Source organism: Leptosomus discolor, chromosome 3 (genome assembly GCF_034619465.1).
Source record: "Leptosomus discolor isolate bLepDis1 chromosome 3, bLepDis1.hap2, whole genome shotgun sequence".
Classification (NCBI taxonomy): domain Eukaryota; kingdom Metazoa; phylum Chordata; class Aves; order Leptosomiformes; family Leptosomidae; genus Leptosomus; species Leptosomus discolor.
Window position 1 is genome coordinate 78,217,582 of NC_141393.1, and position 72,089 is coordinate 78,289,670.

The 72,089-nt window shown below is 41.1% G+C and overlaps 1 protein-coding gene across 2 annotated transcripts; it reads left to right on the forward strand.

Annotated features, from left to right (window-relative positions):
* The first annotated feature begins 1,101 nt into the window (after positions 1 to 1,101).
* PLPPR5 (phospholipid phosphatase related 5) lies at positions 1,102 to 44,834 on the forward strand. 2 transcript variants are annotated; one of them, XM_086463073.1, is made up of 7 exons: positions 1,102 to 1,332; positions 22,143 to 22,275; positions 24,544 to 24,794; positions 34,181 to 34,357; positions 36,029 to 36,148; positions 38,904 to 38,943; positions 38,979 to 39,034. In XM_086463073.1, the coding sequence occupies exons 1-7, from the start codon at positions 1,102 to 1,104 to the stop codon at positions 39,032 to 39,034; spliced, it is 1,008 nt and encodes a 335-aa protein (XP_086319199.1). The 2 variants fall into 2 exon arrangements, with proteins under 2 accessions (XP_086319199.1, XP_086319200.1); XM_086463074.1 differs by lacking the exons at positions 38,904 to 38,943; positions 38,979 to 39,034 and adding an exon at positions 44,802 to 44,834.
* Positions 44,835 to 72,089: the final 27,255 nt, after the last annotated feature.

Consider the following 72,089-nt stretch of genomic DNA (forward strand, 5'->3'; position numbering starts at 1 on the left):
CAAGCCAAGTGGAATCTTTAAGGCTAAGGTGCCCTTTAAAGACTGTCTCCCGGCCACATAATGTTTTGGGGTGTGGGGGAGTACCTTTAAGGAAACTTTTAATTTTTTTAGCTCTTGGCTTTGGGAATCCAGAGGAGAGCCCACACACGGCTGAAGCTGTGCATTAGGCACACTCGTCTATTCTTACGTATATGTGCTAAATGTGTATTTTTAAGTGGAATTCTTTTGTGTTCATACACGTATGACTTCTCCCAGCACTGAAGCAAACTCTCCTCTTACTCTGGGATGTTATTTGGGCGAGGACAGCTTCGTGTCCAGCCACCCGTTTTCTTCACAGCCGTTAAACGAAAGCTTTAAACGTTAATTGCTTTATTACGTACCCATACGCACAAAAGGACGTATTCCCATTTCGGGGCCTTTACCGCCCCGGCAAACAGCGGCGAGCCGCCGAGCTGCGGCTGTGGCGGTGCCGGGGCCGCCGCCGAGTCCCGCGGTACCGAGCGCCCGGCGCTGCCCGGCGGCTCCGTGCGCGGGCGGGCCGGGCCGGGCCGGGCCGGTGCGGCGGGCAGCTGCGGGAGCCCCCTGCCCCCGCACGGCCGCGTGTGCCGCTGTAGGGAGGGGGACCCGCGGTACCCCCCGCCCCGCGGGAGGCGGGGGAAGGCGGGGAGGGTTCACCCGCAAGTCCCGGTCGCGGGAACCGTCCCGGGGCCGGGGAACTTTCCGATTGGCCTTCGCCGCCGGTGCGGAGCCTCCCCCCCCCCCCGCCCCCGCCCCCCTCCCTCCTCCCCGCCCGGGCCGGGGTCCGGCGCGGCTGCTGCTCCCCGGGCGGGGCGGGGCGAAGCCGCCCCCTCTCGCCGCCGCGCTCCGCCCGCCCGCCCCGCCGCACGAACCGGCGGCCGCGCTGGAGCCGCTGCCGGAGCTGGCGGGCCGGGCCCCCGCCTGCCCTGCCCTGCCCTGCCCCGGCCGCCCTCCCCGCCCCGCGGGCCTGACGGCGCTGCCGGCCGCCGCCGAGCCGCCTCCGCCCGCGGTGGATGCCGCCGGGCAGCGGGCGGAGCGCGCCGCCGGGGAGGGGGGCTGCCGCGGCCGCCGGAGCCCACGTACATGCGAGTGCCCTCTCCGCTCACCAGCATGCTTTACTTCCAGATGGTGATCATGGCAGGGACCGTGATGCTGGCTTATTATTTCGAGTACACGGACACCTTCACGGTCAACGTGCAAGGCTTCTTCTGCTACGAGGGCGCGTACCGAAAGCCCTACCCGGGCCCGGAGGACCGCAGCGCCGTGCCCCCGGTGCTCCTCTACTCGCTGACCGCAGGCGTGCCCGTCCTGGTGGTAAGCAGGGGCCGCCCGCGCCCCCACCCCGACCCCCCCACCCCCTTTTCCCCGGCAACTTGTTGGGCTGGATCGGGCCGGGCCGGGCCGGGCCCCGGCGGGGTGGCTCTGGGCTGGGCCCGCCGCCCGGGGACCCTCCGTGCTGCCGGCGCGGCGGGGAGGCAGCCCCAGCCCGGCCGCGGCCCCGGCCCCTGCCCACCCCGCGCCTCTGAAGTTTATTTTTAGCAGCGGTTTATGTAACTGCCGGTGCCTGTGTTGCCAGCCCCGCTCCACTCCTTTTGGTAAAAATGATCTTTCATGTTTCGAGTACCTGCGTGGGTTGCAGGTGGATGGGCTACCTGAGGGGAAACCCGCTTGGTAGCAGCCACCCGCCGCTCTTTCACCCGGTGCTAATTAGAAAACCCCTCTGACGGTTCGTTTTGTGGAAAGTCAACTGGTACGTGCGAGGCACAGGGAGCAGTTCTGCTCGATTTAGTTGTCTCCGTATGTCACAGTTACTGATGTGTGTGCGAACTAAACCTGTGTGTCTCTAATTAAATATGATCGTCTGTCAGCCAGGTTTAAACAGGTGTATTTGCAATGAGATGTGTTTTATGGATTTTCTTTGGGTTTTGGGGGGAAACAGCTAAGATTCAAGTTGCTGAATGTACTGTTTGTGTGGTCAGATAACAAGGGCATTAGCATCACTTCGTAATCCCTGACCACACTGTGGAGCAAAGACTGAGAGGGAATGACATGGGAGTATTTAACCATCGGGGGTAGAATATGCATAGAGTCACCGGGTGCATACACAGTTACACATACAAACTCCTTGTGAAGAGTTTATTTCAGCCAGCTGTAAGCATGAGAATGAAAAAAAATACAGTAAGAGGCCTCTTAAGATAGTAATTATTAGTTTGACAGATTAATTCCTTTTCAGGAAAGTATAAAGAGATATGTGAAGAGAAAGCTTCATCGAGGTGATACTATGGTAATCCCAGACACAATTCCTTTCTGCGTTGTAGCACCATGAGGTCTCGGATGGTATCCAACATAAAACCTCATGGTCAGGCTCAGCTTTAGCATTTGAGACTTTGCTCTTTTTTTTTTCCTAGGGATTGAACTACATCATTTGACATAACGTTATGTAGCCTTTTGGTTTAGTTTTCTTTTTATTTTCACACCAATTAGTTGACCCTTTTATTTACCTGTTTCTTTGCTCTTTTGAACCACCAAATGCCATTGAGATGTTAAAGGACTTTTAAATTTTCTGTTGTTTGCATGTGATGTTTGTTTTGCTTTTAATTCTATTTCTTTTGTTTGGCTTAAGAAGTTGTAAAGATTATATCAGATATTCATGATAATCATTTCTCTTTTCCTAATATGTGTCAGCAAAATGGATTGGTAGTTTCCATTCATGCTAGATGATTACGTCAGAGAAATCACCATGACATTTTGGGTTGGCAGTCTTGTAATTAGCCTTGCTAAAAAAGCTAATAATAGAATTTAAGGATATTTAACTGTGCTTCCTCTTCCAGTCGCCAGTCTCTCAGGCAAATGACATGCATTGGGAGGTCAGGGCATGCCAAACCACATTGCTGGTGCCTGTGTTGCACTTTCTTTTTTTTTTTTTTTTAAATTTATTCAATTTTATTAAATGGAGAATTCAGCCTCTGGGAATCTCATGACTTCAACAGCATTAAGTCTAATCATTAACTTATTAAGTAAAGGCAATATTTTTCAGGCTCCAGACAGAATTCTGTTCTGATTCTCCTTGGGCAATCCTCCTAGACTTAATGTTTACGTGGGACAGCTCTTGCTCAGTTGTGCAGGATGTGGACATTGCCTTTGCTTGTTCCTTTCACTGAAAGAAGTGATGAAGGTAGCATTTCATTACCAAAGCACCTTGTATGCAGTAAATGAACTTCCTTCCCAAGATTTCAGAGATTAATTAGATTCTCTTCTATTTAATTTTTTTCTCATCTATGAGAGTTTGAACATAGATGTTCTGTGCAATTTTTTTTTCTGTAAATGAACTTTAAAAATGAATCATGTAACAAAGCCTGTAATCATGTAATTTCTGCCTGTAAAGATACAAATGTAGACCAGTGAAGGAAATGGATTTCTATGAATGAAATTGTATTACTTTTTTTTTTTTTTTTTTTTTTTCCAAAATCACTATTGTCATGGAATGTAGTTTATTAATACTATGGTTTGTGACAGTTTAAAAAAAAACCTCCCCCTTTTTCTTTCTGTTACTTTGGTGTGTGGGGTTAATCTGGTTTCTGGAATTTTGAGATGGAGCAACAAGGAGTCTTTGCCTTGGTGTTCCAGGTAACTGGGGTGTTTTTGAGGGATGGGGCTTGTTGAATTGGAGCCATAGAGTGCTTCAAGGTAAGGCAGGTTCTCTTAATGGAACTCAATCAACAGCTCTATTGCACTGAGTTTTAATGAAATTGCTCTAAAATCAGAGAATAAATGAGTTTTTCCAGTAACTTTCCTCTTTCCACATGCCTGCTGTAAAAAACTGAATAAGTAAGGCACCAGTAGCTGGGTCTGTCTTGATGAGTATTCCATCAGCAATGGGTTTCTTGCTGCTGTAGGCTGTCACACGGCTGCTGATCCCAACCCCCCTGTGCCACATCAGAGCTGCAGTAGCAGTCCTGAGTGTCAAGCCATGCGGTAGAGCGGGGTGTCTGGTCACAGGGCAGCAACACGAGCGTTCCAGGACGCAAACAACGAGCTGGGTCATTTGACAGGGAGGTACCTGTGGGCACTGGGTTACCCTGGGAACTTTCAGGTTAGTCGTTAAAGTGCTAGTTCCTGCCAACGCGTTCCTTCAGCCCTAGTGCAGCATTGCTGCCACACTTCCATGCCTGAGTCCATCCGCTTCCCCATCCCCTCTGCCTCCCTGTCATCCAAGGACAGATGCAGCTGGCTGTCGGGTCACTGGTACTCAGGAGTCTGATCTGGGAAGTGGAGTCCTGGGGCAGAAGCAGAGACTGCTTGCTCTACTGTAATGCTTGACTTGCAGGCGCTCTGGCATGGGAAAGGGAAACTGTGACTAAAGGAAGGGGGTTTTGTACTCTGCACTTGGGACGTGCTGGGCCTGTATAGCTACAGTCTTTGGCCAAGTATTTACAAAGTTTTGACAAAATATTTGGTGAGCTCTGAAGTGTTCAGGCAGTTGGACTAGATGATCGTTGTAGGACCCTTGCATTCTACAATGTCTCCTAGGTCATGTAGGAGCTAATAAGTCCAATTGTTGTGCTATTCACTTCAACAGTAAGCGATTTATTGTCCGCTAGTAGATGTATCTGCTTGAAGTCCCTGCAACTTCAGAGTTGCCCAGAGAGGTTGTGGATGCCCCTTCCCTGGAATTGTTCAAGACCAGGTTGGATGGGGCTTTGAGTAACCTGGTTGAGCAGAAGGTCTCCCTGCCCATGGCAGGGAAGGTGGACCTAGATGATATTTAAGGTCCTTTCCAACCCGAACCATTCTATGATTCATAGGTATAATGGCGATTGTAGGAAACCCGTAGAGGAATCCAGCAGCTGTTCTGTAGGATGGGAAAAGCTTCTTTCCCTTTTTCCAGTTGGTCTCCCAGCTTTTATGCAGGTTCCATGAAATGAAGCAGGATACCTTATTACATTGCTTTTCTGTGTTCTATGGATTATCTCTAAAGGGTGTATGCACTGTTTGTTAAATCTGTAGTTGATGAGTTCTTCTACTTTAGAATTTTGAGGGCCCAAATGTTTGGGTTCATTTTGTTTTTTAAAAAAAGGCTGAAAACAACTGCGGCTTAACGTACAACAAAATATATGGTCCATTCCAATGTTATTATTTGTGGGAGGTCTCCTGAGTCATACCTTTAAGCACAGGTAGAGTATGCCTTGAGTGAGTAGATGTGCTTGCCTAAGGAGCATTAGGCAGACTACCAGTAAAATGTTCTACAAAATGTAGATGAAGTTGAAATTGCAATCAGAAGAATGTAAAAGCCCTAAGTATGAGTTTCTGTGATGGAAGAATGAGACTCCCGCAGAGGCAGTGCCCCTGTGGGCTCCCTTCCTCCCATTTGCCTTTGTGACTCAGGGTTGAAAGAGTACTGCTGACTCTGCACTCCTGTCCTTATACTGTCTGTAACACTGATACCCAGAAATCTTGGATATACTGAGGAATTCTCGATACACTGGGGGTTTTTGCCCTTTTTCTTTTTCTTTTTTTTTTTTCAATTTTTAAGTCAAATGTGAAGGTGACAAGAAATACGCTCTTGATATGAGTCTATTCAAATATGTAATAGGCATAGAAGTGCTAGTTGAGAGCTCAGTGCTATTTAAGCCATTTCCCAAAGTGCCAGTTCTTGCTCAGTGGGATGGTTGCTTTTTTAGACTTGTTATGACAGTTGTAGCTTGGGAAATATACGTCAGTCTAATCCTTTCGCTTCCAGTAGAAATGATTTGTAGAACCGTGAGGCTAGTTTCTCATGTTTTCAGAATCTGTAGTGTGATCAGTTCTGCATTATCTCTTTCTGGTAGATCGTGATAATTTTGACCCCTCTAAAATACTGTTAACTGTGCTCAAGGATTCTTTTAATGAGTCCACACACTAATTCGAATTACTTAAAATGTCAAAACTGTTTAAGCAATAATTGGTGTAAAATTCAATGTATTGGATGTAAGATGGACGCTGACTGTTGTATAAAAGCCAGGAGGAGAGAACGGCACACTTTCGTTAAGATGTGTAAACAGTTTTATTATGCAAATGTTGTTTGTTGTTGTTTCCAAGGAGCAAGCGGATGATTACAGTACTTATTCATAAAATACACAGTCTATTTGCCTAGAATTCCTAGCGTATTCATATTTTCTCTGTAAACTAATAAAAAACTAATTTGGTTTAGGGTAATCCTCTAGATATCATCGCTGAACAAATATCTGCCACTCAGACATGAAGTATGGTATTATTTTTTTTAGTAGACTGGATGAATCTTTACATTGGCACATCCCAGACAAGGAATGGATGTAAAAAATTGGGGATTCTGCCTTCAGCTTAGCTTTGGTCAGTAACTTTCTCCTTTCTGATCATTTGAGGAAGGAATTTTGAAACCTGGCAAAAAAGACTGTGAAGTGAGAGATGCAGAACCATTGTACATGTATTGAATTTACTGTACCCTGATCCTTTAAGAAAACCCAAGATTGTTCTGTGAATAATGAGAAAGAGAAGCTACTTTTTGAAGGATCAGCACAGATATCATAAGTCTTTCTTCTTCAGTGTCTTTGCTGATCTCCTATAGTTCCAGGTCTCAGCAGCTCAAGAGTAGTTGAAGGATATGCGGAGACCTGAAGGAGATGCACCGCTTGTTTCCAGCACATAGATCTAGCTGATGTGATTGGGCACGCTTCTATCTCACTCTTCCTTTTTGAACCTGCTAGTCCCTATTTTCCTTCCGGCACCTATGATTCTGTGTGCTGTGGCATCAGGGACCAATCAGATTTTATCAGGCTGAGTTTTAAAAATTCTCTTGTCAGAGTAGCTTTTAGTTGACCTGTAGCTCACTGAAACTATTCTACTCTGATGTAACTTAGTGCTGTACATAAAAAAGGGTGCTGGATTGTAATCCATTTCTGGGACATCGAAATATTCTGTTATCTGTTTGTTATAAGGGAAAAACACAACGTAGAATGATAGTTTTGAAAAAGAAATATTTCTGGAAATGTCATATGTGAATTTGCTGGGCCAGGGATCTGTAAATTTAATTTATACCTGAGAACTCTAGATACTTTTCATTCCTGACCTTAGTCAGAAAATAGCACTGCCTTCACAAATGTTTCTTCCATCTATTTTAGGCTGATTATTTTTCTACTTCATGGCTGGTACCAAGTCACTTTAGCTTCTATGGACACTTTGATTCCATTGGAAAAAACTAAAGCACAGGGGCAGAATCGAACAGACTTCTCTCTTGCTCTGCCACTCGAAGTAGAAGTGGCCTCTATGCATCCTGAAGGAGACTGAGCTGTTTTGTCACTTCTGCTAGAAAGAAATCAAGGAAACTTGATAAATAATGCAAGGATGCACAGTTGCCAGCAGCTCTGTGTTACAGGGCAAAAAATTCTATGAATATGTAGCGAGATGTTCAAGTGTTCATTTTTAGGTACAACTTCTAGAGCAAGGCAGAGGAATCACACAGCAGTGTTCAGTCTGTCCTGGTACTCTTTTTTTGGGGGGGAGCAATAAGCTTTTTTTGCTAGGTAGATAGCTGCAATATTTGAATATCTCCCAATGTTGTTTTTGAAATGACAGTGGTAATGCAACAGAAGATTAGGATTGTACATCCAGACTCATATGAATTAGGTAGACTAAACCTAGCCTCTGAAATCTAATGGACGTGGTTTTACTTGTGTGAGAAACTCTATTTAGCTTCTTGATATATGACCTATTTCAATAATCCTGGAATGTCTTTGATTAGCTAAAGCTTTTTTATGTGTCCTTTTCTTGTTTGACAGTTATTAAGACTTTACATGAAGAAAGAATTGCCAGAATACTTTGTTTACTCTATGATAATGTTGCTCTTGAAGGGCCCATTTGGTCTTGTCTTCATAGTTCTGCTTCAACCTGTGTGCAGAGCTGCAACTTCTTTTCCTTGATAGTTTTCTTCTTCCGTTCTCACATGGTGGGGGAAGACATGTAAAGCTTGCTGCTTTTTATTTTAATATGCAAATACTGGGGACTTCAGAAAGCTGCTTTTTTGGAAGGGGGAATGCCAGCAGGAGATGTTAAAGCTAAGGGACGATTCATGCTCTTCCTTTGTGAAGGGATAATCGCATTGCAGCTTTACTTAAGAATAAAAAAATAAATCACACTGTTAAGGTTTGCAGTGACTTTGTGTACCAGATGTCAGTATTGGCCTGTTGGGACACATAGCAAGACAAATACATGGTTTGATAGTCTTATGCTGTTTTTATCCCAGCATAAAACCATTAATCCAACAGAGCTGTAACCAGGAGAAACAACAAAAGGTTCGGAACCATTCTGGGTTTTCTTGGGAATTCTGTATCTGTCTTCCTCCTGTGCCGTGATGGCTCACATGAACAATGCCTGCAGAAGTTATGTTTGTACTTCCAGTTGGATGTATAATTTCTGCTGTGCTTGCTGTGCATGCTATTTACAAACACTAACAATATTGAGGCCATATGCTTCATCCCTTGATGGGCTCTCAAAGTAAAGTGGCAAGCAGATGTGAACAAGGCAGACAGGGTTCTGTTTGCAACAGCTGAGTGCCTGCTTGTCCTCTAAATGATGCACTTACGTTTAAGTGAGAAATTGTTAATCCAACTAATCCTGCGCGATTAGGGAATTTGTATGCATTGTTTGTGATCTAAAATAGTAGGCTTGAACTAGTAATCAGTTTCCCAGCCAAACAATTCTTGCTCGTTGTACATCATGCAGGATTGAGGAGATGGGTGTCCATATGATAGATAATAAATGACAGCCAAAGTAGAACTGTAAGTAGCTTTAGCTGTGTATTTCAGCCTTAAAAGCAGCGTGACGTTTAAAAAGCTTTACAATGCTTTTGCAGCACCTCTCGTACATTGAAGTGAGTGGTGGCCCAGCTTTTGTCATAAATGGTTCTTATTTAGCTGAGGTGTGGTGCCTCGTAGATCGCAAATACAAAGCCTGGCTGAGGTGGATATACCAATCTCCAGCACTTAGAAAACATGTACATGTGAGATGCTGTTTTAATGAGGAGTATCCATTGTAAACATGCTAGTCCTTAATATTCATGCATAGTGCAGTGAACATGGTATTGGAGAGGGAGTAGGAAAGAAAGACTTAGAGCATTTGCTATCTCTGATCAGCAACCTGGCTTTGCTGAGATCGATTCCATTCACCTGCAGGTCAGAAGATTTTTTTTTTTTAAAATGTGAAGTGCTAAGAAATCTGCAGAAGAAAAAATACTGTATATATTAAGATATTTTATCTATATTAATCAAATAAATTTTTCAGTACCACTTCAAAATTGACTCTCAGTCCTGGATGCCATTTCCTGGGGTACAAGGCACCATAAAGAAACCCTCTGGTTATACCGAGTGAAAACACAGTAGGCTGCGGGTTCTACTTCTGCTTACCGTTCTGGACAACATGCGCTGTTACCTGTAATTTTGCGTATATTGCATAAATGTATCATAATTATTCATTGTATAAATATTATGTATATCTATGAAAATGTCATTAACCTTAGACACTAATGTACAACCAATTATAGTGCAATATAGCTACGTTTTAAGGGCTTTTGTTACAAACAGGTTTTTTCCTTATCTGCATATATTCTTGCCTTTTACCCATGTAGTGTTAAGGAGTATGAATGATGGCATTTATTCCTAAACTAGAAGGTTTTTTGTTTTCTAAATAATAATAATCTTTAAAAAAAGCTATCAAGAACAGAAGTCAGCCCAACAGTATCCTGCTGTTCTGATTCTTTTTTTTTTTGTTTCTCTACTTAACATTTTGAAACGCGTTGGTTTAGGCTGGTAGGTTTCATGCTGTCTCTAAAAGGGATCTGAGTCATAGTCTTTGGGTTGTCATTCAAACTCCGAATAATATTATGAGGGCTTTCTTTGGTCAGTTTATAGTTTGGCTCTTTATTAATCAAGTATTAAATATTAGAAACAGTAAGTGGAACTCAGCTTCCCAGTATAGTTATTTTGGGTAGTAATAGGGATTTCTGTGACCTGTCCGTAGCAATTTAGGGCTCAGACATGACTGAATTAATTCTGCTTAAAGATTTGTTAATCACGGGTCAGCTGAGCCGCAGTAACCAACCACGTGCAACTTGCAGCCTGTGGGGAGCGTGAGGTGAAGTATTTGAGCTTGACCTGCTTTAATTAAGACTTAGGCCAATACATGTTACCTTTTTGGATTTTGCAGAGAGGGTGCACAGGCTGTCCATAACATGGCTCTGCTGACAAGTGAGGACCTCATACGGTCAAACTGCTCCTGGCTGATGTCTGAAGACTGATCTCCTCATTCGCAGAAGTGTATGGCTCTGTGCAGAGCACGTGAATGTGCAGAACAAGGCAGAACATTCATCTCTATGCAGAACAACATGTGGACATGCCCGAGTTTCAGTACATACTTAATAGCAGTTTGATTGTACTTACATAGATTGAGCTTGGTGTCCAGAGCCTCTCCACTGCTCAGTTTTTCTCTCTCCTGTTCCTATGGGGGTGTCTTTGGACCTGTTGGGGTGTATCTGGGCTCTGCCATGAGGCCAGGCTGGAGGCGGCTGCCATCATGCATTCAAACTGCACAGACATGACTCCGAGTGTCCAAGAGGCCTGAGGGAGGAATGAGGAGCTTGTGCTGCCTTGTCCTGTAGGCCACAAGCATGCTCGTGTCAATGGTGGTGAGGACTGTCCGGCTGTTACGATGGTTCTCTTCGCCTTCTTTGCCAAGTGCTCACGCTTGACTGAAGTCGGCGCTTCAGTCAGTCACGGGGGCTCTTTCCAGTGCATTTAGCAAAGGCAGATGAGATTTGTAGGCAGACTGACCTTGGGGCATGCAAGTCGTTCGCGGACATCTGCAGCTGGCAGCGTGAGTGTGCGGAGCTGGGTTGCGAGCTCTCTCCGGGTTTGCCTTGATCAAGGGATCTGGCCACCCAAGCAGGATGTACATTTAGCCTTTACTGCCTAGCTGTCAAGCTGTAATTGTGAACCTAGGCTTCTCTGTAAAGCACTAGGAGATTTGTGCGTGAAAAGACTTATACAAGAGCTAGGTATGTACTAGTTGTTAATTAATTATCTTGGTATTGGTGGGGTTTAATGACATGCTTCAGCGCTACTTGAAACAGCAAGGCTGTCCTGAGGTGAAATAGCGTATGTGAATGAGTGGGGCACTGATAGAATCTTTTTATGGAATGACGCTCATTTTAAGAGTCAGTATTGCAGTTTTACTCAGTATTTCTTTTATTTATGAATTGATTGTGATTGTTGTGTGATTAGAAGTAGAAGAAAATCATAAAGCAGAGACTACTTCTTAAAAAAAAAAACTTCAATATGTTTACATATGTGAGTGTGTATGCATAATGTGCTGCCAGAAAACAGTCGTGTTTACATGGTTGATTTGTACCCATAGTTCAGTTTGCATGTGCTTTTAACCTTGAATGCTGAAACCTGAAAGAATTAGTTCACCACAGCAGAATACCTAGAAAAGTTTATCATATCACCGAATGTGTGAAAACACCTTTCAACAGAGCATACTTTGAACTTCTCTTTCTCGTAACAGCTTAAGTTGCTCAAGTAATGAGATTACATCCAACACTGATTAAAACCACAATGTATGTTCATACATTTACATAATAATTATGTATTTTATCTAATACCTCTTGTCTTCACAGTGAAGACCAAATGCCAGCTTTTATAAAGTCTGCCTTGAAGACAGCCAATGTCAAAGCTTCACAAGATCTAAAATTTTTAAATAGACTCATTCATCCTTAAAACACTTCTTTCACCACTTGAGCTTTTTTTGAAGATATTTGATCAAGCCAGCAATGTGTCTGCTATTATTTTACAGTTCTGTGCAAAGAAGACGATCCTTGTTAAGGTAAACCATTATACCCTATTTTATGAGTGGAAGGAGATAGAGTCACATATTGAAGAAGAGTAGCTGAGCTTACTTTGGCCTATAGACTTCACAATTAGTTTTCAGAATGCCATTGCATGCCTAAAAGAGCTGTTTTTATGCTCTGCTGTCTTCACAGCAAAGTATACAATCTCCCCTCTGTCTTGGAGGCATTTCCTGTACTAGGAATTTTTTGCTAAAATTTCCCACTCTTGCTGCTCCTGTTTCAGCTCATTGGCTGCTGTGCTAATGAGGGCACTTGGGACTTCCTCTTAATTCAAGCACTGCATTGTGTAAACTCCTAAACAGGGTCAGACAACATAGTGTTGCCAGCTGCACATCTGCAGCCATCTGGGTTTGTGGCAGGAGCAGTAAAATAGACATTGTGCAGCAGAGTTGAAAGAGTGACAAGAGCGGTGCAAATCATATTTGCAGAAAACCATAAAGTAAATGCCCCGTATTTGATCTGCAGGATATACAGAATCATTATTGAAATGGTCTTTCTACATGTATATGTATCAAATAAACACAAATGGGATATGCTACTGCTATGAAGTGTCCTGTGAAAAAGCTTGCTGGCTAATTCACTACCGTGGCATTGTTAAGAGGAGAGGTAAGCAATTAATGAAACTCTCATGAACAGTTCGCTGCTCCCATTGCTATGCCTTCATTAAGATTCTGTTTCTAATAAACATCACCTCAGTATATTAATTTATTATAATAACATTCTTAAGGAGAAATAATTGCACACTCTGAAATTACAGCTTTCAAGGTTGAGGAAAGAGGTGCAGGTGAACGGTCTCACATTGGTTTGTATCAGGGCTTACTAGTTGTTTGTGGTGTCTGGATGAGGGACTTCTGAACTTTTTCCTTCTGATCCTTTCTCACTGACCAGCATATCTAGTGACCATTCCAAGAAAAACATCATGGATCTGCCTGAAGTCAGGGAAGCTTCAGAAGCTGACTTTGGTAGGGCCACAGTTTCGTTCGCGTTGACAGTGTCACTGAAGTGTCAGTACAAGTTGCAGGCTCTGCTTTTCTTCTAAAACTTTTATTTGGTCATTTGTTTCCTGGCTTTCACAGGCACTAGAAATGTGCATTAATACTGTCAGGCTTTGTTACTCGGTAGTTTTACTGCTGGTTTTATGCTGAATGTGCATATTACACACAAGTAACCCTGATGTGAGTCAGCTCAGAATAAAGTCATCGTTGTAGATCAGATGCTTCTCATGCAATGGCTCTTAAAGTGTTTTTAACTCCTTTTTAATGACACCTGGATCCTTTGCAGTAATGCTTACAATGTGAAGACTATAAAGTATTGTATAAGAAGAATAACTTTAAGGTAATATGCTCAGGAATGGACTTTTTTTTTCTATTTATCTGACCTGTTAAACCTCTTTCCCAAATATTTAGTACTACTCCCCTGTAAAATTGGCTTGGCTTACTAGTTTTGTTTTATTATCTTCCTGGATGGCATTCATAGCCGAGATCCATTTCCCCACTTTGACTGAAGTATTGCTCTTCATCTAGAGTGCCATAGGTTTTCACGACTAATCCAGCTCCTGTTGAATTTAGTGGGGTTGTTACCTTTGAGTTCAACTGGAAAGAGAAAATGACCTTAATGTATTTATTTGGTGGGTTGGCATTTATACTGAAGCCTAAGATAGTAGTAAAGGAAGAGATGCTTATACAGAGGCCGTTATAATAGGAGTGGAGCTAGTTATGTACTTGGAAATAAAGCTATTTTACTGTGAAGATAATTTTTAATAAAGTATAGAATTGTTTTAGAGCGGTCTGCTTAAATGTATCATTGTGCATCAAGTACTAATAAATAGTAGCAAACTTAAGTAAAAAACCAATTGCGTGTGTATGTTTTGCAGACATGTGTTTTGCCACAAAAATCCAGAAAACAATTTTTGTGGATTCTTAAAGCTATTAATCACATGTGCAGCCTGTGTTTCTCATAGTTACATTGAAACACAGGCTGCTTACACTGGTACAGTGTTTGGTCCTTCAATTTCAGTTGTTTGATGACAATGGCATTTCAGTGAATGTAGCTGTCCTTGAACTGATCTCAGGAATAATGTATCTGCAAAATGTGGCTGGCCTTGAGTAGAAGTGAGATAGAAGTAAGACAGTGTGAAAAGCAGGAAATTCAGATATTCTCCTTCCTCTGAGCCTCTGAGAACAGTTGGCTCCAGTCATATACTGACTGTAAAACCACTACTTTGTGACCAGAATCTTTAAGAGATGCCTTTTATGTGATCAGTTTTTATTCAAACAGGGATGAAAGACCGTTTATGTTGAATTTTGCAATTGAATATTCATCCTGGGTAGAAAAGTGCAGTTTTGTAGATCACCTAAGGTTTAAAGCATAAACATCACTGTTGGAAATGATCGTTGGTATGGGTATCATAATCATTGGTATTGTGCTCATCAAGGAATAATGTTTTCAACATGCACAGAAGGGTTAAGAAACCAATCTCCCTCAACAGACAGGACAGAGTACTCTTTTTCTTGTACAGGCAAGAAACAAAGGGGTTTACCAAGGCCAGGCCATAAGGAATGACAGTCTTTTTCACATGTATCACTTGAAGTCCAATAGAAAGTTCCTTGATACAGCTGAGTGCAGAGCTGACATGCTGTATGGAGTTCACCTTCTCATAGGGAAGATAAACGGCAGAGCTTTGAACATTTTGTTTTTCCTTCACAGATATTATAGTATTTTAAAGGTTGAAGCTAAGCACCTGAAAAAAAAGAAAAAATCTGATGTAAAGTTCTTTTTCAAAATCCCTGATGAAATAATTATATCTAACAACACCTTTTTCAAGTATCACTTGGAGATCAGGAGACTAAAATTAGTTGATCTCTGGTCATGTTACAACGCGTCTTCCTAATGAGGTGTGTTTGTAGAGTGAAGTGTGAAGCTTGGAAACTTTGGATAATGACATCCTCGTTTTTGTAAAAAGAAAATGAGAACTGCTTAAAACCTTTATGAATTCCCCATTATAAGAACCTTATCTGGAATATTTCAGCCTGAAGTAACTGTACCTTTTGAAATGTGAATTGATGCTTTAGAAGCCCGTTTTGAATTAAGTCTTTTCTCTTCCCTTCACCATTTTCAGATAAAAGTTACTGCTTTTTTTTTTTAGATGCTGAGAATTTTCTCTAGATTAATTTTTTTTTTCTAGCTTTTGGGTATTATTTTTTAAAATTAGAAAAGCTTGATGCATGGGCAAGAGTTCTTGCTGAAGTCTGTTATCTACTACCTCTTGGAATGTGTTCACTAAGAATACACGTCTCAGTATTGTGAAACTGTGCCAGCAGTGAGAGAGTTTTGGAGCCAGGTGCCAGACACTTATTTGGCCCCCAGACTGCCATGTTAGCATTACTGAGCTTGTTTTCCTTGTGTCCTGGCCATTTCTGACCCCCTGGAGAACTGCAGTGCAGAGCAGCTGGATACTCTTCATCTCACAGCGATATAAAAGGTTTAGTAGACGTGAGTAGGGGATGTAATGCCAGTGCTGTGGGTAAAGTGGGCTGAGTGCGGAGCGGATTTTCCTGTCAAGGTGGAGCCTGGCAGGGCCAGCACCACCCAGTGGGGCTGCTTGCTCGCCCCTCTGCTTCTGCCGTGGACCATCAGATGCAGGAGCAGCTGTCACTTGCCAATACTTGCCCTCTGGCCCTCGGTGGCAATGGCACAAGTCCCTTCTTTTGTTTACACTGAGAACAGCAGGGTCCTGGTAACTGCTTTTCAAAATGATCTTTTACGTAACCAAACTTTGCTTCGGCGTTACGCAACTCCAGCCCTGGTGTCAGTGTGCTGCTGTGCAGAGGCTTTGCCTGTTGGAGAACACAGGACTCTCTAGAGGAGATGCCATTTGCATAGACAATCAATTGCTCCATTAGGGGGAAAAAAAAAAAAAAGAAAACAAAGGGAAAAAAGAAAAAGGAAGCTTCTAGAGACACCGTACTTAATACTTCATTTTGTTTTTTTTTCCTGTCATATGGTAAAGTAATGAATGAATGTAATTCAGTGAATGATGAAGTTGTCCATGTCTCTGTGGGTATGTGCTCATGGGGTTCACTGGAAGCTCACTAGTTATAAAGGCGTGGTTATTACTTGGCTCTTGCTTTCAAACAGCAATAAAACCTTCAGGAAGCGAGCAACCTTTACGTTGCTACATACTGACTGTGTGTACAATGTATTACAAAAAGCAGTGACAAATATTTGTCCCTCTCAGAAGTAACATTAGTGTTCAGTAGCGTATAGCCATACTCTGCACTACAGAGAAATAAGTAAAGCAGATCATATTTGAGTATCATATATATAATACTGCACAGCTGTTTTTCTTTTGTAAAGGGCCATGACCAAATACGTACTGAGAACTTTATTAAAATTTTGATATTTTTCTCAAAAAATGGACAGTATAGATTTTTAAAACAAAATTACTGGAAAAAAAAAAGGCTGAGTATTTTTTTTTTCCACATCTTTCTCTAGAAAAGCAATCTTCTTTTCACAGCTTTTCTTCAGACCTTCAGAAGCTGCCATACAGTATGGTCCTATAACTCCATGCTGAATGCAAGGGGGCGTATTTTGTATTTAATCAATAGCCAACAGATTTATCCAGGATTTATTTTTTCATTTTCCTCAAAACTGCTGGTCATTTTTTACTATAGAAAATGTACTTCTGTGAAAATCAACCACGGCATTTGCTGTCAGTTGAAGCAAGCAAGAAGCAACGAGAACAAGAAAAACACAAAGAAAATGGCCTCAAGGGAAAGCTCTGCATAATGAACTTGAAATTGCTGCTGCTGGAAATACTGTTGCTGCTTTTCCTGCCAGGGCTGTCACCTCACACAGCAATTTTAGCTTAAAGCAGAGAGTGGAGCTTATCTACAGCATCACTAAAGAGCGAGGTTTATGCTGCTAGATTTTTCTAGTTCTCTAGAGACCACTATGCTCTGTGGTAAGTTGATGGCATTTTTAAAGGTAAAAATAGGCCAGAGATAGCCCATGGTCTTGCTAGAAGTTAAGGAAAGATGAAGAACAGGAACAACAAAGCCTATGGAAGCCATCTTTTAGAAAGAAATGTACCCCACACTTTTTAAGTGGAAACTCATAAGTGAAATGAATGGGGAGGCCATGCATGATAACAATTTGCCTAGAGATACAGAGATCCCTGAGATTTTTGGCTCCAGTTCCCAGCTTCCCTTCCTGCCTGATAAGGAGGTATGGGGAAGTTCATTCTAGGGAGAAAAGCAGAGCAGTGAACTGCTGGAGATGCTCATTCCCAAAGGGACAATCCTTTGCCGTGTTATTTCTTGAAGGTGGTCTGTCACAAGCCTTGGTTAGGGTTTAAGTCATGCCTAAATAAGAGAAATACAGTGAATGAAGAGAAGTCAGAAGAGAAATTACGGTGCACAGTATTGTCAACTGTTCTTAACTTGAGAAATTCAGGTCATGGATGAATATTAGTGGTTGTCTTAATGCAATAACTGCTTTCAGTGTTACTCATCTACGTGAGTGGTTGCTGTAGCTACAGCATAACCCTGAGAATTAGCAGAGAGGAAATCATGTGTTCTGCCATGTTCTCTGGTCCATATGAAATACTTAATGAACATTTGTATGCCCTAAAGTAGGTGTTTGCTGGAAAGATCTATGAATATGTACACAGAAATTTCTTCCCTAATCCCAAGTAGAGGTTATCAGCCTTCAATTTCAGGATTTATCTTGTTTAAATGTGTTAATAAACATTCCGATATCTTGTAATCCAAATTAATGTTTAATTCTTACTTGGATCCTAGGTTTTTATAGGAAGTTACATCATATATGAGAAGGTAGTCCATAAAATAAACCTTATTACTATTTAAGAAGTGCAGGTTTAAGGTAATTTATTTACATAGGTGGTGCCTGTTGTAAACCATTAGGGAAAATTTGTTTATGGACTCAGTTTACTGGAGAATCAACAAGGTCAGAGCTACTCTAGCTCTAATATTTGGAATGAGTCAGGTTTGACATTTCAAGTGAAGAAGAGCTCAGAATTTAGAACCAAGTTAAGAATATACTGGATGGATGATTTTTAGGAAGGAGAAATTAGATTTCTAAATTGGCATGCGGTGCTAAAACTAGGAACAGCTTGCTTGGATTCAGAAAAATGACTAATACAGAAAAAAAATGAACTTATTTGTAAGAAAGGAATCAGTATAGGGAATGTGTGCTAAATGTTGTAAGTATCCTGTACAGAAAGCAAGGAAAGGAAAAGGTATTGAGTGATTGGCAATAAGTATATTACTAGTACAAAACCACCATGAAAATCAATCAGTTAATAAATTAATCAGGAGCTAAGAGGTGAAACAAGAAGAAATATTAATTTTAGATCTTGCCCCTCCCAAACGCTTGTTCCTGGCTGTCAAATGGGTTGTCACATTGCAGACAGCATACAATTGCCATGGAGATGGTTATGAGAACTTTTCCTGTAATTTAGATTTTTTCCTGGGCTAATGTTTCTTTTCCATGCTTCCATAAAAAGAAAGGATTATCTAAATGCTAGTTATGAAGTATGTATTAAGTATCTTTATGTAGGGTGATTTTTGTATTGTTCCTGTTGCACTTTATATTGTGAACCAGGACCAAGGGCCTTCCCTGCAGTTACACAGTTACGGGGGGAAGCTGTAGTAGAACAAGTTCCTGATCACAGCCTGGCAGAGCTTAGGCCAATGCCCATAGGGTGATCATTTTGGTCTTGCTCCTTCTTGTAACAGTTATGTATGCTGCATTTTTATCCGAGGACTGTGAGAATTATTTATATGTATGTTCTTTGGAATACTGGAAAGCCTGCACTTTGTATTGTTAGTCTTGAGGTGAAAATTGTTCTTTTCCTTATACTCTACATGCTCTAAATGTATGTCAAAAGGTTTTCTCAGCCATAGGGAAGGATGGCTCCTGCTTTTAACAGCTGTTAAAATATCTGTGAGCTAAGAATTTTAATGTATATCATTCTTCAGGAAATCTGTACAGTGATCTAAAGTAGTATGACCCACCCTGTTAGACAGACTAAGGTAAAAGTCTAATAACCTCACTTTTTTCATTGTGGATTATATTTCTATACCTGGATTTATGTAGCTATGTCCAAAAGTTTATGTTGTGAGAGCTTTCAGATTCCCCCTTGCAATCCTTCACTGTCAGTTTTGGAATACTTCAAAACCTTTTTGTCCCAAGACTTAACCAAGAAGTACACAAGTAATTCTGTTATATTAAATGTCATTTGTCGCCTGCTTGCAAGTCGCATATGCAGTAGAAGGAGTAACGGTGGTCCCTGTGCCACAGGGAATACAGAAATTGTTTTTCTTCCTGGAATATACCAGGGATGCAAATTATGGTAAAGGACAAGAGGGGGATCACTTTCCCTTTCCTTTACCCTGTTGAGCTGATTATTGCCAGTGGTACTGGAGAGAAGAAGGGGAAGGAATTGCACTGGGAAACAGAATGTCTCCTGGGACTTACTGAGGTTGAAAAAGATTTTCCTTCCATTTCTGGAACATCAATAGGCTGATTATTGAGATGAGCAGTGCTTGTGCTGAAGGATGAAAAAAGGAGAACAGCTTTAGCTGAGCTGACAGTACAGAAAAATACAGAACCTGCATTTATTGCCAAAATCCAGAAGGATTCTATCAAAGTAAAGCCACAGAAGCATAGAGGTGAATGCCTGTTGTGCTCAATGGCATATCCCACTCTGATTCCTTCTGAGGGTAGAGCACTAGGCCTAGTATAGCAAAATTTATGTCTTTAGCCAAGTTCTGCATCATTCTGACCCTTGCACCTACGTACCCACTCTAAGAGTATTTTCGTTCAGCTAAGAACATGAACACTGCTCCCTGCTATGCTTGGAGCAGAGGGTTTTCTTCATCCAGGTCACCGTCAAACACAGGAAATGTAACAGGGAAAAATTGTTGCCAGCAGTAAGGACCTAGATGCAGCTGATGAAGACAGGTTGCTGGAAGTGAGGATCTCCTTTGCTCTAACTGAGCAGTTCTCCCATTTGCTAACCCCAGCTTCCTTTCCAACCAAAAAGAAGAACCTGTATTCCTCAATCAGCAGATTCAGAGGCTCTGCTCAGAGCTGGAGAGTTGAGCTTGCTGGCACACTTTCTTTTTGTGTTCATGCAAAAGGTTGAGCGCTGTATATCAGAGATGCTTCCTTTGTGCAGGATTCTGCTTTTTCATGGGGTTTGGAAATTTGCAATGATTTTACCACAATTTATTGAGTTTGGCAAAAAAAGTCGGTTAAATGCAGAATCTGACTGTTTTCAGGTTGCCTAGTCCTTGTTGTTTCATTATTCCAGAGGAAAGAAGGGAGTTATTGTGACTCACAGTAAAAATCTTAGTGTTTCTGTTTTCACCTTTCTGAATCATATTAAAACTCATTAAAACTGGTTTTTGTTTGTGGGGGGTTTGTTTGTTTGTTTTTATGAGACCTGTAGGAGTCATTGGGCTGAATGCTCCTCATCATTGTCATAATTTTGATGACCCTGAACTCAAGCCTCAGTTACATTTTATACGTGTACAAATCATTTGTCAATTATAGATTAAGGAAGTGTACTTCAGTGTGCTGAAAATTTGTTTGCATCACAGTAGAGAGAGGATACTTTTTAGTTCAGATACTGAAATTTCTGTTTCATCTAAAAATTCTGCTAGGCTCTGAAGCCAGTCTAAAGTAATAGATGATGACTGTTTCTGTGACAAACTGAATTTTGCTTTTTCCACGCTTGCCACTACAGTTACTTTTGTTATTCGTGCCACACAAATTATAAGCAGCACTTTCCTCCTCTGTGTGTCATAATTTAGCCCAAAGTAATCTGTGTAGATCTACAAATAACTAAGTAAGGTCATTAATTGCATTCTTCCTGTTGACAACAAACTGTGCTTATGAGCCATCACCCAGAGGTTTTTTTTGTAATCAGTGCTGTGTGTAGAACTGCTCAGACCTATTGTGATATGTGAAAAGGTTTATAATTTGCTGTTAGTTCAAAGTTTTAGAAAAACCCAGGCAATGAATCAGATTTGATGGTGATATTTCTTGTATTTGCGTAGTTTAAGACTGTTGTTTGCTCATCTTCATTCCTGTTTCAGTGTGATGTACCTCTCAATAAGCTTTACTGCTTTTCGTGTAGAAGAGTGGAAGAGCCTTGCCTTTAAGTCCCACAGTGAATCAAAGTTGGAATACAGTGGTCAGTTTTGACCCTTCTGCTCTACTCTCTTTGATCGTACCTGTGCTACCTGCTGTAAAGCTTCAGTATCATAGGTTTAGATAGATACACGCTTAAGGCTTGGCTTTGGCTGTTAAGTCTCAATACCATAATTGTCATGAGCACATTAAAGGTCATGTTTTGCTGTACAGGTAAATACACATCTTAGAGGGGATATTTGACAGTCAAAAGCTGTATTTTTCTTTTTTGATTTGTGATTTATTTTATTTTATTTTATTTTTTTCCCAACTGTAACGCGAATTATCTATAGACATGAGAACTTTATTCATTTTGGTGTAATGAATGTGAAACAGGCTATGCTTAATGTTAAAATATCAGAAATATCAGTGGTGACACTTTGTTCAAGCATGAGGAACAAAGCTAAAGCCAGACTTGATAAACTTAGCTGGCAAAATATGAATCAAACCCTGTTAAGTACCTCCTGGCAAACCAATCCTCTGATGTGAACAGGAGCTCTGGTGTGATTTTTTTTTTTTTTTTTTTCTTTTTTTTTTTTTTTTTTTTCCCTCCCCGACTATGATCCAAAACTTAGAACTCAACCTGTGGAGTGCTCAATGTCAGTGAAAGCCACACAGGAACTGAAGTGTTCAGCATCTTCCAGGATTAGGCCTTTACTTTGGTCCACATCTTGTGCATTATGCGATCTGTTGTTCTTGAACTAATAGATTTCTTTCTCTTTCCCTGCATCCTGAAAACTAGGTTATGTTATGTCAATTCCAAGTCCTGGTTATAGAAGTTTATTCTCTTTTAATGCAAATAAAAGCAAGCCATAAGGCATATTTCTCTTGTAAGAAGATTAATGTACAGAACTTGGTTTGCTCTTGTTGTCTTTCGTGCTGGTTTGGTCTTGTTTCTTTGAGATGAGATAGCCATCTCTGTAATATTAGTATATTTTACTTGCTGTAATCTGATTTACCGTTTCTCTCCCCTTTTTTCTCCTTCCCTAAGATTATCGTTGGAGAAACTGCAGTGTTTTGTCTACAGTTAGCTACGAAGGATTTTGAAAACCAAGAAAAAACAATATTAACTGGAGACTGTTGTTATATAAACCCACTGGTGCGCAGGACCATCAGATTCCTTGGTATGAGCAAAATTAATGCTTTCATTTTCTGAATGGTGAGAATGATCAATTATGTCTTAATTTTGACCTGGGGAAAATATTCAGATGACCATACAACATTTCATGTGTGGTCTTAACTCAGGTGCGGTGAGTTTTCTCCTTTTGGGCAGCAGATGAAGCTTCTTGGAAGTTTGGATAAAAAAATAGTTGCAGAAACAGCAGTAAAACCAGAAAAAATTGGGACTGCAAGGGGGAGGAAAATCAACCAGCGGGCCTGGAGTAGAGTGAAGTGAGGAAAGGAGATACCCTTGTGCCGTATCTATAGTTGATAGTTTTCTTTTGGTTACACACGCACATAGCAGACAAAGTTGAAGACATTGGGAAATAAATGTATGTTTGAAGCCAAGCCCGGTTCAGGTACTTTCTTAGCCTGGAGGTTGTACTGTAGTTTCTAGTAGAAAACTATACAAAACCTATGCTCTACTGAGGTCAGCTGTAACTCTGCCATTGACTTGAGTAGATATGAGACGTCATCTTTTCTGCTTAGTTCATTGTTTGGAGGGAGAAGTACCCCCACTCAAAATGTCTGTATCTTATTCCTAGATGCTGCTTTTTCGTATGTGCGAGGATGCCATAGCAGGGCTCAGTTCTGTTGTTTGCTTCTCACTCGTGGTTGTATCTAAGAGAAACAGCTGGAGGAATGAAGCCTTGGGGCAGCTAATCCTCCTGCATGCCCCAGTCGCAGGGGGAGGGAGAGGGTGTGCAGCTGTGTCTGTATTTGCAGTGTTTGTGTAACAGCCGTGCCTGCCTGCTGAGCGCGCGATCGCTCACTGTCACACTGGAGTGCTAAAAGTCATCAAGAGTGAGACTGTCTTGCAGAGGTCCAGAGGAGGTGGGGAGTGATGAAGATGAGCTTCTCCCGCTCCAGTTGCTCTGTGTGTAATCAGTGCTCGCGTTTCTTTCCCACTTGGTGGGCCCTCCTTGCTCACAGAAGCAAAAAGATAATACTGGGAGGGAGGGAAGGGATGAACGATGGCCTCTGCACTGTTCTACCAGATGAGGCATCACTACCCATTATGCTCGCACAAAGTGATGTGGCCACCTATGTTGGGGCAGTGCACACCCTCAGGGCTTGCTGAAAGGGCCCTTCTGTGCAGCTACTTGGCTAGGCACAATCTGCTGCTCACCAGTGTCTAGCGGCTCAGGGTGAATTAATGTTAGTGTGACATTGCTGACCAGCCAGGATCCCAGAAATCATCCTTGGTCCTCTAGCTTTGCTGAAGAAAAAACCTGACCTTTAGAAATGTACGTGTTTCTGTGGGATCATGTCTGCTGTGGTGTACATCCATTAAAGTCCTCATGGTGCCCTGTGAAGTTGGGAACTGCCAGAACTCACGCTATATTCATGGTGGATTGAAGTATGGGAAAGGTAAGGTGATTTGTCCATGGAAATACAGGAAGAAATCTGTAGCTCAGGTGGAATGTGAACACGCGTCTGCTGGGTGCTGTGTTTGCATTTCCTTCCAGAGCTCATTTGCTGCTTCCAAAAGGATAGAAAGGGACCTCAGAATAGCAGAAATCTGTTCTCTTTTAAGTAATCAGATACATGCATTTCCATTCTAATGAACGAGTACATGTGCTTAATGCTTTGCTGATATGTCTGATAAAAAAACTCTTTAGCATAAGTAGCTTTAGCTCACTGTGTTGATATTGTGATTAATATGCCATGCATAGAGATGTACCCAGTAGCAGGCGGATGAAGACAACTCGTGCATGGTAATATTGAATTATTCAGTACTGCAGCTTCTTTACAGCTGCAAGGGAAAAGAAAGCATTTGTCCAGTATGTGTTAGGACTTTTCAAGTTACTTCGCCATCAGGGCCTGACTTCCTTGGTTCTCAGTCAGATTTATAGGGTGAAGATTTTGCCTCTGTCACTTCTGTTTAGTGAATATGGGCAGAAGTTAGGTACCAGTATAGCTAGCTACCCCAAACACTGGAGATTCATGGCCAGGGTGGCTAGGAGAGTGGGCCACTTGCACAGGAGGTGAGCGTTCTCCTCCAAAGGATGGAGAGAGATCACGTGTGCGGGTACCTTGCCGTGTTGCTGCTGTGGTTGTGTAGGAAAGTACCACTTCCAACATGAGCCAGGATCTTTAGGGTACAATACACATGAGGTTTTTTCATGTTCTTAAGTGGAAGGAGCTGGTATATTACTATGATAAATACTATAATGTGTTGCCCTGGAGTGAAATTGTCAGGAAATTTAACTCTTTGTTTCCCTCTTTAGGAATTTACGCATTTGGACTGTTTGCTACGGACATCTTTGTAAATGCTGGACAAGTAGTAACAGGGAATCTTGCACCACATTTTCTTGCACTTTGTAAACCCAACTATACAGCACTTGGATGTAAACAGTATACACAGTTCATCAGTAGCGTACATGCCTGTACTGGAAATCCAGACCTTATCATGAAAGCCAGAAAGACATTCCCATCCAAAGAAGCAGCACTAAGCGTATATGCAGCTATGTATCTGGCTGTAAGTATATTGTACTATTTAATATTACTGTGTTTGTGAGAGCAACACGCTACTGTGAGGGGAGGAGGGAGGAATGGGGAGAAGTCAACTATTGGCTGATTTTATATATGTAAACTTTATATGAGTTACTGTGACGCCTTTGAGAATTTGATTCGTTGGACTTAATTCTGAAATTCTGACAATTACAGATGTGGTGGTTCCCTGAGCCTTGAAAGCTAAGGCAATGCTGAGAGAAGGCAAGTTGTTCAAAAATGGTTATAGATTTAGAATAGCCAGGTTCTTGGTTTACTTTTTATACAGTTCCAGAGAATGTGGGAGGAGGCTTTGTTGGGTGGTAAAGAATAAGGGTAGGGATTGCCCATGACTGGTAGTGGTTCCTTTCCATGTTTTAACCCAGTAAAGATGAGTAGAATTGCACACGGTCGTATTCTTTGGTGGGGTGAAGTAGAAGAGTGGGCGTATGTAAATGTCTGATCTCTACAGGTTTCCCGAGACCTGTGCCTGTCTTTAGGTACCAGAATTGGTATTTACAGGTAGCTCAGTGCTCATGCAAAGTCAGTTTGGCTCTTATTCTACAATGAAGTGGGCTACAAGACGGTCCAGCCCTTCTTCCCTTTCTCCTCTTTGATACAGGGAGTGATGAGCAGGGCGGGGATGAAAACTGGTGTTTAGTGCCTGGCATCAGAGCTGTTCTAAAAGCTGTTGAGAAGTGTGAGGAGGCACGTGAGAGGCAGTGACTAGTGAATCTCACTGAAGTAACTCTGAGCAGTACTGCCTGGCTTAGTTTGGAGTGCACATCGTTCTAGTCTTAAGCAGAAGCACATCTCGTTCTGAGTGAAGTTGTCCCCAGCACATGCCTATGGGAGTCTCTTGGCTGACCTGTGCTGGTAACAGCAGTCCTTTGTAGCCCTGGGCTGCCCTCATAATGTCAGTGGGAAACCAGGCAAGTGTGTGTGTGTGTAGCTCTGTGGTCACTGCAGGAGTCATCAAAGAGTCATCAACTTCAATTGCCTCGGTATTTGAACAGTGGCCTGCCTATATGTGTGTGTGTATGTATGTGGGCATATATCTGCATGTATATATATGTGTGTATTGCTTTTGAGCATATATTTAATGACTTGACTTCTAATTCCTGATTGATCTGGAAAGTGATACTTGCCAACGTGGCAAAGGTCCCAACCTCATCCACAGACAGTGTGCCAGCTCCATGCTTCCGAATATGGTTTTAGAACCAGTTGCTTAAAATCTGCAGCACCGACAGTAACATTTACCAAAAGTTCCTTGGGAGCAATGTCTGTTTAAGAGATGTGGATCATCAGCACAGGCAAGTGTTATCTGCAAATAAGAGATGAGCAATAAAATTCCATTCTAACTTGTGGCAAGCGTAAGACTCCTAATAGTGTTGTCTTTATTTGGGGAGATATCTAAGGCTTTACTTCATTGAAACGTACCTCTAAATTTGGTGCAAGCTATTTTAGAAAATATTCAGCATTCTTCATTTTAATTGCTCCTATTTTTCTCATCCATCTGTAAAGTTGGATTTCCACTGTTGCCATGAGTCACAGTAGCTAAAGGAAACCAACTGTTCAGCTACTGCAAAGCAGGAAGGAAAATAGTATTAATACATTTTAAAAACAAAAAGTAGACATTAGTAAGGTCTAATACCTAGTATCAATGGCTTTTGACATGAGCAAGGGTACTTTATGCAAACCTTATGTTGTCTGTGATCAATATAGCAACATCAGTTATGTTGCTAACAGCAGTTAGCCACATCAAAAATCAAAAGTGCTGTGGTCTATTTCATTACTTTATAATCTTGAAGTAACTGCAGAAATGAATACATCTTACGTCATTACTGTATCGCTGCATGAGGCGTGACATTCATTTAACTAAAGCGCTATAAACTGCTCTCAGGATTTCTGAGTTCTTACAGGCTGCCTAATCAAGTGAATCACTACGATGTATCAGCTGAGTTGTAGCCTGAAAATTTAGGTCCTTGCTGCAATATTATGATGCAATATTGTCAGTCTTTTTTCTTTCTTTTTTTGTTTTTTTAAATCCTGTTGCATGGTTGCGCTGAAGATACTGTTTCTTACACACCAGGGAAAGAACTGCAATGTTCCAATATTTGGGGTCATGTCCTTACACTGTCATGGTGTTTATCAGGACAGTTGGCCCTGAATAACAACTTTCTCATCACTGTTCACTGGAGTAGAAGATTTAAACAGTAGCCTAGTCTTTGTATGAGCCATGGTACAACAGTTATTGAGAGCATGGACATAAAGACCTCCATATATTACTCAGCTAGTATTTCATGAGCATATAATCTCTGATACAAAATGTACTTTCTTTTTGTTTAACAGAAATATTTAGGAGAGAGGGAGGGATTGTTTCGGAATCGTCCCTGGACATTTCAGCCAGCTGTGCACAAACCGAAACCGGCTTAAAGATACAAACAGGCAACAGGCTGATCCAGAGTCCTTGCTCTCCGAGAGGGCGAAGTAAACAACATCAGACTTGTGTGATTTCACCAATCAACCCATTTGAAAACAAAGGCTATGCTTTATCTAATAATTCCCCTATCTTGTTCCATTTAAGTGCAGGCATGTCCTTATCACCTAGCATCTGTGCATATTGTCTTGTTAACAATAGCTTCTTTTTCTTCTAAGTTCTTGAGTCTTCCTTTTTCCCCCCTCCCCTCTTTTGAGAGTGGGTGGCTGCTATGGTAACTCTGAATTCCCCTCCTGCTGAAAGTACAGTCTTTTTCAAAAAATTGTATTGCTAATATTTCGACCTCTCTGTAATGTTTGCCTCCATTACTTTTTCTCAGAACTTATCAAGACAGACTTAGCAATGGAAATGTTGAATGGCAGCACTATGATTAGGCATTTTCTTTACCCTGCTCCAAACACAGACACTTTCAAGGTTGCATTACCTGTCTTCTTTAGACTTTTAGATTTATTTTTCCCAGTGTACCAGAGTCTTCAAAATGAACTACTGTAAATCTGTTCCAAAATCTCTAACCAAGCTGGCTGCCACCTGGATTTCTCCTTAGATGTCTGCTCAACTCATTCTAAATCTTTTGGTTGGTTGGTTTTGCTTGAGTTGGGTTAACAAGTTAAATGCATCTGCTTTCATTTCTTATTAGCATTGCAATTCACCCTTTCTTAGCTGGAGCAACTTCTGCTACCAGAGGTATTAAGGCAAATGCTGCAAGCTAATGAAATAGAAATATAATTGTATAAGCCACATTTTGATATATGTAAGCTGACACGGCCTGGACAATTAGAGGTATGTTTTGAAGCAGGAAAGTATGCACATACTTGGGGTTTTTTCCAAGTGTCTAAACTGAGACAGAAATGAGAAGTCATGAGTTTGTTTTTTTGGGGTTTTTTTGGGTTTTTTTTTTGGTAGGATTTTGAAGTGATACATGAAGACTTAGTCAGTCTATTACCATGGATTTAAATATGAGACTTGTGACTAACAGTTGTCCTTTGGTGCTGCGGATTTAGGTGATTGGTCATTGCTAGTTGTAGTTTAAGACAAATTTAAATTCTTTCTATAAAATTTTGCTTTTTTTGTTGTTCTATTCTTATTGCATTGGACAAGAGCAGTTGGCAGAGAACCTGTCTGTAGGGTTGTCTTTGAATTTGGTGTTAGCACATACATTTCGGACTTGCTTTGGATTTGTAATGATAGAGGAGCAGGTTTAATGTCTTGATAATTGACATAGCCCTTAGGTCTGTAGGCTGCTTTTGTTGCTTTGTATTGTGGACCCTTGGCCTCAACTGCAGCCTCAGGCAGGGCTAGCAGGTAAAGCTGACAATCTTTTCCTCTCTGCAGAGCTTTTTTTGGGCCTGTTATCACCTTTTCTGCAAGGGTCTTCCTTCTGGCATTCTGCTGTACCATCTTTACTGTTTAGTGTGTTTATAGGTCACTGGGAAAAGACAGCAAGGCAGTCTGGGTCACAGTGCTGGCAACATGGTGACATTCTGCTCAGTGTCAGTGCTTGATCCAGTCTGTAGGTGTAGGCCTTGTCTCACCTCTTCTTCGTCTTGAAGTGCCTGTTTGGCTCTCACTCAATGAGCAGCTGGCAGAGGCATGACAGGCCTCCCCTTGATAGGCTTTAGGGACTATCCAGGAAGGAGTAGCAGAGCCACCTTATTGAGTTCTCCATTTTTTGTTAGGAAAATGAAGAATTAAAGGATTCTTTTTGGCTGCTTTTCAGGGGCAGGTTAGGAAAGTGGAATTTCTTTTCAGTATCTGGTGCAGGAAGTAAGAGTATCCCTCAGTATATATATGGCTGTACAGTGTATCTCTTGGGCTCCATATGTTGGGTGTATTATGTTATTTTCAGGCTGGATAGTCAAATAACATTACAATTTGATCCAGGGATTTATCAAAAGACCTCTAAATATTTCTTGTCAGTCAATTCAATTGCTCAAGGTAACAGCCTCTGTGGACTGAATCAGTTAATTAATATTTGGTGTATCTTACAGCCCTGGTACATTGAAGGATATGTCTTCTCCAGTTTAGAGTTACAACTGTGGGGAGCTCCTAGTGGGAAACTTAATAGTAAGGTCCAGCGTTTCTAGAGCTTTTGCTTCCTTTTGCCAACCCAGACACCTGACTTTGAAAGCCAGTTTTTGTCTAGGGTCAATAATTACTGCAAAACTTATGGACAAAATTGGAAGAGGCTTCAAAAGCACTAAAAAAGTCTTCAGCGGACAGTTGCAGAAAGGCCAAGATGATTTGAGAATATGTCTGTGGTTTGCTATAGAAATAATTTGACCCAATAATTATTAATCAGGAAAGCTGAAGAGCTTTTAGATTGTCAAACAGATTTCTAACTAAATGTTGAACATTATAGACTACTGTCTACTGTGGACCACTATTTTCTCAGCTTTTTGATCTCAGAGTATCTTTACTTGTAGGTATGAGGAATATTAAAAGCTGTGTATTCCTCTGGTAGAATATCTGGAACATTACTTATATTACTCAAATAGTTCAAGATTCTTTCTTTAATGATGGCACATTATAAAATCGAAACAAAATATGAGAATTTATATTTGGAGCGCTGCCTGGGATAGGTGCCTGCACAGTGATTCCTTCCTCTTTCTGCTTGTCACTTCATGAGTCATTATTCTCTGCCCACTAATGGGCTGGTCTGTCTCTTTGTCAGTCCCCCAGACCATCTGCTTCAGGGAGGACTGAAACAGCAAGCACGGAGGGGGTCTTCCTACTGGCATCCCACGGCCCCAGGCTGATGAAATCATCTAGGAAAATTAACCTCCCTCCTGGCTGCTGCACCTAGCCTGATGATTAGCTCCACTCTTAACTAAAATGGGATTCTGGGACCTATTATGTATGCATTTGTGTGCATAGACATTTGTGTGGGTGAGCCTAAAGATAGCTGAAAGAAAACGACTAGGAAGAGCTTGCAGCATAGCCCAGGAGGCCACTTTGTCCTGCACTCGACATACAATTCCTGTTCTTCTCTTATGTATGTTTAGTGATTCTGTTTGCACTAGGTTTAGGACATATTTCACATTAGTCAGACTTGCAACATGATACTTTTGAAAGCTTTCCCAGTACAAGTTAAGTGCCAACACTATGATTATTCCTTATATTCTGACCTGAGACAGTCATGTTAGAAACCTCACAGGTAGCTTTGTCTTTGGTGGTTACGGTGATGGTTCTGACTCTTTCAAATACGTATTTTCAAAACCACTTCAATTAAAGTTTTTCTTTCCATTTATGAGGTTCTCTGAAGATTTCACTTCCAGCATCTTGAAGACTGAAAGTCAAATGTTTGTGTTGTTTTGAAAATCTAGTAAATATTGGTATATAGAATGATCAGATAACATTTGCCTCCTTATATAACTCTCTGCCAGTGTCTGCTTGCTGGTATTGCCTTTATATCTTCTCATACTAAAATCTTATTTCAGGAAAAAGGAAAAGTAATAGCAGAAGTTCATCAAGGGAATATTCACTGCTGATCTGATGTTGCAGGAGAATGTGCAGCCTGCAAAATTAATTCTAACTACTGTATCAATCCTTGACTTACACACAAAATCTGCTCTTGGTCTTGCTGTTGACTAATTTAAAAGCTTTCTTTAATTAGATTCCTCCTTTCCCAGTTTCTGTTCTTAAAAGGAACTGAGATGGGTTTGTTCAGTAAACATCTTTAGCTGTGTAAAAATTTGTATTGTCATTCATTCTCACTAATGTTTTAAATCACTGAGCTATTTTCCTTTGTTAATACTGCATTTAATATTTATGAAAAGAGAAGAAAAATCCTGTCATCTTTTAAAGATGCTTATTCTTTGTCAGTTACTCACTGTGCTGGTTTATAACTTTCTTTCCAGAATCAAGAAGAAAACAACTGCTTAATTATATTCTAATCTTAGTGCAAATCATATCTTTGGCTGGGTTGACTGTTAATATGCTGTACTAGAGCTATAAGAGGTCAAGTTTAAAAACAGACGTCTACGAATCCTGCCTTGGAAGAGTCTACATTTCCTATGTAGAATTTTGCAAATATAGACTTTTTGCTACACTGTTTCAGGAAAAATTTACCCAGTTACTGTTGATTCTTTAATAATCATAGAATACCAGGTTGGAAGGGTCCTCGAGCATTATGTGGTCCAACCTTTCTTGGCAGAAACACAAGTATTCCATAGCTTTCCCAGGGTTTGAAGTAGGACTGATGGACCTATTTAAGCCCTTCTTGTAGATGGGGGTTGACATTAGACTTCTCCCAGTCTTTGTCCCCTGATCTCAACAGCTTCTCAAAGCTTATGGAGAGTGGCCAGCTCTGAACACCTTCTGGTGGATAATGTCGGGGCCCATCGATTTGCAGGGGTCAAGCTCCTGTAATAGTTCACATATCAACTCTTCCTTCACTGACAGTGAGTCTGCATTTGCATTGATCTGGATTGTTCGCAAGGGCTGGGGCCCAACAGTGCTAGTAAAGACAGAGGTGAAGAAAGTATTTTAGTATAATACTGGTTTTAACATCAGTGGTGACTTCTTTAAAGAAAAGATAGAAATGGTACCTACGCTAGCAGAACCCTCAGGTTATTTTGAATAGCAGATAACAATCTTGACTACACATGTAGGAAGGGACTCAGCAAATGGAGATCTTTATTACTCACGTGAGGCATTGCATGAGTCTGCAGTTGTTTCTGCTCACTTGGTGCTTTGTCTGAGTAGGGATTTGAAGGACATGCTTGATTGTAAAAAGATTCTGAGAACTTTTTGCAGAGCACTTTTCAGTTTAGCTTTGTATTGAAAATGTTGAAGTACTGCAGAATCAAGTATTTGTGTGATAATGCGTTTTGACTTCATAAAAATTGAGATCATCTTCTTGGGCAATTAGCAGGTATTATAGATAACTGAAATATATCACCAAGACCTGCCCTAAACAAGCTGCACTCTTTTTTGAGTTATTTTTCTTTCTTAGTAGTAATTTTTATTTAATATGCTGCCATACAGAATTAAATGCCGGATAGCTTCCTGCCAACTTCCCTGTGTCAACTTCACCCAAGCTGTATTTGAAATTTGGTGATCTTGCTGCATATTCAAAATATTAGAATATTTTCCTTAGCACCAGATGTTCTGACATGTACTGGGAATGTGGATAATCGTGGTAGTATCCAGGAGTACAGTGAGACTCACTAAAGTAGAGGGTTGCTGAGTGACTCAGCATGCACTGCTCTCTCTGTAGCTTGAAGAAAACCAGTGGGGCTAAAAAGCTGTAAATTAAAGTTGCAGTTGTCTTAGCATTCCACATGGTAAGAGTAACTCACTGAAGAGAGCCTGCAAAAATATAAGGAGCTAAGATAAAAGGATGGTCAGCAGAGGGAGAAATGCTATTTCTGAAGTGGTCTAGGGAGAAGAGAAATGTCGTTTGGAGATACACCCCAAAACTTTTTTTTTTTTTCCAAACCTTTGCTCTGTCAGCATTAGTTGAAAGCTTGTTACTAGTTTGCTGTTCATCACATAAGGTACCTAAAGGTGTATGTGTTGCAGTACTCTGCTGTGATTTTAAACTTAAGCTTTGATTCGTCCTCTAAGCCATGGATCTTTCTGTAGTGTTTTGAACAAAATTACTCTTTTCAGACAAGCTCTGACCACTACTTCCTTCACTTAATTTATTGTAACTGTAACCACACTTCCTAAACTACTTCTTGACTGGGTTATTGCAGCACTTCCTAACTGATTACCCAGTAAATTCAGCTGAAGTTTCAGACAGTACAAAAAAAAAGAAAACCAACCCCAAAGGCCTGCCCATTTGTTGGCCAAAAAAGGTACTGGTTTTTCAATGCAGATTCGTCTGTTTCCCTTTGCAGTTCGAAGTGATGGCATTACACACTTGGAGTCTGTAGTGATAATCCATAGAAAATATCTGCATTCTTCAATCTAAAAAATTCAACTCTGAATGTAGAGCTTTTAGAGATTTCAATGGTTTAATTGCAGAAATGTCTTCTGCAGAAAGCAAATACTTTTTTCTCAAAAATCTTAATTAGTTGAGGAAAATTTTTTCAGGGAGGAACTTTCAAGCAGCCTTAATGCCAAGATTCAAGAGAATGGAAATTCAAAGACTTGGTATTCATTTCTTCCACTGGCCCATCAGAGCTTGGAAGGTGCTGGCTTAAACCTAGTAGTCACTATGTCCACCTTAGGGCAGAAGAGCTGCTCTGTCATCAGGCAGTACTTTTAATTCAGTAGCACAGGGAGAGTGCTAGACTGCTAGCAGGGCAGATTGATTTCTTAGAGCTTGTTGCATAAAAGTTTCTACATTTAAATTGGCTTGTGCGCTGGGGGGATTGGTACCAAACATCCTCAGTCACCATCTGTGAAGTACAGGGGTGTATTGGTTCGGCACTTGTTAAAACTATTACATATTATTTATAAAAGCAGGTGCTGGCATTTGGTTCAATTTTCACTGCTTTTTGACAAATCTCTAGTTAATCACATGGAAAAGTTGTGTATGAGAAAGAAAAGCATGTGCTAATGAAAATGGAGCCTTGGTGTAGACACTTTCAGGGTAAAGATCTTTTTCTATTATTGTCAACACTGCGCAGTGAAAAATCAGTTTACCTCTCTGCATAAATAAGTGCATAGATTGGGATTGTCTAATTTGCCTGTTCTTTTGGGGGCTTTTCAGGTTCACATAAAATGTAATTTTGCTGTATGATCTAATTCTTTTTCTATATCCCTAAGAAAAGGATGCGATGACTTTATCTAGCACTCTACTTTCTCGTTTCTTTAAAAAAAACCAGCCAAATACGTAGTCTATTCAAACAAAATGTAGAGATTTTATTCACCGATTAAGGGGAGATATCCATCAGTCTTATACTTTCTTCCTTTCTAATTTTCAGATGTATATCACCAACACAGTAAAAGCCAGAGGAACAAGGCTTGCAAAACCTGTTCTGTGTTTGGGCTTAATGTGTTTGGCTTTCCTTACTGGAATCAACAGAGTAGCAGAGTATCGAAATCACTGGTCAGATGTAATAGCAGGATTTATAATCGGAATATCTATAGCAGTATTTTTGGTAAGTGTATATCTGTGTCACTTCTGTTTGAAAAAAATCAGTGTATAACTTTGTCTCTCTTAAAAAAAAAAATATTGGTAGCCTAGACTTTTCAGCCAACTAGATGACAAAAGAGGTGTTTCTAATTTTTGTTTTTACTTAACTATTAGTTTCCTTAGTTATATTTACATACAGTCAGAAATGTGAACTCAAGAAAGGACTGATCAAATAATGTCTTTTGATTTCCTTATAAACAAGATTCTAGCATTTCAACCAATATTTTTTGCATCAGGCCCCACTTTAAGCAAGTGTATATCCTTCAGAGTAACACCTATTAATGTAAAAAGTGTTAAAGTCAGTGTAGTGATACCTACATGGATCAGAGAGTAAGTAGCATTTCTTTTCCGGCTTTAAAGTAACCCTGTTGAATTTCCTTCATGCTAATTCAGGTTTACATTGAAATTTTATGTTATTCTGTATCAAAAAGTCCTTGTTTGGCCTTTTCCTTTTCTAGAACTATGTTCCAAAACCAGATCATTAGTCACAGTTCACAATGACTAGTGTCTGTGTCAGAAAGCTGCCATTAATCTATTAATCACTGATAACTTCAGTGCAAGCCTATGGCATAGCATAGTCACCGCTGTTTGCTGCCTGCAAGTTCATCTGCCTGGCAGCTTGTAATAGTACCAAATACATCTCTGAATTTTTTCCCCATGAAAACATTTTTGAGCTTGATTCTTGGATCTCAAGGTCTCAATCTCAAGATCTTGGATCTGAAGACTTGCCTTGGCTGAGAACTCTCACAGGGATGGCTGAGGTGTCTGTTGTCACTCCTCTGAGAAATGTGAGGGCGGCTTTAGGTCTCCTTTGAGCTATATGTGCTCGCGCTTCCGAATGTTCCCTTCCACACAAGGTGTCCAGGAGTTTGGTTGTTTCTATATTTGGTTGCTCATTTCAAAGAAGTTTTCTGTTCTGTTTGTGCCCCTAAAGTCATAAAAGAGAACAGAATAGAAAAGAAATCTGTCCCAGCATTTTTTTGTTGTATTTTGTGATCTGTGTTGCATAAAATCCTTTGAGTAGCATGACATCAAAGTTAGTTGTGTTTTAAAGAAAATACAATGGACAAAGGTTGCTGCTTGGCTTAGAGTCTGAATTAGTAGAAACACTAACGAACTGGTATATATCGCATTCCTAAATCCCTGTGTGAGCGTCACTGCTGCCCTGAGCAGGTTTAGAGTTTAGTTGAAACTTGGGAGTGGTCCTTGCCTTATTATTCTCCCTTTCTCATTCTCCATTTGAGAAAGTCTTTGCTGGTCAAAGCTTAGATGGTACTGGCCCTTCATAGGAATTTAAGATTATTGCCCTATTCTGCTCCACGTGCTCTGGACATCTATTCATGGCATTGCTAATAATTGGTGTTCTATTACTCAGCTTTGGTAATGGATTTGCTTTTAGATAAGAAGGGTTTTTGGTTCTCAGATGATGCATGTAACAATAAATTGCTTGAAAGTCTTTTGTCTTGAAATATTAATTAAGAATTTTCTGTAAAACATAAACTTCACATTTCTGTGTTTCTCCTGTAAGCTGTGACTAAAGCTGGTGTCAGTTCTGCCTAATTATGGGTGTCAGGATCAAAGCTCAAAAAAATGAGTTGTTCCTTAGCTATTCTGTTTATCTTCTAATCCCTTCTAGGTTGTTTGTGTGGTAAATAACTTCAGAGGACGTCAGCCAGAACATGAACATTCTCATATGGATAATCTGGCCCAGATGCCCATGATCAGCATACCCCGAGTAGAAAGCCCTTTAGAAAAGGTAATGTCTGACTTTCTAAAAAACAATTAAAGAAAATGTAGCTTCCCTGGAAGGATGATCCCAAACCCTCTTGACAAGAGTGCCAAGGTAATGAGATTTAAAGTAAGGAGACATGGCAGTGAAGGAGAAAGAAGGGGAGAATTAATTCAGAGACACTCCTTGGGAGACTCTTCATGTCACTTCCAAGAACAATCACTATGTATCAGTCCAGCTTACTGCTGTAGCTGCTGCTAGGTCCGTGGAGTCAGGCTGAGTAGATCTGAGGCCCTCTTTCCTTGTGTTCCTCAAGTAAGTTTGATTAATGCTTTGGCTGAGAGTCCCATCTCATGCCTGAGACCAAGGTGTTATGCAATTCAGGTACAAATGGCATTTATCCTGTTTCTTCGGGATGTGTCCTCAGGCTAGTGTAGAGCGTGGGATGCAGTCTGCTCTGGATCAGCTGTGGGGCTTTTATCATCAGGCATGTACTAGCCCAGCCCCACGACAGGGCACCCGCTTGGAAATGATGGGTTTCTGACATCTGCACTGGCAGGGCAAACAACTTAATGAACGTGATAATGACTGAGAGTAACATGGGTTATACAATCACTGCACAAAAGCCGTGATCTCTTGCCAAAGCAAATGGGATTTTGGATTAGGACATGCTAGTGATAGTCTACTGGATATGCCAAGACTTTTTGCATGAGTAAGTGTTGTGATGTGTTCAAAATTTATTTTAGTTTCCTGCAATAAAAATTTGTGGTTTTTGAAGATGGTATTGTACTATGTAACTGTTAGGTAAGATTATGTCTGAACAATTTTATGAGCAAACAAGCACTGAAATAGATAGCATAACCAAATATAGGAAACGTTTTAAGCATTTTTACCAGGAGGAAAGTTTGAACTACTAGTGCAAAGCAAAGCAATTCTACTTTTTCTAAGGACTTTATCTGTCATTATTTGTTAAAATCTCTTGTATTATGCCCATGTTTGAAGATAATAAACTTCTACACCGGGTAGGGCACCAAAAGTATGTTTCTATGGCATTCTTTGAAATCCAAATTACTCTTGATATTTTTTCATATTAAACACAAGAATAAATGTTTTTAACCACTTCCCAGTCTGTCTTAGTCACTTGGAAGTGGTGGAAGTCGTCCTTTAAGAATTGCTGCTAGCCGTCAGTTTGTTATCCCTGTTCTTGAAGGGAAAGATTTCTTTTCAGAGTGATCTAACATGCCTTTTTGAACCAAATGTGTCTAAGCTACTTCTGCTGATATCTTGTCATAAGGAGGTCAGAGTCTCATTTGCTTGAACAAGCATTTAGATGATGAATGTGTATCTTCAAAATAATCCATTCAGTAAACTTTCTGTAAAATGTCAAAACAAAACAAGATGTCAGTTGGCCTAGGCCATACCACATTAATAAGAGCATGTTTTACTTATGTGCTAGGCTTTCCTGCAGTAGAAGCCATTTCTGCAGCTCAAAAGCCATCATAGGTAAAACATATACATTCTCTGGCTCTTGAAATTTTTAAATTTTTTTCTGGGGATAAAGACCTCATGTTAACTTAATGTTTCTACCTCTTAGTCATGATGAACAATGTTCTTTTCCTGAGACTTGGTCTAGGCAAGATTGAGATGTGGGGAAAGCTGTAGGCAAGTGTGGAAGGGTGGTGACAGGAATAATGTTTGCTCTGCTTGAGGATGACCTTTACCATTTGTCAATGGTCCAGGACTTTATTCTGTGAATGAGCTTCTTTCATTCTGAACCCATATTCCTATGGCAGTAGAGGGTAGCTGTTTGCTGTCATGGAACTTCTGTCTAGATAGTTAAATTGGGGACTGTCCACAGGGTGTTACACTCGGTGAGATCTCAGTGTATGAGTTCATCTTTGTCTGTGTTGCAAAGCCTTTCTCCTTCCAAACAGAGAGAATGAGATGGGAGGCCGATAACGTGGAGACTTTGCTGTTTGTTGGGGAAATGCTGTCTTCTGTTTCTACTCTCAGAAAGTTTAATTTTGAATTAGGAAATAATTGATGAAAAAGTTGCTTACATGTGAGTGCTTTAGGTATTGAGTTTTTGTGGCTTTTTTTTTTTTTTTTAATGTTTACTCTAAGTTTTAGCTAAAAGCCAGACTCTGTTAAATAAAAGGCACTAACAAAAATGCTTATGTGGAACTAAGGTCTAAATTGAGCCACCTCAATTAACTACTATCACAAAAATTATTAACTTACTCTTTGCTTTTTAACTCCTTTCTTATTTTACTTCCTTTGTTTTCTTCTGGAGAGAGCGGTGCTAAATAATTTCTGTGCTACTTGCCTTTGCCTACTGTAGCCATATGGAAGTTACTTTTCACTACATTTCCGTTAGGGCTGTTCCAGCTGCATATTCTGAATGCACATACATTTACGTTTGGCTTATTTTAAATATGTTTTTCCTTATTCTTAGTCTGCAAGCTCCTGTGCCAGTATTAAAGACAGCTTACTGTCAGAAATTAGCTACTCAGAGTAGCACAAATGCTGACTGACTGAAGTTATGATGGGTTAAGGCAGTGCTAGCATGAAGCAATGCAAGTCTGTTATTGATATTTAAAAATAACTATATGGGTATCTGGAAGCAAGCTATTCAAAGATGCCATCTTAAAGAGTGAATTAATTAAAAATGCCTTCCAGATTGGACCTCACTCATTGTGATTTTGTTAGGAGTTCACCTGTAAATGAATAAGCACATGGTGCATCACACAGATGTGGAAGCACCTTATTTTTGTGTTTCCAGATCTGCTACTTGCTATTCCAGTGCTTCTTCCTGATGGAGAATGAATGCTCTTGGCATGCTTGGCATTCTGTCCGTGCTGCCACTGTCTGAGTTCTGGTGGAGGTCAAGAGCTACATTTGAAGTGCACTTAAACAGGAATAAGAGTACTTGTAATATTCTGAATTGAGCTGCTGCTGGTTAATGACAAGGGTAGATCACTGTTTGCATGACACTTCTGTTTAATTGTGGTTCATGCAGATGATTAAGCTGTTCTGCATGGGTACCCACTTCTCATGCACTCAAATAAGCCATAGTTGCAGAGTGTCTCCTTGAAGAATCCTTGCCAGAGCTGGCTCAGCAATGTAGACTTATTGCTTTCACCTTAACTACATTCATCCTCAGAATTAATGAAAAGAATGAAAGCCAAGAAGCCTCATCACTCACCCATCTGCTCCTTTTTCTCTCCTGTCTCTGACCTTCATCATCTCTTACAACACAATTCATGTTTCAGTTAGCTGGCACTCTCCCACGGAGAGGAGGCTCTCTTCCTACTACAGTCAAGGTTAGAGATGCCTGTTCTTTTGCAGGTGTTACTGGGATACAGGGATATTCTGGGTGGTACCTGAAAGAGTTTAAAGTTCAGCTTCATCCAGTGCAGTCACAAACTATTTTTTCTTATTTCTGTTTCAGAGGAGACTGACATTGTTTCATTCTAAAGTCACCTGAAATTGGCCAGGGCTAACGGAGGGCTCCTACACGTCTTGTAGTAGCCACTGACTCTTTTAACCTTTATTTTAAAATAAGTATTCTAGCTTTGAAAAAACTCAAATACAAAGGGATTTTAGGACTAATTGAGGCAGTAGATAGATGGTAGATCTTACTGAGGCAAGGGGTTTCAGAAGGAAGTGTTAAGTTAGGAGTTTATGTCCTGTGGGATGAGATGATTATGGTGTCTGATCATCAGTGCTTTCTGTAGCTGTTCAATATTACTTATTTGCACAGTGGGTTCTTTGCAGTGCTCTGTTTGAGAGCTAAGCTGCATTTATCCCCAAAGTCTCTGCTTGGCATTCCTTCGTAGTGCTACTTCTGTCATCCATGCCCAAACCATGTTCCCAGAGTCACTGTTCCTTGTTACAATGAGGTTCCGTATACTCTGCCCATAGGACCGACTCTCCAGCATGACTGGGAAATAAGAACAGATAGTTTATGTGTGTGCTCTCTCTCTCCCCCTCTCAGTCATCTCTTAAGTTTGAATGATGAGAAGTATTTGGAACTCCTCTCACTATAGGTGGCATTCTTGTTGCCTATCATACCGATTGCTGGTGACTATTAGGGTTAATTGTCTCGTTGAGTTTGACGCTATAATTCTTGTCCTATTGTGTATGTACCCAAGGTAATGGTGGTGATAAAACATGTTAACAATAGTAAGTATAGATGTTGCAATGGATTCTGGTAGTATTTTAAGACTGGGGAAGCTTTCCCCTTCTGTTTTTCAGGTGTAATGTTTTGTTTCTATTTACTCCATCTTGTGTATTCATGAGACACAGAAAAGATTCTTCACAGTGTCAGAAAAGTGTATTTTTAATTTTAATTCCCAGTGTTACTGCTTTTTCCTTGTTCTTAAGCATTTTGATACTTTCATTGGTATGTGCACTTGTGTACGCACAGCATGGCCTAGGGAGTCCGGGCTGGTCCCTGGGTCTCCAGGGAGGCTGATCACCTGTCACTGAGCTCACAGGCTAAAGGCAAAACACAAAGGTGCTTTAGCTCATCACACTATGGGTAAATGAGGGAGAGTGTTTGTGACTATTTCTGTTGCTTCAAAATATTTTAGTTGAGAAGTATCCAAATACTGTTGTGCTTGATGTCCAAAAGTGTACATAAGTATCCATACAGTGTTTTAGAACATGTGTGTATGTCGTCAGGATGGCTTGACTGGAGTCCGTGTGCTTACATTAGCTTATAGGCAGGTTTTCAGATTTCTGTTGTCAGGATGGTTCTCTATTGATAATGCAGTATGTTAAAGGAGATAGAATACAACATTGTTTAACACGTGGAAGCACATACCGAGGAGAGGCAGCTCATAAAGATCATAAGCAGTTTTGTTTCAATGTCAAGCATTTGAATTTGCATTCATGCCCTACTCTTCTGCTTAAATCTACTTCTGGGGGACTGTACAAGAGTTGTTTCTGTTTGAATGCAAATTGCGATTACCACGTCTAATGTCGAAATAAAATAGTACTTAAACATAGGAAATGGAACAATATATTCAGTGTGACGTCCTCAAATATACGTGTTGTAGGTGTTACAGAATCAAGATATTAGTGACAATCAAGAAGATCCTTTGCAACGAAACTCTCTCAAAGCACGCATCATTAGGTTTTTCTCCTGGATATCGGGAATGGACCGTTTTGAACATCTTCACATAAGGCAATAAACATCTGTGTGCAAGAGCGCACATGAGTGTTTGTGTGTGGAACTGAAGCAAAGGCAGACGCGGTGTGTCAGCAGCGTTCTGTGCAGGTCTGCAATTGTTTTAAATGGGGAATTGCACTTGAACTCATTCTTTTCTCTAAAAATGTGATTCATCCATTAAAAGCACAAAATATATTTTGCTAACCCAGAGAATTGTATGGTAACATTATTATTGTTGTATGATAAACTATAATTTGCCTAACCTATTACAGTAGTATTTTTGTGTTTCTTTTAATGAACTCCACTGGGTGAAAGACTCAAACAATTTTTCAAATTCCTGTTTTCAAAAATGGAAAAATATCTTTTAGAATTATGACTATTTTTGAATATTTCTAACAGTATTCATGAGAGCAGAACAAAAAAAAAAATCAGGTAAAAAATATTTAACATATATAATGAAAACTGCAAACCACAAAAAAGTTTTCAATGATTTTTTTCAATATTGCAACACTATAGAATCACCTATAAACAGAAATTAATTAAAATCTTAATGGAAGATATATGGGTATGGATCATTTCCCCCCAGAAACCTGCACTCAAGGCTTAGCCTTTAGCTTTCATTTTTCTGTTAGTGGTGTGAGTGCATGGTTATGAAGCATGCTTTGTTCATGTGGTGCTGACACCAGGCCAATACTGTCAATTTAGAATGAATAATACAAAAGCTGGTGTGCCTGTCTGTGAAACTGCTGGCGTTGATTAGACCTTCAGCGTATTCTAATTCTCTTGAGCACTGTAAGGGAAATCGTTTCCCGTGGAGCTGGAGAAGCTGAGGTCTTGTGCATGGTTTTCTGCTTGTCACCTGCATCTGTGGGAACCTGCTTGCTGACGGTGGTTAGTATCTCACACTGAACTTTGTCACAGTGAATCTAAGCAGAAGTAAAAGAGCATAGTAAGAGAGCTGAAATGCAGTTATTCAAGAGGGATGCTGTTTGTTATTTTTTTTCCTGCAAAAAGTCTTAGCAAGGCTTATTTGTAGTTTTGCCTGAGACGATAACATATGAAAAAGCATGAATACCCAGACAGTTGCTTGAGTCTGTATCAGTGATTCTTGCCATCAGCAAGTGATTAATTTTGACCTACTTATGCATCACCCTGCTGAGTCCATTGGAAATGAATTGACAAGTCTTCACTAGGCTTCAAATCAATAGCTCCGTGATTGGTAGCTTAACAGTTCTCTCTGTGGATTTATTGAGGAAGGGGGATTTTTTTCGGTGTTATTATATCCCGTGCTCTGCATGTCCTTCCAAGGATGGTGACCTGCTCATTTTGGAATTATAGCTGGCAGCAGTGTGAACCACATTCTCCTTTCCTAAGTAATAGTTACCCAGTTCTGAATTAATGCCACATGAAAGAGCATTTGGTTCTCTGCATCACAGACCAGTGTGTGTCGCTTGGAGAAAGGGATAACACATAGCAGGACTTGAAAGAATTGATCCGAATAAATAACGAGGAAATTTTTTTTTTTCCCCTCTAATTACTCATTTTTAGACCATCTTACCAACAAAGTGAATAATTTTAGACTGATGCTAGTTTAAGCTGACAGGATAATTTTTGGGTCTAAATAATGAAAAATAAAATAAGTGCTGTGAAGAAAATGCCATAATAGCCTCACAGCAACTCCAGAGTCATTGAGGTTGCCTAGTGTATCGTCTTTCCTGTACTGAAAGCAGAAGATGGCCAGCCAACTAAAATGCTTTGAAATGTTAATGTTTTGTTTTCTAATTAGGAAATCTAATTTTGCTTTGCTTCTGCAGAATCAAAATCTGGAAACAATGACATTTGCTAATATTATTTACTAAAAACATTTTCACAGAAGGTTGCACACTGATTCTTTTTTTTTTTTTTTTTTTAATGCTTTTTAAAAAATCTACTGGCTAGGATTTAATCATTGTTATTTATTTAATAAATATATTCATTCTGTTTTGGAGAAGAATGTATATAGATGCTTACTATTTGGTGGTGTTCTCTTGTGAAAGCTGTCATAAAATCCAGCAAGAACATTGATAGAGCTAAAATGCATAGTACAGGGGAGGGAGAAGAGAGCTCCTCCTCCTGGACACAGTGCAGCTGTGGCACAGTGAGAGAGGGAGCGAAGCTGCCAACCTTGGCTGGAGAGTGGGGAATAAAAGGCAGCTCTCCTGTGCTCCCACTCAGGGTACTTCTAAATTCCTTTCTGTAATGTGAAAATCAAAGATACTGCCTGCCTCCCCATGCACAGACTGATATCCAGACAGTTTGAAAAAAGAACTGAAAGATATAAACTTGTGTGGTGGCCGCTGTTTCTCTCCGGCACTTTCTATGGTGTGTGATAAGGGATTTTCTGAAGGACTTAGAACAACTTCCTTTAAGCAAAAAAAGGGAGATCTATCCCACTTTCCATGAGTTACATCCCGCCCCGCCCCCCTCCCCCCCCCCCTTCAGCATACTCCTCCTCTCTTCTGACTTTGGACTGCTCCAGGAGGGGAGGTGATGAAAGAAATCCGCGGTGCTTTGCGTGGTGTTATTTCCCTCTGCACATTTTTGTGCTGGGGAGCAAACACATGGCTTAACATCAAGATTCCCTTTCTTAATTTTGCACATTGCATGTTTTATAAAAAAACGGTGGCAGTCAAGGATACTGTGTGCCTAAAGGGAATGCGCACTTCCTTTGGATCCTGCACATCACAGTGCAGGTGAGTCTTGACCTACCAAATGTTTGCAGAGGCACTTGCCTAGGTTAGACCATGAAAAAGCAGCAAAGCTCTTTGGGATGCTGCAGTTCTACTGTGTGGAGTCACATGTAGTATATTCACATTCTGATACACATCTTAGTGAGTGCAAGAATAGCCCCGCTGAAGGAAAGGGGAGAATAACATTGCAAATGAAGAGGACACTGTAGTGATTCTGAATAAGAAATTTTGAGTCTGAGTTCTCAACTGCTGAATGTGGTTTTGCTGTAACATTTCACTGCTTGATTCTGTGCCATCGGGCTCGTTGGGAGCAATTAATCCTTAGAAAAATGCAGCATTACAATTGTATTAACACTGAAATAGAATATTATAATCTGAATTCTGAAAATAGTCAGGAACTGTCATTTTAATTTCTAGGAATTTTGCTTTAAATTATGAATAAGGAAGCAATAAAAGTACAACTAACTCAATTATTCACATTGTAACTTAATTTTGAAAACCCCATCTAAAACTAAAATATCGTAGAACCGTCGCACCTAGTTCTTTGTTTCATGATGTTGTTCAGCATACTTGCATACCCAGCGGTTAACAAAGAATTGCTGTAGGAGTGAGTGAGAGCACTGCAGTGAAAACCAGTTTTATTTACATCGTCCTGCAATAGTCTCCAAGCATAAGGCTGTCCCTAAAGCACAGGAGGCAAAAATTGTCTCAATGGTGACTGTCTGTCTGTGTGATTTCTGGGGTTTTATCTGTTTGTTTTTCCTTTAACTCGTAGAACCACATCACGGCCTTTGCAGAAGTCACATGATGTTGATGCTGATGTATATTCACTCCATTGGACCTCATCTCTTTTCACAGCCCACACACGATAATTGCAGTGTATCAAAAATAAGAAATTTTTAGAAGTCCTATTTCTGACTTGATTTTTACATCATCAAAGTGATACCAACATTTTGAAGAATTCTTAAATATTAGAACGTCACTTTACTTTCTAGCAAAAATATTAACTGTTTACTTTTTGATGGAATGGGACAAACTGAGCACTAATTATATTTATCTGACAATACCCTCTATTTTGGCTTCTCATTGTTTTTAATGGTTCATGTACCTATTCCAACAGTACTTCATATTTTGATTTGACTTTGATTTTTAAAATCTACATTTTTAATTCAGCATGAACTTGTTTCCATTTGAGGCGATTTCAGTGTATAAAAACTAGACAAATATTATGTTCTGTATGAAAATGCTGTTTGCACATTGTATTACGCTGTATTCCATGTAAGATACCATTCAAACAGTATGTTATATGTAAGACTGGTGCTTCTGCTTTTGAAGAGAAAAAAAAATGCCAATTTTTACTGTAATAAGTATTGTATCATAATTAAAAGTTTATTTATTTGGATATTTTCCTGACATAATTGTAGTTGAATTGTTGTTTTGTAGTTCTTGAATGTCTTGGATGATATATATGTATCTAGGTTAAAAGAAATGAAAATAATATAGAAAGTTTGAACATTGATATGTCCTTTATTACTAATGATACCCCATGAAAGGTTAAGGGCTCCATTCTTAGCTCAGCATATCTGATGGGAAGCCGTGCTATTCATAAATCGTTTAAACGAATTTTTCAAGGAAGCCTGCATCTTCTCATATTTGTTGTATACCCTGATATTATGCTGGGAGAATGGTGCTAAGATAAGAAGAGGGTCACTGGCTTAGTGAGAGAAGTGCATATGAGTTTCTACTCTCCATTTTCATGTTGGAGCACTCGTGGTAAAAACAAAATGGCTTCATTAATTTTCTTTAGCCTAAGTGACCAGAACAGGCAGACTTTCTTTCTACAAATCTTTCTGTCTCTGTTTGTATTTCAAGGCCATATTCTTGCAAAAAAATCCTGTCAGTGTGTGCGGTGTTGACAAATTGATTTTTCTTCAACATCAGGCAATGTTGTCATATCTCTGTTATTGCTGTGAATAATCAAATTGAGCCTCCCCTTCAAAAGACAGCCTTGCTGACTATTCATAGTGAAGTTGTCCTACAACAATTGAGCACCAAATGGATCTGAATATTGTAGAAGATGCTCTTAACAGCTGCCAGAAAGTTCTCCTCTGGCGACAGCTGGTACAGTGCGAGCACTATAGACACATTGAGAATAGTAATGTTTGGTGCAGGCTGTTGAACGTTCTAGGCCTTAAATTTTCCTGATTCAGTGTATTTCCTGTGCATTAATCATTGTTAGAACTTGTTTGAAACATAAGGCTGTAGAATCAGGTATATATTTTCTATGATGAATTTTAATGCATATGCCTGCTTATTACTTTTTATTTTAACCTCTGCTTTCACTAAAATACAACTACCTAAATAGTGCTTGGCAAACAGGGCAAGGCCGAGTTATCTTTGAGTGCAATAGAGCATATCTCATGAAGTCATTGCGCTAAGCTGAGAATTAGAGAATAAAGAAATAGATCAGTAGTGAGAAAAGTCCTAGAATAGAGCCCTTAGCTACAACAGTGTTACTTAGGTGATTGAAAATCCACCTTTATTAGACTATCAACTGTGTTTACAAACTTGTAGTAGGTCCAAAGTTTGTATCACCATGTTAGGCACACTTACCCTTCTCTTAGTCTAGCTATTTAGGGTCCAAGGTACTAATGAATTCTGTGTGCAGATTTAAATGAAATCTTCACTCGTTTTTGCATGGTAGCAAACCTGCATTTTTTATATCTGATTTATAAGATTACCAAGAGATTCTTTTATGTTAAAAGAGATGACTCTTTTTCAGTGTACTGTATATCATCAGCTTGTAACTGGTCTCTTTCTCTCTCAGGATCTTTCCCAGTCAAATATTTGGGTTAAATTTATCATATTATCTCTGTGAACCAGCAGTGAGAAAACAAAAAGAGACACTCTGCTGTATAATGTATTTTTAAATAAAATAATTTTTCATTCATGTATAGTGTATTTTTTTTAGATATCTGCTCGAGACGTATTTTGGTTCATAGCATTCATATAATGAAATGATGATTCTAAGTCAACTGCATTTGGTGATATATTTTCGCAGTTAACTAGGAATCCCATGGTTAACTACTTTTCCTTAGAGGTGATTCTGGTGAAATTGAAAAGCAGGAAGGGAAGAGCTGTATTGCAGAAGAGTCCACAGCCTGTTGGTGAAGGACTGTCCCCAGGATGTGGACTGACCAAGCTCTAGACCCTACGTTGACTGATTTTCAGAAGTGGCAAGAATTTACCTCTCCCACACCTGTACCTCTCCACTGCCTTGGAGCTTGGACCTTCACTCCTCCATTCTGGACCCGAAAAAGCTTTCAGTAGGAGCAGTTTGCCAAACCAAAAGTAAGTTGGCATTTTCTGACTAAAATGGCTTTTTGGTGGTTGCTTTTAAAAAAATCCTAGTGAGGAGCCTATAACAAACAAGCATCATCCCTCATTCAGGGAATATTCTGGTGCAGAGTGGTTCCTAATAAAAAACACTGTGGTTGAACTATTTCACTGGTTTTGAATGTAGCTGGTTTTATGATCCTTGTGGACCTTTTCTGTGTGTACTTCAGTGAAACAACGCCACTCTATTTATAAATGAGATGTTTAAGAAGCATCTCTAATGCTATATGCTGCTGTGTTCCTAAAAATGGAATTCATAAGGCATATGGGGACACCAGCTGGGCTTGTATCCATACCATTTTAGATTCCCTTATATATATTCTGCTGTTTGTTTGTAATCATGAACTGCACAAGACATACGGCGCTAGCATCTGGGCTCACATCTCTTCAGCTTTTAAAAATGTTCATTTTAACAATATATATTAAAAGAGGATAATGTTGGTATTTTTCAGCTGCAATTTTCTTTGCTATTTGCTGTTGCCTTCTAATTTTGTTGCTGTCCAAGAGCACAGTGAGTGCGACAGTCCATTTGCACATTATGTTAGCAGGGAGCTTTTTATACTCTTCTGGAGTCTAATTTTGGTATTTCTGAGGCTTGCCATGCAGAAAGCAGAGTGCACTACATTTTAGGAACAGGTAACCTGAGTCTGTTTTGATCAAATACATCCCTGGCCATCTGCATAGCCTTGGCCTTGGGGACGCTCAGGAGTGTTTGCAGGTGGAAGGGCGAGCAGACCTCTCAGCCCTGCAGCACCTCCTTCCAAGCACACCAGGAGCATTTTCACCAGGCTCTGCCTCTGGCAGCTGACTCAGCCCAAACACACCAGACTTCCCTGCTGTACACCAGCACTTTTCATCTCCCCTCAAGTACCTTTGAGAACCTGGACAGATCAGGCAAGACACCATGCCCTCACCCTGAGGTGTACTACAAGGACAACTGCAGCTGTAGCCAGCGGCTGCCTGGTTCTGACTTGGACAAGCGGAAAGTCAAATGAATGGGGACATACCATGGCTTCAACTTTTGTCCTTCTCCTCCACTTTCTAGGCCTTTTGGTTTTCAGGGACTTCCACAAAGTAAAGGAAAGCTTCACAGTCTCTGCCCAGTCAAAGCTCCACTGCATGCCTAGGGTTGTGCAAGCTTTACTCTTGCCACCAGGGACTTTCCACTAAAACACAGTGCTGCCTTTTTGTCATCCTCTCCCATATGAGGATGGCTGAAAAAACTCCTTGGGGCTTCCAGGCTTGACCTGATGGTCTGGGAAGAGGAAACTATGAACGCCACAGAAATACGCCTGTCAGGGTGGGAATTGGAAGCCCTAGTGTGACTGTGTGATAAGCCTGGTTGTTTCCTCAGCACTCGCTGAGTTGCCATGCCAAGGTACGACTCTAATAGGTTTGCTTTTGATACTAAACTGACTATAGTTGCCTCGTCATGAAGCCCCAGTCCACTTGCAATACAGGATTAGGTGTTTGTTTCCCTGCTCAATACTGGCACTTGTTCTCTCTCTGTAGAGAATGCTAGGAAGTGCGGCATGTCCTGTATGAGACATGTCCCCAGTGTCTAATGAACACTATCCCAGGCAAGTTGGTGGTAAGATAGCTGTCATTAAGGCTTGCTTCAAAGATGCTTAGCTCCCATTTGCCTAAAAGGATACCATGATCCAGGCACGTTTGATGGTCACTCTAGCTGGAAGCCATATAACCGGGTAGTGTCCAGGCTCCAACTACTTTTTTCTGAAGATGATGGTGGCATCCCGTTCTCTGCCTATCATGTCCTTGAACTCAGTTTATTCCATTCCAGTTGTCAGCTTTTGATACTACGTTCTACTGTGAGATGTGATATTCGTGAGGCATAAGGGAAGAGCGGCTGTGTTCATAGGCAGACTGTTTTAGATACCCTTACATGTCTTCTGCTTTTGGTCTGTTATCACTAGCTGTGTAAAACATTTGGAAGAAAGTTAATCTAATTGAATTAGGACAATTTAATTCTGAATAAAAGTATATACCCAGAGGTTTTATATGATGCTAATTAATCCCCAGCAAATCTCTAGCTAATTCAGATAAACTGTCCTGAATTGTCTCCTGTGTGGACAAATCCTAAGCCTTTTTATTCCCAGAGGAGCTCTACTGTTGTGATATCTTCCCCTAGTGACTTCAGCCAGAACAGCATGTGGCAGCCAGCTTCCTGAAGTGGTCACGTCAGCAGTATTATCATCTCTAAATCTTGCACCTGCTAGTGACTTTATTAGTGGATTGGGTGCAGAGCACTGCTCTTGTGCTCTGAAAATGAGTAAGAATAGCACACTGAAATTACTTAATCCATCCTCTAAGATGGGAGCTTCAGTAGAAGCCCCAGTAAAGACTTTTAGTCCCACAAACCAACTTCTTTGCACCAGTGTTCTCACCTGTCAACATTCAGATCCAAATAAATAAGTAAAAATAAGAAATCAACCCCTTTTTTTCTGACAAGTCTCTCTTTAAAAACAATGTTATACCTAAATGCATACTCTCAGCAGCTACAGGGAACTTGTAGCCTTGCTGGCAATCTTTAATGTGGTTCTGAATGTGACATCCTTGAGTTACAAATTCCTAGGATTGCTCTGAAGTAGGCAAATAATCCTAAAAAAAAAAAAAAAAAAGAGAATAAACATGTCTACAGCTGTAAAAGAAAAACTAAAGAGCTGCAAAATGAGACAGGGATGAATTTCAGAAGCAGGGAAAATACCTTCTTAGACTCGTTAGCCAATGTGCCAATTTGAGGTAGATTTGCTACATTTTCTAGCTTAGAATATCAATACTTGAGTGGATGGCATTTCTACATTTTTAAAATACTGCAGTAGAAGAGAACTGCTGCTCTTAGTCTGCTGTTTCTGCTAAGAAATCATCTGCTGTTTCATCCTCTTTTGCTAGTGTTGCCTAAGGAAGCAGCTACTGTTCCTTCCTTAGCAACCTCTATTTATACAGTAGCAACTGACAACTTAAAGATATTCTATTCAAATATTCTAAAAATAAGTCTGATGTGATGAGGATGAAGTGCTTATTTAGGAAAACAAAAGAAAAGCCCCTTTGGCTCTCATTGAAGACAGGGGACTTGAAGCTAATGCTAGTAGGAAACGCCAGGAATAAAACAAGACCGTTGCCTTTTGGCAATACTTTGCGTTGTTGTCAAGACAAGGTGATAGATCTTTTTTGAGATTAATATCCTTTTTTTTTTTCCTAAGCAATTAGTAAAAGCGTTATAAGGATGTGGTCTTGGAGCATATAGTCTTCCAGAGACAAATGGAGAATGTTCTTGGTTTTGTATTTTATTTATTCTGTGGAGCACACTCACAGACAGTGAACACCAGTGCAGAAGAAGGGAATAGAAAGACTAAACAAACTATATATTCTCAATGGAGAGTGAGAGCTTTCCCACGCTGAGTCTTTTTTAGGAAAGAAACCAAGTGAGTAGGGGCTTGATGTCAGCTGAGTATGTGACAGTATTCTGTCATCCTGGGTCTCCTGTGGGAATGTTGCCTGCTTATAGTGTCTATGTTTCAGTCAATTACCATTTTGCTCAGAAGAACAGATAATCATGAGATGTTTGATCTTTAGTTCTTTGTCAGATTAAGAGAAGTTGGTACTCCCATGGCATTGGACACTATGCTGCTGCTTTTTATTTGCTGCCAGATGACCTGCCTTCCCTGCATATTTAAGGTAAAAGGCTGTATTGTGTATTTTTGAATTAATAAAATGGAATTTTTCTTCAGGAATATGGTGATCTTCATGAGGAGGTGAAGAAAATCTCTCTCGTGGATGTAATTTCTTTTGAAAATTGGGATTTTAAACTCACTTCTACCTGTATACTGCTATAAACCTGAAACTAAAAGCTTCTCATAGTTGAAGGGAAGAGTCACCTCTAAAGGCTTAATGGAGGAGCCAGCTTCTACAAGTCTTGAGCACTGCGGTGGGAGATACTACAAGGTTTTGGTCACCTACAAGGCTCTGTATGACCTCAAGTGTGTGATTTCATTTTCAAATGTACCACTCACTTCACTGTGGGTCTGGTTTCAATTGTAAGGAACATTGCTGAGAAACATACATGTCAACACAAAGGAGAACAGGACTAAAACTCTCCTCTTCATCCTCACTGGCCGTTAGCATACCTGCTCCTTTTGTTATATGGCTCTGTGCTCTGTCTTCACTTTTTCACCCTGCTTCTGGCATTCATCTTTCTCATCAGGTGTTACGTTATTGCTGTGTCACATTGTGTAATAACCAGCAAGTGTAGTTGGACTTAGGTCTTTGCCAACATTAAATGGATTTTTCAGGTGCAGATATGAACAGGAAAGTAGAAAAATGTGCTAAGGTACCAATTATTTTAATGGGAGTAGAGCGACAGCAGATTGTTTCAGAAAAAATGGAGGGGTAAGGAAAATTTGATAGTAAACATGAGTTGAGATAATCTAAGCTCAAGGCTTAAATATGAATACAAGTGGAATTTCAAAGGATATAATGTGCAATGACTTGAGAATTTCCCATACAGCCGGTAAAGCGAACAGATCATACTAGATTTATTTACGACACTGCAGAGCCTACAGGTAGTGGTCTGACAGTCTTGTTTACAGGCAAAAATATGGCCTGAATTTGTGACTAGTCACAAACTAATAGGAAAGCAAGGGTGTGCAGGGCTGTGTGTATCATGCCTTCTGCAATATAGCAGAAAAGAAAATTGATCAAGAAAGGACTAGATACTGTTCTTGTCTGTTCTGGTTTGTGTCACTCTGGGTAGGAGTCAGGGGACTTGGTCCAGATTTAAATAGGAGACATAGCGCAGGGTGGGAGGGGAGGTTTGGTATCTTTTTATTGTTTACAAATCAGACCATATGTTTGTTAATTCTTTCAAATACACATGGTATTTAGGAGCAGCAGTCCAGGTATGATAAATGGCCCTTTCCAAAGCAAGCTTCTTGTGTGGAGCTACTCAAAGAAAATCACCAGCAAAGATGTATGGGAGACAACAGGAAAATCCCAATTATCATCACTTCCCTTCATCCACCTTGTGTCCTCCTGCTTTGAGAGGTCCCCTTTCTGAAACTCATACCCCACCCTGATTAGGCTGTAAAATAGGTCTCAAATGTAGGCCACCCGATGCGAATCCAGTACCTCCTCTCCTGCGCCTCTTCTCCTCTGCTCTCGCCCCCACGCCAGCCTGCACTCACAGACCATTAGCAAGGCTTCAAACACAGCTTTTGCATTAGCCGTGAGGAGGACACAGGAGAGCTTCCCCTGTCACTGCTGTTCTGCAGCTGGAGCTGAGCTACACAGCCATGCTCCCTCCTACTAGGGTAAAAGGATACCAGATGTCTTCAGCAGGACAGCATGCTGTGGGAAACCAGGCCATGGTCTTAGCTGCTGCTGGGTATTTGCACATTTGTGGTGTTATGTTGGTATCGTTCTTCCTGACAGACTTAGTTGTGACAGGAGGCTGCAAGCTCACGTAGATCAGTGGTTAGCCCTGGAACAGTGAAAGGCTCTTCCACCTGCCAGCTGGAGACTGGAATTATCATGTGAATTTATCAGCTGTGTCTCCCAGAAGCTTTAAGATGTCCTGGCATAGCCCTTTTCCAGGACAGTATGTTACCAGAATAGGCTTTCAGTTCGTCATTTCTTATTCTTTGAGTATGAGATAGATGTGATTTCCATTCATTCTCTGTAACAGATGCTGTCTTTTTTTTTTTTCATGCGCCAGTTTCTTACTCTTGATTACTTTTTGAACTTATTCACTCTTCCATATTGGTCTTTTATTGCTCTTATTACCAGATGGCATAAAAAGCTTTGCAGTATACATTAATCTGTCTTAAAAAAAATTCCATTTCCCGTCAATGCCGTTCCTCTCTGCTGAGTTTTACACTTCAGCAGTGTTTAAGCATGTCATCTTCCTCATTGTTTGATGTTGGTTTGCAGTTTAGCGTTTAGCTTTGAATATTTCCTAGACAAATAGATAGCTTTGCCTTGCATTTTTCAACACCTAGGCTCCCATCTCCCTGTGGCAGTGGTGGAAGTGTGATGTTCTGCCAGTTTGTGTGTTACTGGATGTGAGTGCTGGTTTCAGTGCAGAGGTACAGGCAAGGAGAAATATAAGACTTTCCAAAACAAGGGAGAGACATCCTGGTCTGGGCAGCAGTGTCCTCGTAGCTTTCCTGGCACAGTCACTCATGAGACTGAGGAAGCTCTGTCACAGGCAAGTGTGTCCCTTTTGGAGCCCTGCTCTCATGTTCAGTCCTATTGTCACAATAACAGCTGTATTTTGCTGTTTTGCCCATACACATTTGTTTCTGTATCAGCAGGGCCAAAACAGATTAAGTAATGCCATAAACACACAGACTCCCTGACACTTTCATTTTCTATTGTCTACCTCTTCATGCAAGCATGCAACATGCTGAAACGCCAGTGCAAGTGCCACCTCCTCTGTTTTCACATCCATCCTTCAGATATGGCTGACCATGTTTTTACCAAGAAAGCAACACAATATTGACCCTCTTCCCTCGTCTTACTCCCTTCCTCTAGTGAGTCCTCCACTACTGCTAGTCCCTTTGACTTTGGTTCTATTTTAACAAAGACCAATACGCAACAGAAGTAGCACTGTTTATGACTGTATTTGCTTTCTTACTACATATCTGGCTATATCTGTTAGGCTATAGATTCTTTGCACTATGAATTGTCTGGGTCTGGGTCTGCAAGGCACCTCATCAAATGGAGCTTTTGCCCCAAATTGGACCTTTAAATGTCATCCATAATCTTCTACAGACACTTTCATCTGTCTAGGAGACATTTCGGATCCCACTGCTGAGCACAGTATCTGCAGACCTGAAAGAACGGACATAGCACTGAGATGCTCCAGCCAGCCTGTGAACATGAAAGAACAGGCCAGGATATATGAGTATCTTTTATGCTACTGAACTGTGCTGTCTTAAAATTGAGATTACTGTGGAAGGAGGAAGGCATGAAAACAGAAAAAAAAAAAAAAAAGGAGAGAGAAAGAAATCATAGAATCAGAATGGTTTGGGTTGGAAGAGACCTTGAAGACCATCTAGTCCAACGCCCCTGCTGTGGGCAGGGACACCTTCCATTAGACCAGATTGCTCCAAGCCCCATCCAACTGGCCTTGAATACTTCCAAGGAGGGGGCAGCCACAGCTTCTCTGGGCAACCTGTTCCAGTGTCTCACCACCCTTGAGTGAAGAACTTCTTCCTAACATCTAAATCTCCCCTCTTTCAGTTTGCAACCATTACCCCTCATCCGATCACTACACTCCCTGATAAAGAGTCCCTCCCCACCTTTCTTGTAGGCTCCCTTTAAGTGCTAGAAGGCAGCAATAAGGTCTCCCCAGAGCCTTCTCTTCTCCAGGCTGAACAACGCCAACTTTCTCAGCCTGTCCATAGAGGAGGTGCTCCTGCCCCATGATCATCTTCGTGGCCTTCTTCTGGACCGTCTCAAGCAGGTCCCTGTCTTTCTTGTGCTAAGCGCCCTAGAGCTGAATGCAGCACTGCAAGTGAGGTCTACCAGAGCAGAGTAGAGGGGGAGAATCACCTCCCTCGACCTGCTGGCCACACTTCTCTTGCTGCAGGCCAGGATGTGATTTGCTTTCTGGGCTGTGAGCGCACATCGTTGGCTCATGTTCAGCTTTTCATCCACCAACACCCCCAAGCCCTTCTTCCCAGGGCTGCTCTCGATCCACTCATCGCCCAGCCTGTATCTGTGCTTGGGATTGCCCTGACCCAGGTGTAGGACCTTGCACTTGGTGTTGTTGAACTTCATGATGTTTGCACGGGCCCACCTCCCCAGGCTATCAGGGTCCCTCAGGATGGCCTCCCGTCCCTCCAGAGTGTCCACCGCACCACACAGCTTGGTGTCATCGGCAAACTTGCTGAGGGTGCACTCGATCCCACTGTCCATGTCACTGACAAAGATGTTAAACAGTACTGGTCCCAGTACCGGTCCTTGAGGAACACCACTCGTCACTGGTCTCCACTCGGACATCGAGCCCTTGACCATGACTCTTTGGGTATGACCATCCAGCCAATTCCTGATCCACCGAGTGGTCCAACCATCAAATCCATGTCTCTCCAGTTTAGAGACAAGGATGTCATGTTGGATAGTGTCAAAAGCCTTGCACAAGTCCAGGTAGATGATGTCAGTTGCTTTTCCCTTATCCACTGTCACTGTAACCCCATTGTAGAAGGCCACCAAATTTGTCAGGCAGGATTTGCCCTTGATGAAGCCATTCTGGCTGTCACAAATCACCTCCTTATTTTCCAAGTGCCCTAACATGTTTTCCAGGAGGATCCACTCCATGATCTTGCCGGACACAGAGGTGAGACTGACTGGCCTGTAATTCATAGGGTCTTCCTTTTTTCCCTTTTTAAATATGAGGGATAAATTTAAAATAAATTTAGCTAAAGATTTTAAGAGCTATTTAGATACTAAGATTCTGAAGGGCAAAAGTTGCTTACTGAAGTAACTAAGCATATCACCTGGAAAATTGCTAAAAAAATCTGCATGGATAAGGGAGCTTTCCAAATATTTTATTGAAGAAACCCTGTAAACACAAAGAAATATGAATAGATTTCTGTCTTTTTTCTGAGACTAAGCCTTTTACTGTGCCATCCTATGCAGGAAATTGCAGTCTATGATCAGTGTAGAAAAGTATAAATTGACTGTATTTACTGACTATATTTATGTGACAGGGATTTGTTTTCTGACCTGCTGTTCCCTGAATGGAGCTCATCATGATCACTATGTGCAATCAAGTGGAGTTTTGCTGAATATGGGTGTGCAGCCAGGACTTCCGATATTGGCTAGATAAAAGCAGCTGAGGAACTGGAGGTGATGGCTACTGAATCCGTCATTCACTGATTCCCTTGTCACACACCCATGCTCTTGCAAAGAGAGATTATAACCAAATCACTCGATTTATGACCTTAACAATAGAAGCTGCCACTGTTGGTAATAGCATTACAGTTTCTAATTACAGCAGTTGAGACGTTTCTAGACAAACGAACATGCAATTTAGATGCAGTTTGACTCTAGGTATCAAACTCCTGATGTTTCTCGCTGCTCATTTATTTCTGGCGAGGTCTAGGAGAAGGATTTGTCAGGCAGAGGCTGAGGGGACATGAGGAAAGTAGTTTTACAGCTGTGCAAGTACTAACTCAACCTACTGAGTAACGACGTAGGGCTCCATTTATCACATAAGGTACTCTGCCTTACAGGACTCTGTAACTAGGAAGATTCATGCTTGTCACCTATTAAAGCAGTTGGTCATTGTGGTATCTAAAAGCAGAATCATAATAAGAGACCTTTTTTTTATCCTAGTATAGTCACCTGCTCCCTGCTACACGTGCCCAGCCCACGGAACTTTCTGAAGAATTTGGGAGACTCCAGAGAAGGGAATGTTCCATTTGAAGGAACTGAGGGATTTTTACTTTTTTTGTTTTTCTCTGTAATGGTTGTGTTGTGTATCTTTTAGTACCTCACCTCAGAGTTAGCCTAATGAACTAAATCTTGGGGAGTGGGAGTGCAAGATTCTGCCAACAGAAGACCTTGGCTTGAGCTGGCAGATAAGTAAACCCTTGAGAATTAGAGGGAGACAGTGAAAACTACTGGAGACGCGTTGAATTTTCTTAAAACTTTAAAAAATAATACATTTCTCCTTTCTGTTGATTTACTAGGTACTCCTGTGGCAAAGACTAAACACAGGGGAAACACTTAAAGCTGTATTTCCTCAAAACAAAAATACCATTTATTAGATGTTTTATTTTCCTGCGTTCTTATTTCTTTCACCTGACACAATCCTAAAACAATTGAAAAAAACCCCTCAAATATATACTTGCTTATAAGATGCTTAAACAGAGGTATAAAAACGGCAGGTGATTTTGGCTTGCTGGATGTTGACCAATGTGGTCACCCAATTAATTAGAATACATTGCAGTTTGACTAGTTTTTCAGCCAAAACAGCCAATTTGATTGTTACGCATTAGTTTTGATAGAAAAGGTCCTGGTCCCTTGGCTGTTCTTCCCTGACTCTAATTAAAAACTCTGTGTCACCCTGGGGAATCCACTCCTCGGGAAACTTATTCTTTTCAGCAGCAAAGAAGCAGCTGTGAGAAGGGAGCATTGCTCTTGTTTCTCTGTTCTACTGGTCTTCATGTCTCGGCTACTATCCCAGAAGCAGGACTTTTCAGACAACACCAAAACCAGGATCTGAGCCTGTCTTTCTCTTCCCCTGTTCTTAAAAAATGGTGTTATAAAAGTCACCTTTGGTGCAGATATGTTTGTAGCTGTGTCTTGTTTCCTTGTCTACATGGAGTTCAGTCTGAGTCGTAGTCCAAGGTCTGAGCCATTTTGATTAGAAGATCTGTAGTACATTTTGTATTCTGGCTAACCTCCAAGTATATTCTGCCTGGCTTAATTTACTCTGTGCCACCAACAGACTGATATAGTTTTCACTCTTTGTTCTTCAATTTGGTGTAGTGTTGCTCTGCACCACTAAAACAGCCAGTCCAAGATAGTCACTGGGCAAAAATGGTAGTGGCTGAAGAGGCTAGCTGGGCCTCCTGGGACCAGGCACTAATACCCAGTGATGCAGTGCTGGATGGTGGTCTGGGCTTGCTAGCTTAGGGGATATTCTTACCAAGGTCCTTAGAAAACTTTCACAAGAATGACAGATGCATAAACTGTGTCCAGACTGTTTTTTGAGCATGAAGTTTGCCTCGTGTTTACCCTGTTTGGAAACACTTTCGTGAACCATGAAGGACAACCGTGAGGAGAAATATTACAAGGAAAGCTCCATCTGTGGGCAAGAAGATAAATTCATTTGGAAAGGCAGCTAGTAGTTTACTAGGTTTCATATTTGCGTATTCTGTAGCCTACTTAGCAGTGCCTTTCAGAGTTCGGTTGAAGTCTGTGGCAGAGATTAGTGACTAACGTTTCTCACACCTTGCTATCTGTCTTACTATAGAAAATAGAGTTACCTGAAGGATAGTGAAATATGTACATGAAACCTATTATTGTAAAATGTGAAAGCACAAGGGGAGCCATGGGGAGTAGAGTTGGGTATATGGAAAGTGTGCTTTAAGCAGGACATGCAGCCTGGTAGCACTGAGTATAAGAATTCATAGCTTGTGCTTTGAAACTCATTCTTCATAGAAAAATCACATTCTTTCTAATTTGTATTTTGTATGGAATTGTTCTTTATTATTTTGTAAACTCAAAGAAGTTCTCTAAATGCTTATTAGAAGTTATGTTACTTCTAAAAGTGTAGCAATTTTACTTTTCTGTGTCCTTAGGCCAAGGTTTTCAAATGCGTTTTAACTTTCAAGTGTTAGTATTCTTTCAAAGGTATTAACTGCCCACGTCTACATGAATGTGCTTATGCCTGGATGAATGAGTCTAATATTAGGCTGAACACTTGGATTGGGGTGTAATGTACTGGCAGTTATAAGCTGATGCTGGAATGACCCTACAAGGGTCAGCTTGAAAGTCTCAGGGTTTTGGCTTTATGTGGAGAAATATGATTGCATAGGAGGCTGAGCTGTGGAAATACATTACTGTGGGACAGAAGCAGCAAAAGATTTCCAGACATGCTGAGGAGCTCAACTTGAGATTTTGGATTTGTCTCAAGCTCTTGATGAGCTCATTGGACACAGCCAGCAGGGACTGAAAGCAATGAGTGCCTCATCACTGACTTAGCGGGGGCAGAGGCTGCCCAAACACTCCATGCAGAACAGATTAGCCTGGAAAGATTCCCAGGAATGAAAAGGATAAAAGCAGAGATTATACCTCATTCCAGCAGGGTGGTGGAAAAGGCAGGCCGTGAGTTCACCCTTACAGTGTGTGCTCTGAGCATGGACAGGGCAAGAAGTGCTCTCTGCCATGGAGTGGCCTTGCTTCTTCCTGCTGGGGCATTCTGCTGGCTGCAGTGCCAGCACTGCCCAGACGGCTCCTGTTAGGCCATAAAATAGTTTCTGCAGGAGGCAATATCTTTGGACCGAGAAAAGGTGCTTATATACCATAGCTGAGGGATTTGCTAAAAAGTCTGTGGAAATCAAATGTCAAATGCTTTAGCTTGCAGTGGGAGTTCAGTGGATTAACTTATGGCTGCCTTTGAAAAGCACAGTCTGTCCTATTCATTTCAGAATTTAAGTGGCAGATTTGTGGAATCTGAAGAGCCCTTTCTTGAAATCATAGTTTCTAGATTCTTTAAATCTGTTAAGCCCCATATTGGAATATTGCTTCTGAAGCAAAGGAATCTTCATTTTGCCTGTACTGTGCATTGAGATTTCCCATGCTCACAGGGCAGCAGGAAAGAGCTATGCAAAGTTCAAGCTGGGAAACCTAGTTCTGCAGCGTACAGCCAACATACACTTAGGACATGTTATTTAGTAATATTTCTGCCCCTACTTGTGTTTGAATAAAGCAGAAATAAAACAGCACGAGGCTTAATTTGCCAATACCTCTGATGTTGACTCAAAACTTCCAGTTTATATGAACATCTCTTGGAAGGAGGAGAGAAGAGAGAAGAAAAAGTTTAGAGAGCTGAATTGTTGTTTGGCATGTTCGCTGACGGCTGGAGGTTTTAGGTTTTCTTAACATAGGTTATCTGTGGAAACCTGGGCAAGTCACTGAGAAGTGACAGCCTGTGACTCATCCCACAGCTAGTGAGCAAGCATCCAAGAGGAGTTACTGGAAGATGGATGACCCTTCAGAGGACAGAGAGCCCTTTGTGCTTTAATTGCTAACACATTGCCACATGAATGATCATTCGTGTTTTCCCGGTGCCAGTAGTTTTTCTTAGTGGTGAAGTAAAGCAATGGCTCCTACATGCAGGGATAGTGATTTTCAGGGCCAGATTGGTAACCTTCATGATGCTGCTGAAAAGGTAATATTTAACCTGCTCTAGAGCACAAACTGGATTTTGACCATCCTATCAGTTTCCCATGCATCCCGAGTGATTGTCACATGCCATCATGATTCCATCACAGGAAATGTTTTCCCACTATTTTTAAAATACATCCTTAAATGTAATTTGGTTAAATGAGGTCCCTACCTTTAGTTCTTGAGAACCGTGTTTTGGTCCTGGGCAAATTTATCAAGTTACAAACTGTAGAATCATAGAATAGTTTGGGTTGGAATGGACCTTTAAAGGCGATCTAGTCCAACACCCCTGCAGTGAGCAGGGACCTCTTTAGTTGGATCAGGTTGCTCAGAGCCCCATCCAACCTGACCTTGAATGTTTCCAGGGATGGGGCTTCTACCACCTGTCTGGGCAACCTGTTCCAGTGTTTCACTAGCCTCATCATAAAAAAAAAAAAAATTCTTTATATCTAATCTAAATCTACCCTCCTTTAGTTTAAAACCGTTACTCCTTGTCCTGTTGCAACAGGCCCTGGTAAAAAGATTGCCCCTGTCTTTCCTGTAGGCCCCCTTCAAGTACTGGAAGACCACAATAAGGTCTCCCCAGAGCCTCCTCTCCTCCAGCTTGAACAACCTCAACGCTCCCAGTCCTTCCTCATAGGAGAGGTGCTCCAGCACCCTGATCATTTTTGTGTCCCTCCTCTGGACTAGCTCCAACAGGTCCATGTCTTTCTTGTCGTGAGAACTTCAGAGCTGGACGCAGCACCGCAGGTGGCCTCTCACCAGAGTGGAGTATCGATGCAGCCCAAGATGCAGTTGGCCTTCTGGGCTGTGAGTGCACATTGCTGGGTCATGTCCAGCTTTTCATCCATTAGCACCCCCAAGTCCTTCTTGGCAGGGCTGCTCTCAACCCCTTCATCCCCCAGCCTGTATTGATACCAGGCATCGCCCCGGCCCAGGTGCAGGATCTTGCACTTGGCCTTGTTGAACCTCATAAGGTCACACAGACCCACTTCTCAAGCTTGTCCAGGTCCCTCTGGATGATATCCCATCCCTCAGGTGTGTCAACCACACCACTCAGCTTGGTGTCATCTGCAAACTTGCTGAGGGTGCACTTGATCTCATTGTCTATGTCATTGATGAAGATATTAAACAGGACTGGTCCCAGTATGGACCCCTGAGAGACATCTGGACATCGAGCCATTGACCACTACCCTCTGGATGTGACCATCCAACCAGTTCCTCATCCACCGAACAGTCTACCCATCAAATCCATATCTCTCCAATTTAGAGAGAAGGATCTTAGGGGGGACCGTGTCAAAGGCCTTACAGAAGTCCAGATAGACGACATCCATGGCTTTTCCCTTGTCCACAGATGTAGTCACTCCACCACAGAAGGCCACTAGGTTGGTCAGGCAGGACTTGCCCCCAGTAAAGCCATGCTGGCTGTCTTCAATGACCTCCCTGTCCTCCATGTGCCTTAGCGTAGCTTCTAGGAAGATCTGTTCCACCATCTTCCCAGGCAGAGAGGTGAGGCTGACATATTGGTCCCAGGGTCCTCCTTGCTGACCTTTTTGAAAATGGGTGCAAAGTTTCCCTTTTTCCAGTCGCCAGGGACTTCACCTGACTGCTGTGACTTTTCAAATATCATGGAGAGTGGCTTGGCAACTAGATCAGCCAATTCCCTCAGGACTCTGGGATGCATCTCATCAGGTCCCATAGACTTGTGGATGTTCAGGTTCCTCAGGTGGTCACAAACCTGATCTCTTACAGTGGGAGGCACTTTGCTCCCCCAGTTCCCATCTTGTGGCCCATGCACTCGAGCAGTGTGGGAAGAGAGATTGCCGGTGAAGACTGAGGCAAAAATTTGTTGAGTACCTCAGCCTTCTCCTCGTCCGTTGTTACCAGTTTGCCAGTCTTGCTCATCATGGGGGGTTCACTTTCTTTAACCTTCATTTTCTGGTTGAAAGCCATGGAAAAAACAAATTTTAAATGAAAATGCTATCAGGCATTAACTGCGAAAGCACCAATGGTTCTGCTGTAATAAATACATCTTTGTGCCTGCAAGCGGTCTTCTAATGGAAAAAAAGTATTAAATTGTGTTTATGACATATTATGGCATTTCTATCATTCCATTGCAGAATATTACTCCCATGTTAGAGAAAAATCTGTGTGCTTGCATTTAAGCATGAGGATGTTTCTCTGGTATTCAAGAGTTCATTTTAAAATGAAATTTTACAGCTGACACCACCATTCATTCATAAAGCCTAGCAGGCTTTTATTAAAAATACTTTCTAAGGTATTTGTGATAATTTATGCTTCTTTGTCCAAACAATTTAACATTTTATTTAATTTAGAGAAGCCTACAATGATTAAACTATAAAAAACCAAATCATGCAAAAGCTCAGCATCTTCTGTAATGCAATTAATATAATGAAATTCCTACTGAGATCAAGGGTAGATCCGATAGCTGTATCTCATTTTTGTCATTTTTTTCAGGTAACAAATTAAACTCTATAAACTTTATTAAAATATTTTAACTACAGAGTTATTCTGTTATCTTTTTCTGGTTTCTCTGCAACCTACCCACTGTGCTGTAATATATTATCAATAATACATGTTACTTTTATTTTATTTGGTAATGTGTACACATTTAAAATAATGGAATAACAGTTCTCCAGCACTCACCAATGATTCAGTGCAGTGCTCCAAAGTGTACTTGCAATTCAGTTCTCTTAATATCATCTGCAGCTGTTATAATGGTGCATTGTACATTTGCAGGCTGAGATCACTTGGAAATAAAAACAAGATTTAAAATGCTTCTAAGTAGTAAATAAGCAAAGAATGATGTTCTTCATGCTCTTTACTGCAGATGCTTTTTCCTTTTACAAGTTATTTCAGAAGACCTCAGGGCCTATCTAGTAGTTTATAGATAATAATACCCAATTAAACTTCAGAGTTTTCCTCCACACATCACCTCCCTGAAACAGTCTGGTGGGTGAGGAAGCAAACAGAGCATGTGGAGGTTTTGTTTTTACTGACTCAGTGTCAATAAATTCTCTCTGGTACCAAATAGCTGCCAACCGAATAATTATGGGGTTTTGTTGGTTTTTTTTTTTCCTTTTTTCCTTTTCCCCTTCAGGAGTTAGAAAACAAAATGCACTTTTTAAGCGGGCTGGGAGTAGAAAGAACCTTATGTACAAAAAATGAGATGGGGAAATTGTCCTTACTCAATCATGCACCTTACGCACTTTTTACAGCTATTTCCAACGTGTTACTGAGTATTTATTGTAATGGTTATTGCTGACACTTGTGAGTACCACGTACTGTTCTTAACCACTTCTAACTATGTCTGTCCGCAGTGCACCCTCTGTGCCCACGGGTGTTACAACAGACATATCTCTTCTTCCTCGAAGGTGGTTTACAGCTTCTGAGAGCTAATTTTCCCACCCTGGCGGTTTCCCTCTGCCTCCGCTTCCCTCCCGCTGGGTTTGGAAGCAGCTGTGTGCCGTGACTCGCGCTGTCGCCCATCCGGCCATCCCCTTGCCCTGCCACTGCAGCGCAAGGAGTGCCGTGCAAAGGCCACCCTCCGACTGCTCCTCGGGGCTTGGAACTGCCCTGGCACCGGCACTTCCGAAGGAGGAGTTACATTTCAGCAGGAGTTGTGGCCCCTGCGGTGTTCACTAGGCATTTTATCGGGAAGATCTGAAATACTGTATTGCAGAAGTCACGTTCTGTTGGGAAGAAGGACGGTTCAAAAAAGTTTCTTGTGGAATTGCAAGTTGAGGTTCATTTCTGAACTTGGGACTGGGCTCTTTATAGCTGCCACTCCTCTTTGTGCGCATTGCAGGACAAACGTCTTTGCTCTCTGAGGCTTTTCTCACTAGGGGCTTATTTTGATGTTTAGCACACTGCAAGGGGCACTTTGCATATTTTCTAGTAACTGCATTTCCGTTAGATTAGACAAAACTGTTGAAATATATTTGTTTTTTCCTCACAAGCAGCAGCATCTTCTATGTCCCTGATTTCTGACAGATGAGTAGTTGGGTACGTCAGGCATTTTATCCCATGGCTGTGCACAGTGCACTGGCTGATGCTGGAACTTGGCCTAAGCGAAAACAGAAAGCGCAGGACTGTGTTGAAGCAGGTTTCCAGCCACTACAGAACACTAGTTTTAGTAGCACCATGCTCAGTTTCACGGCTGTGATATGACTGTGGTGCTACCTGTCTTTCAACGTGCCTTGCTCAACAAATGAGCTATAGAAAAAAAAAATTGTCCTCATTAGGATGTTTGGGTTTTACTTCAAGGAAACAGAAGCAAAAAGCTTCATCAAGAAAACTGAATATATCTTTATCAGAGAAAAAGAAACATATTGAGAGAAACTAATAGTGTGTCTTGAGTAGTAATAATTTTGCAAAATAGACATTTTCTTCCAAAGGAAACCTGAATCTAGGTTGGTGTGGAAGCAAGTAAAAGAGGCCATGAAGAAAGTAAGCTAGTGGGGAAAGGAGAAACTCCAGCTCCTCGGGAGCTGTTACCATGTGTACAAAAGATTTTTTTCTGTGAGACAAGCTTAAATCTGGTGACACTTATTGGCATCTATTACCATAGGGTTTTGCTGAAGCTAAGAGCTGAGTAGGATTCAAGAGAATTAATTAGATGTACAGATGATGGAAATGTACATGATTATTGTGGATAGGATTTCAAGCTATTTACAATTTAGTTAAACCATTAGGTTAAGGTCCTGAAAAGAGGACTTCTCCTATAGGATTGTTATTTCATGTTTGCTCTTACCCAATCTCTTGTGAAAAATCCAGTGCTGATACCCACCAGAGACTGTGTACTGGACTAAATGGGTCTCGGGTCAAGTCTACACTTACGAATCCTCTGTGAGCTACAAATGACTTAATGAAAATGCTTAGTATTTACTGTTTGAACTGTTCAGATTGGAAGTGAACAAATTAGTAATGTGGCATGGTTTCTGCTTTCTGCCTGGCTGAGTATACAAACACTTCATAAAGGGACTTGTGGTTTGGGTTGTTCCATTGAAGTGGTTTTGGTTACTAATAAAATACAAGGTGAAGTCTCGTTGTAATGGGGCAATAACGTTGCAAGTTTGACAAACATGATTTGTGTAGGTAGCAAATAGTGTGTAGATCATAAACAGCTAAGGAAAATAACATAAATCATAGCAGGGCACAGTGGAAGGAGTCTGAGTCATTTCCATGGCATTTTGGTACCTTTCCTCTTGACTTTTGTGGCTGTTAAAGTGGACAAAATACATTTGCTCTACATGTAGGCACAAGGCATGGAAATCCCCCTCAATTTCTCTTTAAGAAATAATTCAAGTGTTCATTTAATAAGTAATAATAGGAAAGTATTAATTTAAATATGACAGGTGAGGAACAAACCTGTAAAGAAATCAGATGTGGGCATTGTCTGATCTTTCTATAGTACCACATTCCACATTAGTTTGATCTATTAGTCCTTTGCATGTGTTGCAAAACCAATGTTTTATTGTTTTATCTCTGTCCACTGGGATAAGCAAGTGTGGGAGTGGGCTACAGGCTTGACATGGACTTCTTTGAATTACTTTGAACTTTTTTTTTTTTGTTTAGCATTCCTACTTCTTAAGTTTTTTTTTCTTTGCCAGGCAGAATTCCTTCCAGTATCAAAAACCATGGAAAACTTCCTTTTTTTTTTTTTTTTTTCCCCCCCAACAGCGTTGTTAACAGTATTGAATGTTAAAGAAATTACAATACAGTGAAAAGACATTATTTGTTGCAGTGCTATACGCAGAGAGACAATAAACAATTCTATAGATTACAAGAACGTGAATCATTGAAAAGAAATGTATCAAGACTGTGGTGCAGTTAGTGGAAGTGTGGTTTCAGGGCTAGAGGTGTTTAGCAGTTGCTAGAAATCAGCTATAACCTTCATATTCATTGCAGTGGTTTAGTTTAAGCTGTATAGCATTTATACTTGCTCCAAAAGGAAGACATGTTGCTGTGGAAAGAGGCTGGATCAATTTTTGTATCGATCTGCAGTTTACTCAGGGGTTTTGACTGCACCAGGATTTGATGCTTTTCCAATAATTCATAAACAAAAAGTAATAAACTGCAGTAAATCTGATTAACCCCAAACTTAGTTTTAGACGGATCAGTAGTATTTCAATAAAATAAATACATTGTTATCTTTTCTACTGGGGTTTTTCATTTGGAAAGACACAGCTATCTGAACACACTGTGTCTATCAGCTGAGCAGATCTGACTGTAATGTTTTAGGCTTATTGTATAACAAATAGTTTGCCACAAGACCCAAGAGGATGATGTTTTGGGGCAAACTATTGAATTCCTATGGGTTATCATTTTGATGTGGTTAATTACATGTACAGTTATAAGCTTAAGGAATTCTGTTCCTTTCGGCAAAGATTCATCAGTGCGTGAAATTGTACAAAACGCCCTGGATTTTCATACATGAGATTTCCTTAGTTATTTACTGCATTTCAAAAAACCTTCCTCACTTGTATTTCCTTTTGTAATTATCTTTGCTATAGGAAAAGTGGTGTGTTCAAAAGCAGTCATTTAATTTCGATAACAACATTTTCGTTTCCTTGCGACCAGATCTGTCTGTTTCTCTTAGGTTTCCTACAAAGTACATTCCCATAACAAATGCCACAGGCTGCAGATTCCTTGATGTTGAGATGTTGCTCTGATTAAGAGATAGGCAGCCAGCAAATTAGAAATGCTGATCCTCAGATGCCGAGCTGGGACTTTGATTAGTCACTAGCAATAAATATAAAAGTCACATCAAAATATCTTCCTCACTCATAGATAAATATTATGTGTCATGCCTGTCCCTTTTGCAGCGATCCCTCCTGTTCTCTGCAAAAACGACCAGCAGCTAAAATGTGGCAAAGTGGCAGCAAGCAGCAGAGTGGTCCCTGAAATATTATGTCAGTTATGTAAGATGAAGGACATAAAACAATACATATATTAAGTGCCTTGCGTAGACAGCAGTAGCTGCAACTTACCTGGGCCAATCTGTTTTAATATTAATTTTTCTCACAGTGTATACTTTTTCATAATGGATCATCTAGTCTATGTGGCTTCTGTAAAGGGTCAATCACGCCTGAGCAGCCACGCCAGTAGGAGATCACCCAGGAGTGAGGGCCGTAATGGTTGGGCCAAGATGTCTGTTTAAATGGACTGTTGCCCTCCTCTGAACTGGAGCACTGTAGCCTGGAAAGTGGTGACCTGGAGTGCCGTGGCAATGACTGGCTGCGCTGGCAAGGAGGGATGATAAGCTGCGTAAGCTTTGATGCCATAATAATCCCTGTAAATATAAATGAGCTGTTGATCATAGCAATTATATAAACATTGATTAATTATTTTCATAGTGCTTTTCAGCTATTTTTATATGGTATAACTGAGTTTTAACAGTGATAACAATGTGAAAAACTCAGTAGTATTCTAAACAAAATCTCATTTCATAAGGGATCTATTTTACAGTTTAATTTTAACCCTTAACTGCTTGATTTACTTTCTAGTTAGTAGAAAATCCTTCATTACTCAAAGAGCAAGTACTGTAAGTTTCGAGACAAGGGAAAAAAGAAAGGAAAACACAAAAATTAATGAAGTTGGATCCCTGATTTAAATTCAAAGCTCAATTCAGCCTTAACTATAGAGCCGCAGCTGGCACCTCATAATATAAACACTTAAGTGGCCTGTTGAATTTATCCTCAATGTCCACAAATGAAGTGATAAACTTTCTTTAGAGTTTTACTTCTGCTTCAATGCCTGCCCATGGTTTTAGATCTTCTGCAGACTCCACAATAGCCCTGTGTTTCCTTGGCTGCTCGGAAAGTTCGGTAGCAAACCTGCAAACATCCCGTGTATTTAGCTCTCTGCAGCTGTGCAAACAGCACAATGCATTTTCAATATTCTGCTTTAAACATGCACATGGATAATTGAACTTCAAAGCAACAGCTCTGCTAATTCCTTTATGAAGATGCAAATTACTAGTGTGACTTCTCACCAGATTGGGAGCTTAATGGAACAATCAGTCTGATCTAAATCCGCCCCGAGGCATGAGCACAGTTGGGGGTATTTCTGCGAGTCTAATCCATACTTTACTCACTGGGAGGGTGCAAAACTAATAGTAGCCTGGAGTTAGCAAAGTTTTCACGTTCAAACCCCAATCTCCCTTTATAACCTATGTTATTTCAGGAACAAGGGCCCCGATTCTGGTATTATTTGCAGAGATCAAGCACGGAGATAAAAGTTTAACCAGAGTATAAAAAAATTCAGTGTCTTCTCCAAGATTTAGTATGGAAAGATGGATTATTTGTCAAATTCAGTGTCTTCTCTTTCAGCAAAACAGTGCTCAATGGTTGTTAAAAAATGGTTGTTAAATATTTCTCTCCAGTATGCATATTTCCTGGTATATTTTTTTTAATGAGCCTTAACTTGATAAACGCTTGGCATCTTCTCCTCTGACCATTACCATTGTACAGCCAGCTTTTAAATGAAGGGCTGAAAAATACATTAGGTGCCTCAAAGGCAGCCAAAGCAATTTACCATCTTGCTTTCCAGTTCACAGAAACAGATAGGAAAGTTTAACTTCTAGCCATTGGGAAGTCCAACTCCAATTAATTCAATATAGAAAATTAAGGCCCAAGAGGAATAAATGGCTTTGGTTGTGCCTTCACACTTTTGCCTGTTTCCACACATGCACCTAAAATGAGCTGAAATAACGCAGTTATTTTTTTAAAAGCAAGGTCTTGTGAACACTTGAAAATAAGTACAAATTTCAACTTTGAAATGCAATTTGAATTTCCATGGGATGCCACATAAAAACTTATGACCTATATTTGCAAGTAGCTGGTAATTTGCAATACGAGAATCTTTTTTTCACTACGTGCTAAGGATCTGTGGGCTGAAATTTTGCACCTTTTAAGGTCTCTGCATCTGAAACACATGTGTACATGTAGAGGGAACTGTCTAGCTGTTCTCCAGTCATAAACATGGCTGGGTTTTTACATGTTTTGATAAATTGCCAGCTTCTCAATGGGAATACAAACGGCTGTGCTGGTTTTGGCTGGGGCAGAGTTAATTTTCTTTGGAGTAGCTGGTATGGGGCTATGTTTTGGGTTTGTGCTGGAAACAGTGTTGATGATAACACAGGGATGTTGTCTTTATTGCTGAGCAGTGCTTACACAGAGTCGAGGCCTTTTCTGCCTCTCACACCACCCATCAGCAAGTAGGTTGGGGTGCACAAGAAGCTGGGAGGGGACAGCTGACCCCGACTGACCAAGGGGATATTCCAGACCACATGATGTCATGCTCAGTGTATGAAGCTGGGGGAAGAAGGAAGGGGAGACGTTTGGAGTGATGGCATTTGTCTTCCCAAGTAACGGTTATGCATGATGGAGCCCTGCTTTCCTGGAGATGGCTGAACACCCGCCTGCCCATGGGAAGGGGTAAATGATGCCCTTGTTCTGCTTTGCTTGTGTGCACAGCTTTTGCTTTAACTATTAAACTGCCTTTACCTCAACCCATGAGATATTTTCTCGCTTTTAGCCTTTCGATTCTCTCCCCCATCCCAGGAGAGAGGAGTGAGCGAGCGGCTGCGTGGTGCTTAGTTGCTGGCTGGTGTTGAACCACGATAGTCCTTTTTGGCAGCCGATGTGGGGCTCGAAGGGTTCAAGATAGTGACAGATTTGATTGGAGTGTGCTAGAATGAATTTATAGCTGTTCTTGCTGTTCAGCTATTAATCGGTAGGTTTCTGTGCTTGCCGTGGGGCTTGCTTGCCTCCACTGTGTATTAGAGTCTAGTGCTTGTTAGGGGCTGCTTTTTGCTTTCGCTGCTTGCTGTACTGCTGTGCTGCTTATCACCTTGCTCTGCTGTGCCTGGGAACGTTCTGATAACAGCAAGGGTGATGCGCCTGGGCTGGCAGATGGCCAGGGCATCGCTGCTGTATCTGTGCTGCTGTACGGGATAGGCTGGAACTCCAGTGTGAACTCGAGTTGAAGGGACTGTGACCTGTGGATGAGTCCATGTCACAGCAGATGCTTCTTGAAGCATCGGTGGCCGTGGTTATGTCTGTGCCACAGCAGGTATACCTCTGACAGGATTGTGGCCCATGCTGTGGCAGGTACACCTCGAAGCTCCATGCTGTAGCAGGTACACCTCGAAGCATCAGTAGCTGTGCATGAGGTCATGCTGGAGCACCTCAAAGCATGTGGCCGTGGATAAGCCCACGACAGAGTAGGTACACCCCTGGAGGGACTGCAGCCATGGGTAAGGCCATGTCGGAGCAGGTCTACTTCTGAAGGGACTGTGGCCATGGGTAAGGCCTTGCTGGAGCAGGTATCTTTCTGAAGGCACTGTGGGCCATGAATAAGTCCATGCTGGAACAGGTGCACATCAGAGTGACTGTGGCTGTGGCTAAGTCTATCCTGCAGCAGGTATACCCCTGAAGATACCGTGGCTTATAGGCAGGGCTTCACTTGGAGCAGATACACCCCTAAGGGACCGCAGTCTCTGGGTAAGTCCAAGCCGGAGCAGGGGAGGAGGAGTTCATTGAAATTTTAAACGTTATGGTCTGATCCAAAGGGACCAGGGGTGGAGATTGTAATGGCAATACCTTTAAATTGTTGTAACCCACGATTTGAGATGCATGTTGTAGGAAGTACTATAGCAGGAACCACCTGAACCAATGGAGGACAAGCCTTACAAGAAGCGGTGCAAGTACTTAGTTGTTGGCTGGGGTTGAACCACAACGTCAAAGGGTGAAGTGTGGAGTGAGAATTATTTTTCGTGGGGTAGACTTGGCAACAGAGGTACTCCTGGCAGCTCATTAGTTTGTACCTTACCTGCACTAACGCTGGGGCAGTAACAGGTTGTCCTGTATAATACCATTGTCCCTCTTGAAAGCAAGTCAGATTCACCAGGGAGAAGAAACCTCTCCTCCCTGTGTAGGGCCAGTTACGTGCATCAGAGCTAGAGTGCCACTGAGCTGGCACAGAAAGCAGGGGTTGGACATCGAGTATGTAGCATTTGCTTATTTATTCATTGTCTCTTATTTCTCTTCTCCTCTGTACTCTTTGATCAGATACTCTCTACGTTTTTCATTCTACCACCTTGTGCTCCATTTCACAATACTTTTTCCTCTACTGAGTTATTTCCTCTGGGTCTTTTTTCACATTCATTTTTTTCACAGCATTTTTGAAGCAGAAAATGCATCAAAGATGCTTCAAGTTTGAGCTGAACTAAAAACCCACAGTCTTTGAGGGACTTCAGGGCTGAGGTGGATTCACTTCCCTCCTTGGTGAGGAGGATGGGGTGGGCCCGGTGTGTCCAGCTGGTCAGGCAGCCTTGGCAAGCAGGGCAGATACTGTCCCCGACAAGGACCAGAACAAAATAGGAGCAGTCTAGTGGAAGCTACTCACCTGATCAAAAAAAGCACCACAACCTGCCACCTAACCACTGCTACCATTGCTCTGCCTCACTGATGGAGACACAAGTGCTTTAAAGATAATCTGAAATTTTCCCAAGCCTCAATATTTGACATATGAACAGGAGAAATGCTCTAAGTGATGGAAAAAGCCCGCAGTGACAGAGTTGCTCTTGTAGTGTCTCACTAGCAAGCAGCACAGAGGTGAGCGGTGACCTTCAAAAGATGCATGGAAACAACAATGCAGCTTCCTTGCTAGGGCAGTACCACAAAAACCCAATTGTGTGAGCTAGGGAGAGGGCGTTTGGGAG

Bases quoted from the DNA above. Each gene is read 5' to 3' on its own strand.
- PLPPR5 (XM_086463073.1), top strand. From the start codon at position 1,102: ATGCGAGTGCCCTCTCCGCTCACCAGCATGCTTTACTTCCAGATGGTG. The intron at 1,333-22,142 runs GTAAGCAGGGGC...TCCTTCCCTAAG, and splicing joins CAGGCGTGCCCGTCCTGGTG to ATTATCGTTGGAGAAACTGC. The intron at 38,944-38,978 runs ATGAATGCTCTT...CATTCTGTCCGT, and splicing joins GTGCTTCTTCCTGATGGAGA to GCTGCCACTGTCTGAGTTCT.